General features: G+C 49.3%; 3 long non-coding RNA genes across 5 annotated transcripts in view; 1 reads left to right on the forward strand and 2 right to left on the reverse strand.

Moving 5' to 3' along the window:
• The window catches only part of LOC119329069, a 2,633-nt gene extending 2,624 nt beyond the window's left edge, over positions 1-9 (forward strand). Inside the window, exon 4 of the long non-coding RNA XR_005159279.1 lies at positions 1-9. This exon is cut by the window's left edge and continues 1,509 nt beyond it. This is a non-coding gene — a long non-coding RNA (uncharacterized LOC119329069).
• Positions 10-37,112: 37,103 nt separating this feature from the next.
• LOC119329076 lies at positions 37,113-40,131 on the reverse strand. 3 transcript variants are annotated; one of them, XR_005159282.1, is made up of 7 exons: positions 40,011-40,131; positions 39,745-39,838; positions 39,074-39,136; positions 38,841-38,940; positions 38,574-38,633; positions 38,344-38,442; positions 37,113-37,167 (listed from the first exon to the last, which is right to left on the reverse strand). It is a non-coding gene; the product is annotated as an uncharacterized LOC119329076 (long non-coding RNA). The 3 variants fall into 3 exon arrangements; XR_005159283.1 differs by lacking the exon at positions 37,113-37,167 and adding an exon at positions 37,789-38,233; XR_005159280.1 differs by lacking the exon at positions 37,113-37,167 and having other exon boundaries at positions 37,789-38,442.
• A 1,084-nt stretch (positions 40,132-41,215) lies between these two features.
• Positions 41,216-42,073, reverse strand: LOC119329089. Its single transcript, XR_005159284.1, has 2 exons — positions 41,554-42,073; positions 41,216-41,484 (listed from the first exon to the last, which is right to left on the reverse strand). It is a non-coding gene; the product is annotated as an uncharacterized LOC119329089 (long non-coding RNA).
• Between the last annotated feature and the right edge of the window lie 29,778 nt (positions 42,074-71,851).

The following is a 71,851-nucleotide window of genomic DNA, read 5'->3' on the forward strand; positions in this document are numbered from 1 at the left end:
TACAATGCACCGTTCGGGAGTGTTGCATGCCTTTGTATTGTGTTCCTGAACCTTGCTAAGTTTGTCCATGTCCAAGTCTTCTGTTCTAAGAACTCTTTTGTTGCATCCACAATAACCATACATATTTACGTTTCCATTTTCGAATTGTGAACTGTAGCTGACTAAAACTTTGGTATAAAATAAAGCCCTTGTCGGTAAATGGGGCATGTTATTAGCAATGTTTGCCTGTTCAGGTCTTCCAAGACCAAAATCATCAGAAATCCAGAACATACAACACTTTTTTTTGAACATAGGTTACCCTGATACAAGTCTTCGTTCAATTTTCTTATACGGAGGGGTTGGAATAGTTACCATACATGCTTTCTCAAAACATATGTATCTTGATAAAGCGATCGATCAGGGCGCATTAGAGGCAGAAGAAGAGAAAAATGTTTGGGGCGTCTGTGGCGTTGAACATTCAGTGCTTATGTAAAAACTCAAGAAATGTGTTTGAATCGCAAAAAAAGAGTTCGTAGTTCTTATTCATACTTGAAACACGTGAGGCTTTGCAAATTAAACCATGTTTTTTTCAGGGCGCATATGGATTTAGCAGACCACAACTAAACCGACTGTATATACATGGCCCATCCTTAGTAAATGAAACTATTTTCATCGCAAACATGGCTTTAGTTGAAGGTTCTTGCAGCATGAAACTATTTTCATCGACAACATGTCTTCAGCAGGTCTCTGCGCCATTTGGTGCAACGGGTCAACTAGTTTCTATTAAAATAGGAGATCATTGTTATCACGGCTTATGTGATATGGGTGCTAGTGCTAGTGCGATACCTTATGATCTTTATAAAGAAATTATGCACGATATTGCACCTGTTGAATTAGAAGACATTGATTTTACTATTAAGCTTGCTAATATGGATACCATCAAACCTATTGGGATTGTTAGAGATGTTGAAGTTTTGTGTGGGAAGGTTAAATACCCTACTGATTTTCTTGTTCTTGCTTCCCCACAAGATGATTTTTGTCCCATTATTTTTGGTAGACCCTTCTTGAATACATCTAGTGCTAAGATTAATTGTGAAAGGAATATTGTCACTGTTGGCATAGATGGTATGTCTCATGAGTTTAATTTTGCCAAGTTTAGTAGACAACCTCGTGAAAGGGAACCATCTAGTAAGGATGAAATTATTGGTCTTGCTTCCATTGTTGTTCCTCCAAATGATCCGTTAGAACAATATATGCTAGACCATGAAAACGATATGTTTATGAAGGAAAGGGAAGAAATAGATGAAGTGTTCCTTAAATAGGAACCTATGCTGAAACATAACCTTCCCATTGAAATTCTTGGGGATCCCCCTCCACCCAAGGGTGATCTCGTGTTTGAACTCAAACCCTTACCTGATAATCTTAAGTATGCTTATCTTGATGAAAAAGAAATACATCCTATTATTATTAGTGCTAACCTTTCAGAGAAAGAAGAGGAAAGATTATTGAAAACTCTGAAGAAGCACAGAGCTGCTATTGGATATACTCAGGATGATCTTAAGGGCATTAGTCCCACATTATGTCAACACAAAATTTCAGTGGAGAAAGATGCCAAACCAGTTAGAGATCCTCAAAGACGATTAAATCCCAAGATGAAGGAAGTGGTAAGAAAGGAAATTCTAAAGCTCCTTGAGGCATGTATTATTTATCCCGCTGCTAATAGTGAATGGGTAAGCCCTGTCCATTGTGTCCCTAAAAAGGGAGGTATTACCGTTGTTCCTAATGATAAAGATGAATTGACCCCGCCAAGAATTATTACAGGTTATAGGATGGTAATTGATTTTCGTAAGTTAAATAAAGCTACTAAGAAAGATCATTACCCTTTACCTTTTATTGTTCAAATGCTTGAAAGGCTATCCAAACACACTCATTTCTGCTCTCTAGATGGTTATTCTGGCTTCTCTCAGATACCCGTGTCAGCGAAGGATCAATCTAAAACTACTTTTACTTGCCCTTTTGGTACTTTTGCTTATAGACGTATGCCTTTTGGTTTATGTAATGCACCTACTACCTTTCAAAGATGCATGATGGCTATATTTTCTGATTTTTGTGAAAAGATTTGTGAGGTATTCATGGATGACTTCTCCGTCTATGGATCCTCTTTTGATGATTGTTTGAGCAACCTTGATCGAGTTTTGCAGAGATGCGAAGACACTAGTCTCGTCCTGAATTGGGAAAAGTGTCACTTTATGGTTAATGAAGGCATTGTCTTGGGGCACAAGATCTCCGAGAGAGGTATTGAAGTTGATAAAGCCAAAGTTGATGCTATTGAAAAGATGCCATGTCCCAAGGACATAAAAGTTATAAGAAGTTTCCTTGGTCACGCCGGCTTTTATAGGAGGTTAATTAAGGACTTTTCTAAAATCTCTAGGCCTCTGACTAATTTATTGCAAAAATATATTCCTTTTGTCTTTGATGATGATTGTGTAGAAGCATTTGAAACACTAAAGAAAGCTTTGATCACTACACCTATTGTTCAGCCACCTGATTGGAATTTACCTTTTGAAATTATGTGCGATGCTAGTGATTATGTTGTAGGTGCTGTTTTAGGGCAAAGAGTTGATAAGAAATTGAATGTTATCCAGTATGCTAGTAAGACTCTTGATACTGCCCAGAGAAATTATGCTACTACTGAAAAATAGTTCTTAGCAGTTGTGTTTGCATGTGATAAGTTTAGACCTTATGTTGTTGATTCTAAAGTTACTATTCACACTGATCATACTGTTATTAAATATCTTATGGAAAAGAAAGATGCTAAGCCTAGACTCATTAGATGGGTTCTCTTGCTCCAAGAATTTGACTTGCATATTATTGATAGAAAGGGAGCTGAGAATCCCGTTGCAGACAACTTGTCTAGGTTAGAGAATGTTCTTGATGACCCACTGCCTATTAATGATAGCTTTCCTGATGAACAATTAGCGGTCGTCAATGCTTCTCATACTGCTCCTTGGTATGCTGACTATGCTAATTACATTGTTGCTAAATATATACCGCCTAGTTTCACATACCAGCAAAAGAAAAAGTTCTTTTATGATTTAAGACATTACTTCTGGGATGATCCACACCTTTATAAGGAAGGAGTAGATGGTGTTATTAGATGTTGTGTGCCTGAGCATGAACAGGAACAGATCCTACATAAGTGTCACTCTGAATCCTATGGAGGACACCACGCTGGAGATAGAACTGCACACAAGGTACTACAATCTGGTTTTTATTGGCCTACTCTCTTTAAAGATGCTCGTAAGTTTGTCTTATCTTGTGATGAATGTCAAAGAATAGGTAACATTAGTAGACGTCAAGAAATGCCTATGAATTATTCTCTTGTTATTGAACTGTTTGATGTTTGGGGCTTTGATTATATGGGACCTTTTCCTGCCTCCAATGGTTATACACATATTTTAGTTGTTGTTGATTACGTTACTAAGTGGGTAGAAGCTATTCCAACTAGTAGTGCTGATCATAACACTTCTATTAAAATGCTTAAAGAAGTTATTTTTCCGAGGTTTGGAGTCCCTAGATATCTTATGACTGATGGTGGTTCACATTTTATTCATGGTGCTTTCCGTAAGATGCTTGCTAAGTATGATGTCAATCATAGAATAGCGTCTCCTTATCACCCGCAGTCTAGTGCTCAAGTAGATTTGAGCAATAAAGAGCTCAAATTAATTTTGCAAAAGACTATGAATAGATCTAGAAAGAATTGGTCCAAAAAACTTGATGATGCATTATGGGCCTATAGAATTGCATACAAAAATCCTATGGGTATGTCTCCTTATAAGATGGTTTAAGGAAAAGCATGTCATTTACCTCTTGAACTTGAACATAAGGCATATTGGGCTATTAAGGAGCTCAATTATGACTTCAAACTTGCTGGTGAGAAAAGGTTATTTGATATTAGCTCACTTGATGAATGGAGAAGCCAAGCTTATGAGAATGCCAAGCTTTTCAAAGAAAAAGTCAAACGCTGGCATGATAAGAGGATACAAAAGCGTGAGTTTAACATAGGAGATTATGTGTTATTGTTCAACTCTCGTTTAAGATTTTTTGCAGGAAAACTTCTCTCAAAATGGGAAGGTCCCTACGTTATCGAGGAGGTCTATCATTCAGGTGCTATAAAAATCAACAACTTCGAAGGCACAAACCCGAGGGTGGTAAATGGTCAAAGAATTAAACATTATATTTCAGGTAATCCTATCAATGCTAAAACTAATATTATTGAAACCGTAACCCCTGAGGAATACATAAGCGACACTTTCCAGAATGTTCCAGACTCCGAAAAGGTATAGGTATGTGGTACGGTAAGTAAACCGACTCCAAAACAACTCCAATGCCAAATTTTATAAGTTTTGGAATATTTAAGAATTTTAGGAAGAAAGAAGTAGTTCGAAAGGGACACGAGGCTCCCACGAGAGAGGAGGGTGCGCCCCCCTGTAGGGCGCACCCCATGTCTCGTGGGCACCTCGTGTGCCTCCCGGACTCCGTTTTCTGGTATGTTACGCATTTTGGTCGGTAAAAATTCATTATATATACTCCCGAAGGTTTTGACCAACGTATCACGCAAATATCCTCTATTTTTGTTTCGAGCTATTTCTGTTTCAGATCTAGAGCATCATGTCGTCTCCAAGCGCTCCCAAGGACAAGTTTTTCGAGAGGGTTATCAACCCCTATCTCGCGGAGGTGCTGCATCATCCTCAAACCATTGAGATGAGTGAGAGGGTGCTGCACATCCACGATGTGGAGGGACCAAGGCGTACTGGGAGCATGGAGACAAAGCTCGAAGCCGTGGAGCAAGAAGTTTGCAAGTGTCAAGGGATGGTGGAGCATGGACTCAATGCCAACCAGATGATGATCACGGAGTTCACCAACAACCACAAGCTGGATGCCAAAGTCATTGGGGAGACCATCTTCAAGCTTCAAGAGAAAATCGAGCACCTCCAAGCCCAGATTTATGACCTGCAAAACCAGAAATGTGAGTATGAATTTAGATTCAAAAGGATGAGTTTGGCTGCAGATTTAAGGATCCCGGAGACTCGATCATCCTTCTATGATGGAGAGCCTATGCCTTGGAAGACGGACGGCAAGCCTACATCATTAACAACTCCTACTTCACCACCCCCGAGGAAATAATCACATGGGTATGGGCACTCCCCTTGGCAACTGCCAAGCTTGGGGGAGGTGCCCCGGTATCGTATCACCATCACACTCCTATCTTTACCGCTTTATTTAGTTTGATCCTTTTAGTAGCTTCTTGATCTAGTAGATTGAAGTTTTGATATTAAGTACTTTTGAGTTTTGCTTTGTGATCTCTTTTTGTAATCGAGTTCGTGTGCTATCTATAATAAAGATTAGTGTTGAGTCAAGGGCTTTGCTATGATTGCTATGATCTTGAGAAAGTAGAAAGAATAAAAGAGTTCATATTGATCTCATGGATAGTGATAACTTCACACATAGAAAGTATGAGGCATAAAAATTATTGAGAGTTGATGAACTTAGCCTTGGTCATCGTTGCAATTAATAGGAGGTAATAAGGAAAGAGGGGTTCACATATAAATATATTATCTTGGACATCTTTTATGATTGTGAAGCACTCATTAAGTATGACATGCTAAAAGAGTTGACGTTGGACAAGGAAGACAACGTAACGGTTTATGTTTTCCGACATCTCAGTTAAAGTATATTGTCATTGACCTTCCAAACATGTTGAGCTTGCCTTTCCCCCTCATGCTAGCCAAATTCCTTGCACCAAGTAGAGATACTACTTGTGCTTCCAAATATCCTTAAACCCAGTTTTGCCATGAGAGTCCACCATACATACCTATGGATTGAGTAAGATCCTTCAAGTAAGTTGTCATCGGTGCAAGCAATAAAAATTGCTCTCTAAATATGTATGACTTATTAGTGCGGAGAAAATAAGCGTTGTACGAACTTGTTGTGGAAGTAATAAAAGCGACAGACTGCATAATAAAGGTCCACATACAAGGGGCAATATAAAGTGACGTTCTTTTGCATTAAGATTTTATACATCAACCCTAAATGCGCATGACAACCTCTGCTTCCCTCTGCGAAGGGCCTATCTTTTACTTTATGTTTTTACTTTATGCTTGAGTCAAGGTGATCCTCACCTTTCCCCTTTTTCATTTTATCCTTTGGCAAGCTCCTCGTGTTTGAAAGATCATGATATATATATCCAATTGGATGTAAGTTGGCATAGGCTATTATTGTTGACATCACCTAAAGGTGAATACGTTGGGAGGCAACACAATAAGCCCCTATCTTTCTTAGTGTCCGGCTGAAACTCTATAACCACAAGTATTGCGTGAGTGTTAACAATTGTAGGAGACTAAGAGATAGTTGAGTATGTGAGCTTGCTGAAAAGCTCTATTATTGACTCTTTCTGATGTTACGATAAATTGCAATTGCTTCAATGATTGAGATTACAGTTTGTTAGTTCTCAATGAAGTTTTTGAACCATACTTAACATTGTGAATTGCATATTACTTGAGCATAGGAAATCATATGACAAAAATCTATATATGTTGCTGTTATTAGAAAGATCATGATGCCCTCATGTCTGTATTTTATTTTTATCGACACCTCTATCTCTAAACATGTGGACATATTTTTCGATTTCGGCTTCCGCTTGAGGACAAGCGAGGTCTAAGCTTGGGGGAGTTGATACATCCATTTTTTATCATGCTTTTATATCAATATTTATTGCATTATGGGTTGATATTATACATTATATCTCAATACTTATGGATATTCTCTCTTATTTTACAAGGTTTACCATGAAGAGGGGGAATGCCGGCAGCTGGAATTCTGGCTGGAAAAGGAGCAAAAGTTGGAAACCTATTCTGCACAACTCGAAAAGTCCTGAAACTCCACGAAACAACTTTTTGGATTTAAGAAGAATTTATGAGCGAAAGAAATAGGCCAGGGGGCCCACACTCTATCTAGGAGACAGGGGGGGCGCCCCCCCTATAGGGCGCGACCCCCTATCTCCTAGGCCCCCTGGTGGGCCTCCGGCGTCCATCTTCTGCTATATCATCACTTTTACCCTAGAAAAAATCGGGGGCAAGCTTATGGGACAAAACTCCGCCGCCACGGGGCGGAACCTTGGCGGAATCAATCTAGGGCTCTGGCGGAACTGTTCTGCCGGGGACTCTTCCCTCCGGGAGGGGGAAATCATCACCAATGTCATCACCAATGATCCTCTCATCGGGAGGGGGTCAATCTCCATCAACATCTTCACCAGCACCATCTCCTCTCAAAACCCTAGTTCATCTCTTGTATCCAATCTTGTATCAAAACCACAAATTGGTACCTGTGGGTTGCTAGTAGTGTTGATTACTCCTTGTAGTTGATGCTAATTGGTTTACTTGGTGGAAGATCATATGTTCAGATCCTTTATGCATATTATTACTCCTCTGATTATGAACATCAATATGCTTTGTGAGTAGTTACGTTTGTTTCTGAGGACATGGGTGAAGTCTTGCTATTAGTCGTCATGTGAATTTGGTATTCGTTCGATATTTTGATGAGATGTATGTTGTCTTTTCCTCTAGTGGTGTTATGTGAACGTCGACTACATGACACTTCACCATTATTTGGGCCTAGTGGAAGGCATGGGGAAGTAATAAGTAGATGATGTGTTGCTAGAGTGACGGAAGCTTAAACCCTAGTTTATGCGTTTCTTCGTTAGGGGTTGATATGGACCCATATGTTTAATGTTGTGGTTAGGTTTACCTTAATACTCCTTTTTGTAGTTGCGGATGCTTGCAATAGGGGTTAATCATAAGCGGGATGCTTGTCCAAGTTAGGGTAGTACCAAAGTACCGGTCCACCCACATATCAAATTATCAAAGTACCGACCGCGAATCTTATGAACGTGATGAAAACTAGCTTGACGATAATTCCCAATGTGTCCTCGGGAGCTCCTTCTTCATTATTAGAATTTGTCCAGGCTTATGCTTTGCTACATAAAGGATTGGGCCACCTTGCTGCACTTTATTTACTTTTTGCTCGTTACTATTTATCTTATTACAAAACTATCTATTACCTACAATTTAAGTGCTTGCAGAGAAAACCTTACTGAAAACCGCTTATCATTTCCTTCTGCTCCTCGTTGGGTTCGACACTCTTACTTATCGAAAGGACTATGATAGATCCCCTACACTTTTGGGTCATCACCTCCCTGTCATGTTGGGACAGCACGACAACTACCGCACCGAGCTCATCAACTTTGACGTGGCCCACATCCACCTGCCATACAATGCCATCCTCGGGTATCCAGCCCTGGCCAAGTTCATGGCGGTGACCCACCACGGCTACAACGTCCTCAAGATGCCAGGAAGCGGCGGAATTGTCATGGTCCCCTTTTAAGAGAGAGATGCGGTGTGCTCCCTCAAGTGCGCCTTCCAAGCTGCATCAATCAAGGACCCGGACAACTCAGGCAAGAACCCTCCTGAGGCAATCCCCAAAAAGAAGAAGTAACCGCTCCACACAAGGCCTTAGGAGGTTGGCATCTCAGGTGGTGTCGCGTCAGGATCAGCGCCCGTGCATGGTGCGCCTCCTTCCATCGCATAGGAAGGCGCGCCCGGCGCCCTCCTCGGGCAAGGCTCGGGGGCTCTCTTCTAGAGGGCCTTAGACCTTGCCAACATCACGAGGGAGGCAGTCGGGCACCACTTGGAGGCGTGCTTCACGGCAGGTTTCCCTCAGGAAGGCACGGGGCATGGAAAGACAACGTTCGGGAGTTCATCGCCAAGACCACTCAGGAGCTTCAGGAAGCGAGAGCCATGCGCGGTGGCCGCCGCTTGCCTGGCATGGCCCCCCATCCAGGCGAGGATGGTGGGCTGCGCGTCTGCATGGACGTCCCAGGGCTCAACCGAGCCGCATTTCAATAGCGCCTCTGGCCTTCGCACGTAGGATGCTGCGAGGGTCCGTCGCACACCTACGTATGCATGCCTTTCGGCCTGCCGAACGCGGCTGCCACCTACTAGCGTCACCTGCGGAGCATTCTGGTGGCTTAGGAGGCCAGGCATCACGAGGTCCTAGCGGAGATGGAGACAGTCCTCAAGGAGACACCTGGACACCCAGAGCCTCCCGAGGCTCACAGCCCCGGCGGCTCGTGAGGGTCGCGCTCTTCACCACGCATCTCCAAGCTGCTCCAACACCCCCATCTACAATGGAACCAGGTGACATCTTCCAAGTTCATTTCAGCTGGGAGCGCCCTCAGGGCTGCATCATTCCCATGCCGCGTGGGTCTGTCCCTGCGGCATGTATCTTTTTCTTATGTCTTTAGCTTACCTTGCTGGGGGCGCCCCTTGGGCTACATCATCCCCGAGTCGCTCGGGTCTGACCCAGTGGCATGTATCCATTCTGTGTTTACCTAAGCTGATTTGCCTTTCATGCCTAATCTGTCTGTGATTATCACCTGCCACCTACCACGGGTTTGCCCCGCTCTCATGCAATTCGCTTGCGTGTTAAATGGGGGGCTCCTGAGCATCGCGACTTAGGAGCTCTTACTGGCTCTCCAGCCCTCACCCCTGGTGTCGGGGATATACCCCGCAGCTTAAACCGACCGGAAGTTTAACCCGGCCGGACTTGGCGGTTTATCTGAAGACCCCGCTGGCACTTGGCGATTCACCGGGCGACCCGTTTGGACCTGGCGGTTCACAACTCATTGGTAATCCGGCAGGCGGGTGCGAGGAGCGACAAGACCTGGTGGCCCAACAGGCGGTTCATGAAGGCCGGTTCATACTATGGTGGGCCGGTTTAAGAGGAAAGGCATAAGGAATATTTGTCTTACAAGGAGTTAAGACCTGGACTTGTATCCGGTTTGTATTAGAGATAGACTAGTCTTAATCCTAATAGGACTCCACATGTAACCCGCCCCTTCAACATATATAAGGAGGGGCAGGGCTCCCCAAAGAGGGAGAAGCTACAAGCAAGAAGAAACAATCTTAGGGCTAGACACAAAGAGGAGAGCCGGTTTACAGCGACTCCCTCATGATGATAATGAGACCTAGCCTCAAACAGCATGTAGGGTTTTTACCGGATGATGTTTCCCGGGGCCCGAAGCTGTCTAAATCCTTGTCTTGTGTTGCGTCTCTCGATTCCGCTCAACCCCTCTCAAGCTACCACATAGATGCGTTGGCCTCGCGACTAAGTCATGACACCAAGGACATCTGACGTGTTAATTCCACGACAGTTGGCGCCCACCGTGGGGCCTGCGCACGGTGGTGATGAGTTCTTGAAGGGATTTCCTCCAGGGATCGAGAAGTTCGCATGGAAGAAAAGCCGGCACGGAACAATCGCGTTGGATAACCCGGCATGACAACCCTGGACACAGCGGACAAGTCAAAGGAAATTAGAGTTTCGTTTATGTGTGCATCTGCTATTCATATGATCCGTCCAAATTCAGAATCAGCCAAGTTTGACGGAAGGTTTTTCACCGAAATCATCACGGATATTTGCCGCAGATTCAGTGGCCGGGTCTGGCTGCTACTGATCTTGACTGTCTGACTCACGTATCCGTGTAGTTGCAGTCCATGTATGTTTCAATTTCCCGAGAAATTCCAAACCGGTGGCTGGAGGCGGACCAAAGGCGATCTGCTATGCTACTTGCATATACTTGGAAAAAAAGGGAGATCATTGTGGTGGAGAAACCAACTAGGATCGGTCTGCCACAACGGACAGCCCCGAGTATTACTCCGCTGCTACTGTTTGCATAAAGGGTCCACCAAATACCAGAGTATTATCCACGTAAAGACTCAGATTTTGGAAAGGAATAATCTATACAGCAAGGTCCAAATTCGTTTTTTAATCGCTGCTTTTATCAAACCGGCAACTAGCACTACTCACGTGAAGCCCTTTCCAACAAGCGGGACCGGCTGCTATTTTATTCGACGACCGGCCGCGATACAGGCAAGAGCTCAGTACATCGGTCAAATCTACTGGAGATGGAATACTATACAAGAAGATTTTTCCGCCAGAGTCCACCACGGGTGGCGTTTGAGAGCCAGCTTGACCCGCCGGTCTCCAACACGGACAAAGCGATCCTCCTTACTAGCGGAGTTTTCTACAAAGGCAGAGTGGGTCATGGGCCGCCCAAGTTTGAAAAAAAAAGAGGTTAAGAGAAGGCCGCGACCCGGAAACGGAGAGACGTGACCACGGAGTTGTTGTCATTGGAACCAAGTACTGTTACTCTCCGCCCATATGGAAATCAAAAGACAGGAAAAGGAAAGTTAAGAGAAGGATACGTGAGGCAAAGGCCATATCAGATCAGATAGAGGCTAATCAGTGTCCACGTAAAGATCATTTGTCGTTCACAAACATCAGGTGATATTCATCCAAATTTATCTTATTAACGCTTATTATTTTTTGTCAAAGAGCAATTACTTTGCCCTGTAATATTTTTATACAGACAACAAATTTATGCCATTATACCGTGGATATGAAGCGCGTGCCAGTATAATTTTGCACTGGTGTACCTCCGGGCCATGCTGCTCGACAGATACATGTGCAAATCGCCGCCCCCGCTGTTCGGTTTACATCTGTCCGCGTCTACGGCCGGGTCGCCCGTCCGCGTCGGCTTACAATGCCACGGTCGACTCGTCTGTTGTCCGGGCGAATAGGTGTTATCCCCTATATATTTTATCGACACATACTTTGTTTGAGAACAATTACTCTGGTATGTGGTATTTTTTCGCAGGGCCATTATTCATTTCAAAGGTGTTGCAAAGGGGCATGCGCTGATATTTTTGTACTACCGCGTTCGTGCCGTGCTGCTTGACGGATACATGCGCAAGTCGTTGCCCCTGCTACATCAACACACGCGAATAACTCCCGTCAGAGCCGGTTTATAATGCGGGGACAACTTACTCGTCCGCGCCGATTTACATTGCCGCGGCCGGTTCATCTGCCTTGCTGCCGCGGCTGACTCGGCCATGATTGATTTCAACCTTACCGCAGTGATCATCAACTCTGCGACGGATTAATTCCGGCTCAACACATCAGGTGAAATCCATCCAGTATATTTTATATTATATTGCTTTCTTTAAAAGAGCAATTACTCTGGCTTGCAAGTTCTCCAGTGCAGGATAAGTTATGTCACTGAGATGTTGAATGACTCATACCAGTTTATATCACGGTCAAATATGGAGAGTCTCAAGCCAACTCCTCGAGTAGTCTTAAAACTCGGGGGCTACAGTGACATGACTTGGGAACTCCGGGTCATGGGAGGGAATGATAACCCGGTTCCGGAGGACACTACCATACTGATGAAAATTCCGGTTTAAAATCCGGTTCAAGAGACATCTTTCTCCCGCAAAGCTTTGAAGCTCTCAAAACCGGTTCAACATCCGGATCAAGGTAAATTTGTCTCCCACAAAGCTTTGAAGCTCTCAATATCCGGTTCAAGATCCCGGTTCAAGAAGAATTTATCTCTTGCAAAAAAGTTAAAAATTACCGAAGAGGACCTGCTGCCATGATGCGCGGTTCAAACATGGGTATCCTGCCTTATTGGCCTAACATATTATTGATCACATGGGGACTTCTGCTTCATAAAGCGGGGTCTCTGTTCTTTTTTACATCATGCGTGGTTACATGGAGTGGTTCTGTTTTAAAGCGGCCTTCGGTTTACCCCTTGAAATTTGCTTTTCAAAAAAGCTTTGTGATATCACTTGGGGACTTGGTCGTGTCCGAACCAATGCAACACCTCTTGATAGGCAAAAGCCACCAGATCACTTGGGGACATGGTCAAGTCTGAACCAGTCACGCCTCTTGATCGGCCTAAGGCCATAGAGTCACTTGGGCGCTTGGTCGAACCCGAACCATTGCCACGCCACTTGATCGGCATAATGCCACGGTTTCAGTTGGGGACCTGGCTGACTTCAACCATTGTCACTCCTATTGGGGGCTTGGTCCTGTCCGACCATGGTAACACCATCTGATCAGCTCAGTAAAGCATGTTTTTGCAAACGGTTTTTATCATTGCCTTTGCTTCCATATCTTTTCATAACTGTTATTTGATTTTTGTTGCGATTTTTAAACCGACATTGTTAATCCGGAGACTATCTGCCCGGTTTGATTTTATCTTACCATCTTATTATGGAGTAAACCGGTGTTCATTAACTTGGCTTGACTTTAAATTACAAATTGTCAGTACATGATCAAATCATAATCCGGAGACTATCCGCCCGGTCTGGTTTGACTACGAGTCGCCAGTATTATATATGGTTAAGCCGGTGTTTATCACAACCCGGTACGGTTTATCATCAACCGGCACAGTACAAAAGGAGTTATCATTACTCAAGATTGGGGTTATCACTCTTACTACAAAAAGTTGGTAAAACCAGCAATATGATTCAATATCACAGGTATGATATATTTCAAATTTGATTATTCTTGACCCGTCCGGCGGTAAACCGCTAGGACACTTTAAACTTGTTGTATACAGAAACAGGTTGAATAAAGCATGATTATAAATCACTGACGTTTATTAAACCGGCCTGGCTTTCGACTATGTGTCGCCAGTATGATGATAAATTATCCGGTGTTTGTTAAACCGGCCTGGCTTTAAGACGATAAGTCGCCAGTATATGATGAAAAATTATCCGGTGTTTATTAAACCGGCCTGTCTTTGGACTATACGTCGCCAGTATATATTTGGATTGCGCCATTGGAATCATGCGCTTATAAATGATTGGGTTATATTATTCAAATAGCCAAACTTGGCTGAATTTTCATTATGATATTGGATGTATTTTTCATACTGGATTATATTATTTTGAATAGCCAACATGGCTGGGTTTCCATTATGGTTATCAATAACCAGTATTATGATTAAGGTTTTCAAAGTCGCTTTAGCGCAATGGCTATCATATTATCAATGGATATAATTTATTCTACAATTGAAGGAATGGTCCCCAGTTGCTGCAGGCTTACAACCCGGCACTTGGGGGCTACATTATTAAAGTTGAAATTACATCAAATATGCAAGTCTCATGTCGCTGCAAGCATGCACCATGACACTTGGGGGATAATGCAAAGTAATTTTCTGCTCATATTATTGAAGACCCGACTCATCACATTATAAGGAGTCGGCCCTTGGGGGCTACCAATTGCTCCTGTCAGCAGTTGAAGGTACAAAAGCTTTTTATTCATTATATTGAAGGGTCCACTGCTCAGTTGGTAAAGCACAAGGCTCTTAACCTTGTGGACGTGGATTCAAGTTCCATGATGGGGGCTACACATCATTCCTCAAATCTACATGATTATACCTACAAAGTCCCTGCTCATTATTGCATAATGACCTGGCCCTTGGGGGCTACACTGGTTGAAGTTTTTATGAGTATAAGACAATTACAAGTCCCAGGTTGCTGCAAGCATGACAACCCGGCACTTGGGGGCTACATAGTATGGAGTATTCAGTTTTTACTAGTCACTGGGATGAACAACATGGATTTCTTTAAAAGTGGCAGTATTTATATTGAAGCAAAGTCTTAAGCCACCACTTTGTTCTGCTTAAAGACCTGGGGGCTACAGGTATTATATTATTATCGAAGAAATATTTTCAAATTCTCTGATTGAGCAAACTAGGTTGAACCGGCGTCACCAATCATTATGACCCTGTGGCTGCAACCCGACAGTCTTTGGCAATGATAAAACTGGCAAGTTCTGCATCTTCAAACCGGTTGAATATCAGATGAGTATTTCAAGACCAATATTTCTTAAACCGGCGCTTTGGAAGCCGACTCAAGTGGATTATTCTTCACAATATTTTTTCTATAAGAAGCCAACATCAGCAATTTGGGTATGAAGCTGGTTATTGACCCGGATTTTCTAGAAGGAGGAAATGACAAAGGACTTAGGAACGATCAGGTGCCGGTCTACAAGAATTCTTAACCCGGAGCACAATTTGCCAAATTTGTTCTGGTGTTTATTTTGCAACATAAGTTTACCATGGATAAATCCAAGCTAAACTTGGGAGCTAATGTCGGGGATATACCCCGCGGCGTAAACCGGCCGGAAGTTTAACCCGGCCGGACTTGGCGGTTTATCTGAAGACCCCGCTAGCACTTGGCGATTCACTGGGCGACCCGTTTGGACCTGGCGGTTCACGACTCATTGGTAATCCGGCAGGCGGGTGCGAGGAGCGACAAGACCTGGTGGCCCAACAGGCGGTTCATGAAGGCCAGTTCATACTATGGTGGGCCGGTTTAAGAGGAAAGGCATAAGGAATATTTGTCTTACAAGGAGTTAAGACCTGGACTTGTATCCGGTTTGTATTAGAGATAGACTAGTCTTAATCCTAATAGGACTCCACATGTAACCCGCCCCTTCAACATATATAAGGAGGGGCAGGGCTCCCCAAAGAGGGAGAAGCTACAAGCAAGAAGAAACAATCTTAGGGCTAGACACAAAGAGGAGAGCCGGTTTACGGCGACTCCCTCGTGATGATAATGAGACCTAGCCTCAAACAGCATGTAGGGTTTTTACCGAATGATGTTTCCCGGGGCCCGAAGCTGTCTAAATCCTTGTCTTGTGTTGCGTCTCTCGATTCCGCTCAACCCCTCTCAAGCTACCACATAGATGTGTTGGCCTCGCGACTAAGTCCTGACACCAAGGACATCTGACGTGTTAATTCCACGACACCTGGCCTTGACCACGGCATCATGACCTGGCATACCATCGGCGGCTGAGCTCGCTCGGGGGCCGGGACCTGAGGACGTAGAGCACCTATACCTAACCATCTCGCAGGAACACACAGCCGTCCAAGGCTCAAGACCAGGCGCAACCCGCCTTGAGGTAGGGCCTCATGAGTCCTGCACTGGCTCACGAGTGCCCAGATACACCTCGTCTAGCCCTGTCATGGAAGCAACATGTCAGGGCGGGGTTGTACACGCCCCGGGGGCTCCTCCCTGAGGGGGCCCCTCCCACGCACCAGTGGAAGCACCATGCTCCGCGTTGGCTGACGACACTACCGAGGAGCGGCTATGCCCGTACACATACGTAAGCGCTATGCTCCGTGCTGGTGATAAACAACTAAGGGCGGCCCCACGGCTGTATCAACCTCAGGGAGCCCCCGAGCTTAGTGTCTGGCCCCATCGCAACACCTCCCCTTGAGAGCGTCGCGCGAGGGGGCTGGGCACGGGGGATGCGCTAGGGTCACGCCCGAGCGTACACCACCCAGCCAGGCCCTTCGGACCTGGTCGTCGCGCGCCCCTCCCCGAGAGGAGCCAAGGTATGAAGAACATTTGAACGTCAAGGGGGACTCGTGAGCATCGCGACTAAGGAGCCTAACTTGTCACGTAGCCCCTCACTCCTTGGTCCCGTCATGGTCATCCAGTCGGGGCCAACGGCGGTTGAGGTGTGCGCGGGGCCGGGCTCTGCCAACGTAAAACATAAAGCAAATAGGAAGGAAACCACAAAATCTCGAAGCAAATCCCGGAGCAAATATTACAAACCATAATTGTCTTCATAATACCAAACGCAAGTTCAAACGCCTCCACGAGGCATGGTGCATGTTTCAGGAATTAAGCAAGAAATAAGCCGTCACCCTTGGACATCGCCGTCGCCCGCCAGAGACTCCACCCCCGTGGTGGCACCACTCAGGGCCATAGGATCAGCAGCATCGCCTGCCGTGGGCGCAGGAGCGAAGGCGCGAAACTTCCATAGCAAGGCTTCCACCTGGCTCTTCACAACTTCAGCAGCAGCGGTGAAGCGCTCGCTGTCCATAGGCTCCAGCAGCTCGTCAATATTGGCGTCAGGGTCACGAAGGTGGAGGTGGCTGAAGACGCACATCAGCGCCACGGAAGAAAGGACGCGAGCTTCTACCTCTGTCGGATTTCGGGTTCCGGCAGACCCTTGAGGTTCGAACTCTGGTTTGCGCACGAAGATCTTTCCCCTACCAACTCACGTCTTGAAGCCTCGCAAGGAATCTAGGCTAGAAAGAAGAACACACAAGGGACACGAGGTTTATACTGGTTCAGGCCACCATCATGGTGTAATACCCTACTCCAGTGTGTGGTGTGGTGGATTGCCTCAGGGGCTGATGATGAACAATACAAAGGGAGAACAGCCTCGCCAGGGGTTGTTCTTGAGCTGGTGCGATGAACTGCTTGGGTGAGTTCAGTCGCCTCTCTCTAGTCTATGCGCAATCTGGATCCCATCCCCCTTCTACTGCGGTGGCTAGTCCTATTTATAGAGGGAGGCCCTAGGCCTCTTCCCAAATAATGAGCGGGAAGGGCACCAACAATTGGCAATTTTGAAGGGGAACATCTAGTACACTTATCCTGACTAAAGTTAGTCTTTGACTGCCAAAGACTCTGGCGGTGACGCCATCCTGGGCTCCACGATGACTCCCATCCTGCTGTTTTGCTGGTCTTGGTCTTGGTGCACCGAAACAGTAACCTTTGCCAGATGCCTTGGCATGTGCTTGCCCCCCTTGCACCAAAGGGGAAACAAGGACACTGCGCAGCCCGGCGCCCGCCTGGCGCCCGCCTGGTCTCGATCGTCATGGCTTGCGTCACGGGCTCCTCGCGAGGTGCCCTGCCTTGATCTCTCCGCCTCCTCGCGAGCCTGCCTGATGAGGCTGCTCCTGAGGAAGCTTCCTGTCATCCGCCCCGCGAGGCTTGGCCCCTCGCGAAGGTCTTGAGCTTGAGCTGATGAAGCTGGGCTACATTGGGCCCCCACTTGAGCCACGCCGCAGGCCGCAGGCGGGCAAGTCTGGGGACCCCCGTTCCCAGAACGCCGACACTAGCCCCCGGGCCCAAGGCGCGCCCGGACTTGGCTTAGCAGAGAAGCGAAGCGGCAAGTGCGAAGCGCCACGGGCCCCATCAGCCTGCGCCCTCGGGCACCGCGTGGCGACTTATTGGACGTCGGTGTCTCTGCTTCCCCATGACACCTCGGCAACCGCATGACTTGACAAGTCCCTGCATGCAAAATGGGTCATGATTACCTGCGATCGTGGTGGCCGACGGTTGGCCTTCTCCGGCTATAAGTACGGAACGGCGCGAGCCCTTACAGTCCATTCCTTCCTGCTACTCCTTTTCTTCTTCTTCCTCGCCCTTGCTCCTCCTTACGCCAATGGCGCCTATCCGCCGGTTTTCTGCAGAAGAGAAGGGAAAGGCCCCCCGAGAGGGTCCCGACCCGCTTCCGCCGAAGAAGCGGCCAGTCCTCTGCCGACGAGATGAGGGTACTCGGCAGGAGGCATCGAGGCCCTAGTACGAGCGGCCGCCGCCTGGGTTTCCGCTGCCCTTGTACACCCGAATCGAGGGCCCTGGAGAAGAAGGAGTCGAGCGACACCGACGGTGCCGCCACCAATGCCGGCGAGTTACGGCGGTGCGTGTCGTCCCCCTTGGAGTCCATGCCGAGGGCTCCTCTCGCGAGCTTGTGCTTCACGCCGCCATGCCTCCTCGATCTTGGATTCGCCTTCCTCCGTCCTTCGCCTTAGAGATTCCGCCGAGGGGGCCTCGGGAACTCTGGCTGCAGCACGCCGACTGCAACACCCCTGCGACCGAGGCGGAGGTCGAGGTTGTTGCCCCGGGCAAGGTCTTCCTAACCCGCGGCTGGGGCGAGATCGCCCGGGTCTGCCGGACAGGGGGCTCCCTCGTAATCCATCTCGAATACGATGGCGCCTCCTTGATGTTCTTCAAGGTCTTCGACGCGGAAGGACGCCGACTGGAATGCTACCCCACGGGAGGCGGCCGGGGCATCGGAGTGGCAAGGACCAGGCCCGCCAATCGCTTCCCCAGCAGCTCCTCAGGCAGCAGTGAAGGAGCTGGAGGATCTAGTGACTCCGCCGAGCTACACGTGACTCCGAAGACGAGTGACGACAGCTACGAGCCTCCGAGCTCGCGTCGCTCCCGAAGCAGGGCGGCTGCATCAGGCCGTCGGCGCTGCTGATCTGGATGGGGTTGGCGCCGGCGCCTGATGACCCACTATTGATGATGGCGTCACCTGCAGAGGCGCGCGTAGTTGTTGCTCCTTAGCACCTTTTGTTCCTTGCGAGGAACCGAAATGACACCCCATGGGGGTATGGAAGGTGCCTACCGTGTCTTTTGTGAATTGTAAATCCTTGTCATGAAATGATGCAATGGGCGCGTCCTACCCCGGCTTAGCTCCCCCTTTCTTTCCTCACGAGAGCTTGGTGCTCTACGCTGACAGGTCCCGGTCCCCAGGCAGGCTTCAGCCGTCGCTGGTATGCCAGGTCACGATGCTGTGGTCAAGGCCAGGAGGTGAGCGGCCCAAGGTCCAGTAAGAGCCCTTGAGTCGCGATCCTCAGGAGGTCCCCTTTAGTGCTCAAGCAGCCTCCGCTGGGCAAGAAAGGCAAGCAACGTTGCCGTGACAGAGCCGCAGTAGGCAAGGGTTTAGCGCTGAGTCGATTTAGTTTCGCATGACTTATCTTGTAGGTTCGGAGTGGTTTTCGGCGAAGTGCCGGGCCTGCGTGGCGGCAGCTGGGGTGTTGCTGGGTTAGGTCCTCATGAGCTTCTTCCCTCTTCCCCACACTTTCCTTCATGCTCTACGTCCTCAGGTCCCGGCCCTCGAGCGAGCTCAGCCGCCACTGGTATGACAGGTCGCGATGCCGTGGGTCAAGGCCAAGGGGTGAGGGCTGGAGAGCCAGTAAGAGCCCATGAGTCGTGATGCTCAGGCGCCCCCCTTTTAAAGTGCAAGCGGATCGTGCTGGAGAGAGGGAGAGAAAGCTCGTGACGCCCCCAGCGCTATTCCTGGAGCGGGTCCTGCATACCAATCACGAGGGGAAACAAGGTCTGTCGTTACGGTTGCCAGCCAACCATTGTTCGCTCCGAGGGGGTGATTGGGGCACTGAGGGCCTAGTGAGGTGGCGCCTTGCAGGGCTACCGCGGCCAGAGCTCGGCCACTCAGATTTATCGGCGTTGGAGGGACGGACCCGTACACAAGCGTCGTGCTAGAGCGAGTGGCTCCAAAGGTAGGCGTCAATCGAGCAGGCGATTAAGTCAAGCAGGTTAAGCATGAAGGAGCAAATCCATTTAGATAGATGCAGAAAAAGCGAACGCCATTGGGTCAGGCCCGAGCAGCTTGGGGATAATGCAGCCCGAGGGGCGCCCCCAACAAGGTAAGCAGAGAACATGAGCAAAATGGATACACGCCGCAAGGACGAATCCACGCGACCTGGGAATGATGCAGCCCTGAGGGCGCTCCCAGCTAAAAATGGAACTTTGAAAGATGTCACCTGATACTGTTGGAGATGAAGGGATGCTGAAGTAGCAGTCGACACACGGTGAAGAAGCCGATCCTCACGACTTCCTGTGACCGGGAGCCTCGGGAGGCTCTGGGGGCACAGGTGGATCTTCGAGGGCCATCTCCATCTCCGCCAGGACCGTGCGATGCCTGACCTCCTGAGTCTCCAGAATGCTCCTCAGCAGGCACTGATGAGCGGCGACCGTGTTCTTCAGGCCAAAAGGCATGTGAACGTAGCTGTGAGGTGGTCCCTCGCAACGCCCTACATGTGAAGGCCAGAGGCGCTCCTGAGACGCGGCCCGGTTGAGCCCTGGCAAGTCGATGCAGACGCGCAGCCCACCATCCTCGCCTGGATGGGGGATTGCGGCAGGTAGGCGGCAGCTGCCGCGCACGATTCTTGACTCCTGTAGCTCCTGAGTGTTCCTCGCAATGAACTCTTGAGGGTTTGGCCCTCCTTCCCTCATACCTTCCTGAGGGAAACACACCTTGAAGCACGCCTCCAAGTGGTGCCCGAGCGCCTCCCTCGTGACCTTGGCAAAGTCGGTGGCTCTCCAAGAAAGAGACCCGAGCCCTGCTCGAGGAGGGCATCGGGCGTGCCTTCCTATGCGACAGAGGGAGGCGCCCCCTGAACGGGCGCGGGTCCTAACGCAACGCCTCCGGAGGTACCCGCCTCCCAATGGCTTGGGCCAGGCGAAGCCTTCGTCTTCTTAGGGACTGCCTCGGGAAGTCTTCCACTCCTGTGATCTGGGTCTTCGATTGTCGCGGCTTGGAAGGCACGCTCAAGAGAGCACACCGCATCCCTTTCCTCACAGGTTACTGTGATGACTCCTCCGCTTCCTGGCATCTTGAGGACATTGTAGTCGTGGTGAGTCACTGCCATGAACTTGGCCAGGGCTGGGTACCCGAGGATGGCATTGTATGGCAGGCGAATGTGGGCGACATCGAAGTCAAGGAGCTTGGTGCAGTAGTTGTTGCACTGCCCAAAGGTGACTGGAAGGCGAACCTGCCCTATCGGAACAGTGGAACCATCAGTGACTCCTGAGAAAGGCTTGGTCGGCTGAAGCTGATCATATGGCACTTGGAGATTGTTGAATGTCTCGACGGACAGGACTGTCGGTGTCAAAACCAGCGGATCTCAGGTAGGGTGTCCTGAACTGTGCGTTTAGGCGGATGGTAACAGGAGACAAGGGACACGATGTTTTCACCCAGGTTCGGGCCCTCTCGATGGAGGTAAAACCCTACTCCTGCTTGATTGATATTGATGATATGGGTAGTACAAGAGTAGATCTACCACGAGATCAGAGAGGCTAAACCCTAGAAGCTAGCCTATGGTATGATTGTTGTTCGTGCTACAGACTAAAACCCTCCGGTTTATATAGGCACCGAAGAGGGTTAGGGTTACACAGAGTCGGTTACAATGGTAGGAGATCTACATATCCGTATCGCCAAGCTTGCCTTCCACGCAAAGGAAAGTCCCATCCGGACACGGGAGGGAGTCTTCAATCTTGTATCTTCATAGTCCAGGAGTCCGACCGAGGATGATAGTTCGGCTATCCGGACACCCCCTAGTCCGGGACTCCCTCAGTAGCCCCCAAACCAGGCTTCAATGGCGATGAGTTCGACGTGTAGATTGTCTTCGGCATTGCAAGGCGGGTTCTTCTCCAAATCATGTGTACCTGTTGAATAGCGTCCGGCTTCCTGTGAATGCTGCGCTCCTCGGCTTCCACGCCCAATAATGGTCGTCTTCCACGTGTTGAAAGAATGTGAAAAGTCAGGGTATTTTTACATTTACCCCCCTAGCTGCGCAAATGAGCTGTCTATAAAAGAGGCAAGGATCTAGATCCGAATCGCACCATCATCCCTTCGCGAGCATTCATTAGAGCGCATCTGACAGAAATCCATTCCATCATGGACAGTCGACGCGGCTCCTCCTCTCGCCCTCCTAGCCCTCAGCCTGGAGATTGGGAGAGATGCTCCGTCCCGCACAGTGAGCTAGTGGCGCTCCAAACCAAGGGATTTCTTCCCCCAGCCTTCATGGTCCCGGTTCGAGCCAGACTCGCCACTTATAAGGGTGAAAAGCAAGCGGAGAACGTCCCCAGCCCCTCCAAAGGAGAGCGGGTATGCCTTGTCTCTTATTTGATAAGAGGGCTTGGATTTCCAATTCATCCGTTTCTCCGGGGGCTCCTGGAGTTCTATGGCCTCCATTTGCACAACCTTACGCCTGCCTCCATTTTGCATATCGCGGGCTTCGTGGCCCTTTGCGAGCTATTTTTGGCATCGAGCCTCATTTTGCGCTGTGGAAGAAGCTGTTCTGTCTTGTGCCCTATTCTCAAGAGGGGTCGATATATCAAGTGGGCGGAGCCGAACTATGGCGCATTGCCGGGACCAGATATCTGTCCGGAACCCCGAAGAAGGCGTCCGAATACTGACCTTTGGCATGGTTTTATATAGAAGATGTCCCCCTGCCGGACCCTGTTCGGGTCGGCCTCCCTGAGTTCAATAACGCTCCTTTGAAGAAACGCCTAAGTTGGCGTCCACGGAGCCCTCAGAGGGAAAACGACAGGGACGTCATTTACCTGATGAGCCGGATAAGGTTGTTAGCTCATTCCGGACTGACCATGATGGGAGTCATGGCCATATGCATTATGCGGGGGGTGTAGCTGCTCCAGTATAGAGGCCACCCCATGTGGGATTTCAACGGGGAGGATGATGCCACCCGCTGCGGCCGTAAGGGGCCGGGATCGGTCGCCGATCTGACGAAGATCTTGTCCGCATTGTACAAGGGAGAAGAGGAGGAATTCCTCCGCATCAATCCACAGGGCGGATTTTCGATGAACAATCCTCCAAGCTGGGTAAGCGGACGTTCATTTTTGCCTATCCGAACCGTACTCCCATAGTCAAGTATCTCATTTTGTGATTTTGGCGCAGGAACTGCGCCGGGCCGTAAAGGATATAAACAGCCTGCCTCCACAACTCGAGGATCCGGAATGGTTCCTCGATCCGACCTCCAAAGAGGATCCGGACATATCGGCGAAGCTGATCGATAGGGTTTTCCATCAACTGAGCATCGATAATGCCTTGGTCGCCATTACGGCCGATTACCCCGGAATACTTCCCGCCTCGTAGGTAACTGAGACCGAAGCCCCGATACTTTGAAAATGACCCATCCATGCGTGTTTTCGATCACCGTATACTGATGGTGTTTCGCAGGGGGCGCCCTTGAGGCGGAAGGGCGAGCCCGCGGTGGCTGGCCAACAGGGGGCAGCACGACCCAGCAGGCTAAAAAGAAGTGCGGTCCGGATCGAAACTCCAGTGCAACGGTATAGCGCGTCACCTTACTCCCCGGCTTTATTCCCGCGAGGAATACTAACGCTCGTGCCTTTTCAGGAAGAAGAGCGCTCGCCAGACTGTATCCGGAGAGGTTGCCAATCAGTCCTCTGCTCGCCAGGCTCCAAAGCCAAGTCCAGAAGCGGAGGCGAACACGGGGCGTGCGTAGGATGTTCCTCCGACAGAGGATGCCGACAGGTTATCTGCCACCAATTCCGAGGTGGAGAGTGCCATGAATCACGGGCGCCGCCGGACAGCTCTTCGTGACGCGTGTTTCTCCCCAGAGGCATTGAATGCCTTTAATTCGGGAGATGCGCACCTGCGTGCTGCTCAAAATGGTCTAGCCAGAGCCACGGAGCAGTATGTAAAAGACATACGGGTGAGAAGATTTGACAGTTATATATGCCAGTAGCCCCTGAGACTTGAAATAGTTAGAATAACTGATTTAAGGATCATTTGTTGTGCAGGGTCTTACCGAAAAGAATACCCAACTGTCCCAGGAGCTGGAGGAGTGCAAAGCCCAACTTGAGGCCGCACTAGCCGCAGCGGGGGAAGCCAAATAGACCCCCTCTGGTAACATATGCTTCAAAAAACAAGTAATTTGTGAAGTGCGGCGTGTGCATAAGTCTGACAATAATATTGCAGATGGCGCCGGGATAGATCCGGACAAGCAACAGCTCATGCGCCGGTTAAAGGCTGGCGAGAGTGTGCTTACAAGGGTGAGGCAGGAGAAAAATAATCTCCAAGATGCCAACACCCAGCTGGGTGAGGAACTAAAGGATGATCGTGCCCAGCTATCTGACTCCGTTAAGGAGAATCAACGACTTCGACGTGGCATTTTTAGTAAGTGCTTGAACGAACTTTGAAAAAGTGTTCGGCGAGGAAGTCTTCTAACAGAGTTATGTCTGTAGGTATGCTCACAGGCCGTCCTGCAGAGGAGATGCCCGGTTCTACGGGTGACCTGCTTCCCGAGCTCTTGCAACTGCACAAACGAGTTCGGCAGGTGATGAAAGGCGTCGCCCAGGCCTTGTGGCCATCTGTCTCCCTGCCCAAAGGCCTTGGAGAGCTTGCAGAGAGGCTTCAGGGAGCACAGCAGCGCTTCCGCTTATGGAAGATATCGTCCTGACATCAAGGCGCCCGGGAGGCCTGGGCCATGGTGAAGACGCGGTACACGAAGGCTGACCCAAACCACATGGCCGAGGTCGGACCTGCGGGGCCCGATGGGAAGGAGATCCCTGTGAGCTTAGTGTACGGCCAAGTAGAATTGGCCGCAAAGTATTCCCAACAGGACTGTAAACTAGACAGCCTGCTGGATGGCATTGAAGAGGAATATGCCCAGTCAAGTTGACAATGAAATTTAAGATGACATGAAAAATGCCTTCTAGCCGGATTGTAGATCGTTTGTCATAGCGGACCTTTTCGCGTCAACCTCGGGACCCAATAGATCGGAGTGTGTCCGAATACCCTCGCGATTATATACGAACCGGGGCATGCATGGAGACCAGGCGTAGGGGTCATTAGTGCTTTATCAGACAAGTGCCCAACTAGTTATGTTATGTTACATGGTTAGTAAGAAACATCTTCCAGGGAGAATAGTTCCATTAGGGGTTCCTTTCCCTGGGAGGCATGCCCTAAAGTGCATGTCCGGACTGCGAAAAAAGCAGAAAAATATCTGGGGGCAGATGAATAAATAGGTAAGAAATCGTCTTTTAGTTCATCGACCGAATATTCCCTTAAGAACGCTAGCTTTCGGCTTCACCCAGTCTAAGGTACACATCCGGCTGACCCGGCAGTAACAATCGCAGAGGTGCTCCCTTTACCACCTAGCCGAACAATCGGGAACGTAGGGGTAAGCACAGGAGCCAGGCAACCCAGCTTGGCCAAAACTTAAGTAATATCGATGCATATAATGGTGAATAAAAGGTACATGCGGAAGTGTGACACATGCGTTGGGCATGAAGCCCGTATAAATAAGCTTCTGTTAAAGAAGCCCCCAGGTATAATGAGCACGGATAGTGCGTCAAGTGTGTGCGAACAATGCGAACAAGCTTTCAAAGGCTATAATAGGAAAGGAGGAAGAAGGAGAGAAACAAAAGACAGCTAATATGTAAGATATAGACGGAGGAAGGAGACGAACTCAGAATCTAGCGCTAGGCATAGAATCTTCGGAGACGGGCTGCGCTCCATGGGTTCGGCCCGAGTCGGTTATCCGATGCATCTCGCAGACGGTACGCTCCACCGGTCAGGACTTGGTAAATGATAAAGGGACCTTCCCATTTGGGCTTGAGTTTGTCTTTTTTCTTGTCCGACAAGCGTAGAACTAACTCGCCAACATTGTAAGTTTTGGCCCGCACTTCTCTGCTTTGATATCTTCGAGCTTGCTGTTGATAGAATGCGGAACGGGCTTTTGCCACGTCATGCTCCTCCTCTAATGCGTCCAAACTGTCCTGCCGATCAAGCTCGGCTTCTCTTTCTTCATACATGCGCACGCAAGGTGAGTCATGAATTATGTCACAGGGCAGAACTGCCTCTATGCCGTATACCATAAAGAATGGTGTAAATCCGGTCGTGCGATTTGGAGTGGTTCGCAGCCCCCAGAATATGGAGTTGAGCTCCTCCACCCAGTGCGTGTTAGGTTCCTTAAGGGACCGCACTAATCGGGGTTTGATGCCGCTCATGATTAGACCATTTGCTCGCTCAACTTGACCGTTAGTTTGAGGGTGATGGACTGAAGCATAGTCGAGTTTGATGCCCATGTTTTTGCACCAGAGTTTAACCTCGTCGGCCTTAAAGTTCATGCCGTTGTCAGTGATGATGCTATGGGGGACGCCATAATGGTGTACGACCCCTGATATGAAGTCTATTACCGGTCCGGATTCGGCCGTCTTGACAGGCTTGGCCTCTATCCATTTGGTGAACTTATCCACCATGACCAGTAGGTATCTTTGCTTGTGGGTTCCTCCTTTAAGGGGTCCAACCATGTCAAGCCCCTAGACTGCGAAGGGCCAGGTTATGGGTATAGTTTTGAGGGCGGTGGGTGGCATGTGGATTTGATTAGCAAAGAGCTGGCAACCGACGCATCGTTGGACTAAGTCCTGAGCATCTTCCCGGGCCGTCGGCCAATAAAATCCTGTGCGGAAGGCCTTGCCTACAAGGGCCCGGGCTGCAGCGTGGTGCCCGCCGAGTCCGGCATGAATTTCGGCCAGAAGGTTCCGCCCTTCCTCTTCGGAGATACACCTTTGAAGGACTCCGGTTGTGCTTTTCTTGTAAAGCTCTCCCTCATGGACCTTATAGGCTTTAGATCGCCGCACTATGCAGCGGGCCTCGTTTTTGTCCTCGGGAAGTTCCTACCTGGTTAGGTAGGCTAGGAATGGTTCCGTCCACGGGGCAATGCCTGCCATTATTACGTGGGCTGAGGATGTTACTTCGTTGGTAGAACCGCTGATTGTGTCAGAATGTTCGGTGTCGGGCAGTGCGGTTGGGTCCAGATTATTATTTCCGGATTCCCCCTCCCATAGTACGGATGTCTTGAACAGCCTCTCTAGGAAGATGTTGGGGGAGACGGCTTCGTGCTTTGCGCCAATGCGTGCCAATACGTCTGCTGCCTGGTTGTTATCCTGGGCTATATGGTGAAATTCGAGCCCCTCAAACCGAGCTGACATTTTTAGGACGTCGTTGCGATAAGCTGCCATTTTCTGATCCTTGGCATCGAAGTCTCCATTTATTTGGGATATCGCGAGGTTCAAATCCCTGCGCACCTCTAGACGTTGAATGCCCATGGAGACTGCCACCCGGAGGCCATGTAGAAGGGCCTCGTATTCGGCTGTGTTGTTGGAGTCCGTATAAATTATCTGGAGTACGTATTGAACCGTGTCTCCGGTTGGGGACGTCAGGACGACGCCAGCCCCCAGACCAGCCAACATTTTAGAGCCGTCAAAGTGCATGATCCAGTTGGAATATGCGCCGTACTCTTTAGGGAGTTCGGCTTCAGTCCATTCGGCGATGAAGTCGGCCAAAACTTGCGACTTAATAGCTCACCGTGGCTTATAGGTTATGTCGAACGGGAGGAGATCAATGGCCCATTTGGCAATCCGGCCCGTCGCATCGCGGTTGTTTATAATGTCATTAAGAGGTACTTCGGAGGCTACTGTTATCGAACACTCTTGAAAGTAGTGTTGCAGCTTCCGGGATGCCATGAACACCGCATACGCTATCTTCTGATAATGCGGGTACCGTGACTTGCATGGAGTCAGGACAGTGGACACGTAGTAAACTAGTTTTTGAAGGGGGAACTTGTGTTCGTCCGTTTCTCGTTCGACAATGAGTACCGCGCTTACAACTTGATGAGTTGCTGCGATATATAATAGTATTGGTTCGCCCATGTTGGGCGCATCCAAGACCGGATTTGTTGCCAATATGGCTTTTATTTCTTTGAGTCCGGCCGTGGCAGCATCCGTCCACTCGAAGTGTTTGGTGCGTCGAAGAAGGCGCTAAAGGGGTAATGCCTTTTCTCCTAAACGGGAGATAAAGTGGCTTAAAGCTGCCACGCATCCCGTCAATTTTTGTATTTGTTTGAGGTCCTTTGGGATATCCAATTGTGACAGAGCTCGGATCTTAGCTGGGTTTGCTTCAATTCCTCTATCGGATACAATGAAGCCCAAGAGCTTTCCGGCTGGTACGCCGAAAACACATTTTTCCGGGTTGAGCTTAATGTCATATGTTCGGAGATTATCGAACGTGAGCCTCAAATCGTCTACTAGAGTTTCGACGTGCTTGGTTTTGACGACCACGTTGTCTATGTATGCCTCCACTGTTTTGCCGATCTGGATTGCCAGACATGTCTGAATCATGCGCTGATATGTTGCGCCGGCATTTTTGAGCCCAAAGGGCATTGTATTGAAGCATAATGGGCCGTACGGGGTGATGAATGCCGTTGCGGCCTGGTCGGGCTCTGCCATCTTAATTTGGTGGTAGCCGGACTATGCGTCGAGGAAACACAATGAATCGTGTCCTACGGTAGCGTCGATAATTTGATCGATGCGGGGGAGGGGGAAAGGATCCTTTGGGCAAGCCTTGTTGAGGTCTTTAAAATCGACGCATAGGCGCCAAGATTTGTCCTTCTTTGGTACTATCACCAGGTTTGCTAGCCAGTACGGATGTCTTATATCTCTGATGAATCCGGCCTCCAATAATTTGGCTAATTCCTCTCCCATGGCCTGTCTCTTGGGTTCGGAGAAACGCCGAAGAGCCTGTTTGACTGGCTTGAATCCTTTTATGATGTTTAGGCTGTGCTCGGCCAGCCGGCGTGGGATTCCTGGCATGTCTGAAGGGTGCCAGGCAAAGATGTCCCAATTTTCACGTAGGAATTCTCGTAGTGCAGCGTCTACATCAGGGTTTAATTGTGCCCCAATGGAGGCCGTTTTTGTAGGGTTCGTTGGATGGACTTGGAATTTGACTATTTCGTCCGCTGGTTTAAAGGAGGTGGACTTGGATCTCTTATCGAGTATCACATCGTCCCTATTGACCGTGGAGCGCAGCATAGTGAGTTCCTCGGCCGCTAGGGCTTCGGATAGTGCCTCCAGGGCCAGTGCGGCTGTCTTGTTTTCGGCACGGAGTGCTATGTCCGGGTCACTAGCAAGAGTGATGATTCCGTTTGGCCCGAGCATTTTGAGCTTCATGTACCTGTAATGGGGTATAGCTTGAAAAATTGTGAATGCCTCTCGCCCTAATAGAGCGTGATATCCGCTGCTGAATGGGGCCACTTGGAACGTGACCTCCTCAGACCTGCAATTATCCGGCGTGCCGAACACCACATCCAGTGTGATTTTTCCTGTACAACATGCTTCCCGACTGGGGATTATTCCTCTAAAGGTTGTGCTACTTCACTCAATGCGGCTCCAGTCTATTTCCATTTTTCGGAGGGTTTCCTCGTAAATGAGGTTCAGTCCGCTGCCATCGTCCATGAGTACCTTGGCAAGGCGAAAGTCGTCCAATATTGGACTGAGGACCAATGCTGCTGGTGCTCAGGCTGTTCGGAATTTAGGTTCGTCACTGGCATTAAAGGTAATAGCCGTGTCACTCCATGGATTTATTGTTGCTACTTGGTAGACTTCGGCAAGGCTGCGGAGTGTTCGTTTCCGCATATTATTTGATGCAAAAGTCTCGAAGACTGTTAATACCGTACTGGTATCCTTGGGCTGATGCTCTGGAGCTAGAAGCTCTTCGCCACTTTTGGCCACCTACCGTAGTATCCAACATGCTCTAAGGCTATGAGTTGGAGTGGCGCCCTCTGTACTATGAATTTTGTAGGGTCCATTGAGCCATCCCTCCAGTACGGTTGCATGCCCTATAGAGGGTTTTTGCTTTTTGGTATTTAACCCAGATGCATGTCGATGATGCACCCTTTTATTTCGGACTGGGGTTGTATTCAGGGCCGGGTTGTCCCAAAAATTGATTTCGGTTTTCCAGGCGCTTTCCATCTCACAGTACTTTCATACTATGTACGCCAAGTCAGCAAAGTGTCTAATGTCACGACGACTTACGGCGTTGAGGATTCCCTTGTCCGTGCAATTATTGCGGAAGAATGAAATCGCGTCCTCCTCACGGATAGATCGCTTAAGTTTGGGTGGGCGGGTGGAATTAAATCCGGAACCCCGTCCACTCTACGACTCAGGGGCCAAGAAGTTTCCAAACTTGGAAGCTTGGGTTCTTGGATGTTGTCCAATGCGTCTAGCCCGCTGCCTGACTTTAGGTTCAGGGCTTGAGTCACGTCCTCCCCTTCGCGGGAATCCATCATGGAGGGATCGGGAATCTGGACATAGCTAGTCCTTAAAATAGAGGAAGGGTCACCGTATTGTTCCTCGACCACGACAACATGGTGGGTAGCCTGGGGAGAGTTGATCTCTCTCAGATCGGGTTTAGGTCCAATCTGATCGTAGTCTGTAGCGACTCCCAGCACGGCGATGCGATCCAAAAGCTCGTTCAAGGAAGAGAGCTCCATCGGATCTAACTGCTCGATGAGTTCCGAGCTAATGTGAAGATTGCTTTCAATGACCCGAGAAGTCATCGTCGGCGCGGTGGCCGGACAGGCGGTCATAAGGAAACCACCTAGCCGGAGAGTTTGGCCGATAGCCAAAGCTCCTTTAGCAACAGTGTCGTCTTTAAAGACGGGATGATGCATCCTTCCTGATGGCGACGGCACGGAGGAACTCTCAATGAAAGCACCAATGTCGGTGTCAAAACCAGCGGATCTCGGGTAGGGGTCCCGAACTGTGCGTCTAGGCGGATGGTAACAGGAGACAAGGGACACGATGTTTTTACCCAGGTTCGGGCCCTCTCGATGGAGGTAAAACCCTACTCCTGCTTGATTGATATTGATGATATGGGTTGTACAAGAGTAGATCTACCACGAGATCAGAGAGGCTAAACCCTAGAAGCTAGCCTATGGTATGATTGTTGTTCGTGCTACGGACTAAAACCCTCCGGTTTATATAGGCACCCAAGAGGGTTAGGGTTACACAGAGTCGGTTACAATGGTAGGAGATCTACATATCCGTATCGCCAAGCTTGCCTTCCACGCCAAGGAAAGTCCCATCCGGACACGGGAGGGAGTCTTCAATCTTGTATCTTCATAGTCCAGGAGTCCGGCCGAGAATGATAGTTCGGCTATCCGGACACCCCCTAGTCTGGGACTCCCTCAAGGACGTTGAGTCCTGCTCCGCCATCGATGAGGGTCCTGGTAACTTGCACATTGCTGATGACTGGGGAACAAAGCATTGGGAGGACTCCGGCCGTTGCTACGCACTTGAGCTGATCCGCTGAGCTGAACGTGATAGCGCACACAGACCACCTGAGAGGGAGCGTGGCCTCAAGCTTGGGGAGGACTGCATTCACCTCGCGAGCAAACTGCTTGAAGATGCGATGTGAGGCTGGGGCCTGGGCGCCGCCCAGGATGCGAGCGATTGCGCGCGGCTCCTGGAAGCTCCCAGCCCCCTCGTCCTGGTGCTGGTCTTCATTCCTCCTTGGCGGTGGTGGCAGAGGAGGGAGGCCTGCATTGCTGTGCGGGCGATCCTCACGAGGCTGATCCCTCCAACCTCCCTCGCGAGGCTGGTCCTGCCAATGGTCATCGCGAGGTCGGTCACGCCACCCTTGGCGAGGGCCATGGTCTTCCCATCATCCTCCACCTCTTCCTCCTCCTCGGCCATAGCCCCGTTCGTTGCGCTCGGGGCGTCGGCCGATCCGCCCATCTCGTACGGCCCTGAGCTCTTGGCATTCGTTGGTGTTGTGGATGTGGAGGTCATGGTACACGCAGTACCGGATGCCATTGGATGACTCGGGTTGATCCCTGCCTCTCTTGGTGTCTGGTTCAGCTGAGAGCACAACAGCTCCCTTGCGCTTCACGTCCTTGACCTTGGGCTTCTTCTCTTCTGGATCGGCAACCGGAAGCTCGAGAAGGGAGAGGCGCCCTTCCTCAGCCCTGGCGCACTTGGTCGCCAAGTTAAACAGCTCTAGGGATGTGCACAGGTCTTAATGGATTGCTAGCTCCTCTTTCATCTTGATGTCACGCATGCCATCGGAGAAGGCTGAGATGATGGCTTCCTCAGTCACCCTGGGGATCTTGAGGTGAGCGTTGTTGAAGCACTGGATGTACTTTTGTAGGGTATCTCCTGGCTGTTGCTTTATGCGGCATAGGTCACTCATGGCTGGGGGCCGGTCGCGAGTGTCTTGGAAGTTGGCGATGAAGCGAGTACGCATCTCGTCCCAGGAGGAGATCGTGCCAGGGGCCAGGTTCAGGAGCCAGGTGCGGGCACCGTCCTTGAGCGCCATAGGAAACCAATTCACCATGACCTTTTCGTCCCCGTTGGCAGCTTCGATGCCCAGCTTGTAGAGCTGTTCGAACTCCGTGGGGTCTGCAGTGTCGTCGTAGCGAGGGGGCAGGTCAGGCTTGAACTTGCCTGGCCATGCGACACTGCGTAGCTCGGGGGTGAAGGCGCGGAAGCCTGCGGTGGCCATCGAAGCCCTTTGCTAGTGCTGGGCTTGCTCCTGGAAATTCCCACGCGCCGCCTCTTGGAGCAGCGCGGGGCCTTGACGTGGTGGCGCAGGGATGCGGTCATGGCGCACCGGTGCCAGGAGCACGCGGGCACCTTCTTGAGGGCGAGGGATTTCTTGGCAGCTCCTTTCTTGTTGTGCAGGCGCCGGACGCGGTGGGTCTCGTCCTGGGGCTGCGCGCCTTGGAGCCAAGGCGCCTTCTTGGGGAGGAGGTGGCGGAGGCACCTCTTGATCCACGCCTCCTGCGCAGGATGGAGGGCGAGGCGGCGAGAGAGATGGCATAGGAGAGCCCCCTGCAGCGCTGACGAGCTCGGTGATGCAGGCGAGCCAGTCCTCATAGAGGTTGTCGACGGGACGGTAGTGCAGGAGCTCACACGCTAGGAGTAGCGCAGCGTGCACGTCCGTGGGGGCGCGACGGGTGTGCGATGACGAACCGGCTGGAGTCAGCGACGGGGTGGCGGTGCGGCCTTCCGGCCGCACCGAAGGATGCAGGGACGAGGCCTGCTACTCGTTCCCCGCCGGGCCGGCGGCGGCATTGGCGGCAGGCGACGGGGAACGACGGGGGCGTCCACCGACGGGCGCCGTCTGGGCGACGCGGGTGGCGAGAGCAGCCCGACGCTCGGTGCGAACCCGACGAACGTCAGCCATGGATACGACGGAAGATCACACGCGAACAGCGGAAGAAAGATTCCGGCGCACCCCTACCTGGCGCGCCAAATGTCGGATTTCGGGTCCCGACAGACCCTTGAGGTTCGAACTCTAGGGTGCGCACGAAGATCTTTCCCCTACCAACTCACGTCCCGAAGCCTCGCAAGGAATCTAGGCTAGAAAGAAGAACACACAAGGGACACGAGGTTTATACTGGTTCAGGCCATCATCGTGGTGTAATACCCTACTTCAGTGTGTGGTGTGGTGGATTGCCTCAGGGACTGATGATGAACAATACAAAGGGAGAACAACCTCGCAAGGGGTTGTTCTTGAGCTGGTGCGATGAACTGCTTGGGTGAGTTCAATCGCCTCTCTCTAGTCTACGCGCAATCTGGATCCCATCCCCCTTCTACTGCGGTGGCTAGTCCTATTTATAGAGGGAGGCCCTGGGCCTCTTCCCAAAGAATGAGCGGGAAGGGCGCCAACAATTGGCCATTTTAAAGGGGAACATCTAGTACACTTATCCTGACTAAAGTTGGTCTTCGACTGTCAAAGACTCTGGCGGTGACGCTGTCCTGGGCTCCACGATGACTCCCATCCTGCCATTCTGCTGGTCTTGGTCTTGTTGCACAGAAACGGTAACCTTTGCCTAACGCCTTGGCATGTGCTTGCCCCCCTTGCACCAAAGGGGAAACAAGGACACTGCGCAGGCCAGCGCCCGCCTGGTGCCCGCCTAGTCTCGATCGTCATGGCTTGCGTCACGGGCTCCTCTCGAGGTGCCCTACCTTGATCTCTCCGCCTCCTCACAAGCCTGCCTGATGAGGCTGCTCTTGAGGAAGCTTCCTGTCGTCCGCCCCGTGAGGCTTGGCCCCTCGCGAGGGTCTTGAGCTTGAGCTGATGAAGCTGGGCTGCACTGGGCCCCCACTTGAGCCACGTCGCAGGCCGCAGGCAGGCAAGTCTGGGGACCCTCGTTACCAGAACGCTGACATCCTCTGCCATGGGGCCGACGCCGCTCACGACTTCCTCAAGTGCATTGACCAAGTAGGAAAGCAGCTGGGCGGGGCCGTCTTTGTCGGTAGCCAGCGGCTTCTCCAGGCCCTTCTCATAGAGTGTCTTCAGCGCCGTGTGAGACCTCTCCTCAAGGAGTGCGAAGGCCACGCGGTCCTCGGCCAGGACCTTCGCCTTGGCGTCCAGCTTGGCCTTCTCCGCTTTCACCTTCTGCACCAGCGTCTCCAGCCGTCCGCGCTCAGTGGTCTGCACCTCCGCCAACCGCGTCAACTCGACGTCGCGGTCCCTGACGGCGTCCTCCCAAGCCTTCATCTTTTGCTTCTCCACCTGGCAGCCACAAGCCTCTTCAGCGTGCTTGTCACGCAGATCCTGTAGCTCGGCCTCCAGTACCTTGCGGCGGTCCTGGGCGGCCGCGGCATCCTTCAGCGCTGCCTCGCGAGCAGGTGCGACTTGGGTAGCAGCCTGCTTCTCCTTCTCAGAGGCTATCGCGGCCCGCCCCAGTGCTGCTCGGACATAGGCATCAGAATGAAGGCAGACGAAAACCAGCTCTAGGCGCCCGGCTACTAGATGGGAGTTGGCGCCCTGGAGGTCTTCTCATAGCTGGACCATCCCAGAGAGGGCATGCTCCAAGACATCGGAGGAGGTAGAAGAACCAGAAACCAGCAGCGCAGAAGGAGGAGGCGGCAGCATAACCACGCTCGGAAGACTGGGGGCTCCTGAGCCTTGGCTACCTCACCAGCAGCATCAGGCATCGGCACCTCCGGAGCTAGCAGGGCCATGGGGGCTGGGCCCCCACCAGGCCGCTCCTCCAGGCCTCGTGAGGATGACCAGGCAGGAGAGGTGCGCACGTCGTCGCCTCCCCTCCCCACGGATGAAGGAGCAGCCGCGGCAGATAAGTCTTCCCCAGACGGAGTCACCGCGTCCCCCTTCCTCTTCTTCACCGCAGCTGGCAGCCTAACCAACCGACGGGGAACGTTAAGCTCAGGTAGCATAATCAAGAACAGGATGGAGCACGGACACTTACTGGTCTACCGCGGCGTAGTTCACCGCCCTCTTGCCGAGCTTGAAGCCCGAGAGCCTCAAGGCTCGGGGCGCAGCCGCAAGGGCTCCAGGAGCAGGGGAAGGTGCAGCAGAAGGGCTGGAGGCGGCTCCTGGGCAGAAGTGGCCTCTCGGGAGATCAGTGCCGACCTGCCCTTCTTCGGGATCACGGGCGGATCCTCCTCCTCCTGTGTGGTGTCGGCCTCGTCGTCGTCTGGCAAGGTGCGGAGGATGTCGGCCCTGTGCGGGAGAGAAGTCTCCCACGTCCCCTCAAAGGTCGCCTCCGAGTTGCGCTCCTCTTCTTCTCCTTCTTCTTCTTCCTCTCCTCCTCTGCGGGAGTCGCTCGAAGACACGTCCACCGGCGTCACCGCCCCCTGGACCACAGGGAGCACTGCCGGCACCAGGCCGCGTCCGTCAAAGGTGGGCATAGCAGCCACCACCTGTGCCCTGTCCTCGCAGAGGAACAAGGGGGTAGGGGCCCCAGCCGGACACTCCTGGTCGTCTCCGACCAAGAGGCAAAGAGCTGAGGCCATCTCATCATCGGCCAAAGCTGCTGGATTCAGGCGAAGCTTGTCGTTTGCGTCCCCGAGCATCCATAGGGGGCGTGAGTGTGCCTAAAGCGGAGCCACCCACTGCGTCAGGAACTCCCTCAAGAGCACGGCCCCCATCAGCTTCGCCGCCTTTGCGTTGGCCTGCTTCAAGTCAGCTTCATCCTCTCCAGCACCAACTTCGCCCTGATCGTCAGCAAGCTTCGCGCGAAACCACCCTTCGTTAGGCTGGGGCACCTCCGTTGGCAGCGTCAACCGGGGGTGGACACACTTGGCATCCATCATGACCCACTTGCTCCGAAAGTTGTCGGCCCTCTTCTCAGCCTTCGAGATTGCTGTCGGTGTCAAAACCGGCGGATCTCGAGTAAGGGGTCCCGAACTATGTGTCTAAGGCTAATGGTAACAGGAGGCAGGGGACACGATGTTTTACCTAGGTTTGGGCTCTCTCGATGGAGGTAATACCCTACTTCCTGCTTGATTGACCTTGATGATATGAGTATTACAAGAGTTGATCTACCACGAGCACTACTGAAAATCTGGCACACCATCTGCCATGGCAGATGGCAAAGGCATGGTCGGTGGATGGCAAAGGCTTTGCCATCTGCCAACAGATGGCAAACAGTTCGTCTGAAACCCTACCGGTAAAGGCTTCTTTGCCATCTGTTGGCTGATGGCAAAGAGCCTGTGGCTTTGCCATCTGCTGGCAGATGGCAAAGCCTCTTAACAGGGTTAGCCCCGTTAGAAGGCTAACGGCATACTTTGCCATCTGCCAGCAGATGGCAAAGGCTGCAGGCTCTTTGCCGTCTGCCAGGAGATGGCAAAGGCTGAATGCTTTGCCGTCTGCCAGCAGATGGCAAAGAGATTTGCCATCTGCTGTCAGATGGCAAAGAGCCCAAATAGGCCAGGCCAAATGTTACATGTAGATGACACGTGGCCTCTTTGCCATCTGCCAGCTGATGGCAAAGCTCTTTGCCATCTGCCAGCAGATGGCAAAGTGACTATATTGCCTCATTTAATTTTGTTTTTTCTTATATCAATTCATTTTCACATAAATCAAACACAAATATATTTATATGACCAATATAGCATATTCAACACATATTACCAATAGTCATGAACACATATGTATCCAACACATGTTACCAATAGTAGCAAGTTTCATCCATACATATACATAGTTTCATCAATATTACACAGTTTCATCTATAGGTAGCAAGTTTCACAAGGTCAAAACAAAAACTAAATACAAGCACTCCATCAACCCAAGCTTCCGTGATCTTAAGCAAATCTGTAAAATGGAAAAGAAGAAAGTTAGAAGAAGAAGACTAGAAGAAGAAGAAGACTAGAAGAAGAAGATTATTATGATGCAACTAAAATGTGAAGATTATTATGATGCAACTAAAATGTGAAGATTATTATGATGCAACTTATATCTGTAAAATAGGTCATTTTGGAGCTAAGTATGGTTATTATGTCATTTTTGAGCTAGCTAAGCATACTAAGTCATTTTGGTGTAAAACATGCTAAGGTCATTCTAGAGCTAAGTAAGTTTATTATGTCATTTTGGAGCTAGCTAAGCATGTGAAGTCATTTAGGTCATTTTGGAGCTAATTAAGCTTATTATGTAATTTTTTAGCTAGCTAAGCATATTAAGTCATTTTGGAGGAAAAATGCTAAGTATAGGTCATTTTAGAGCTAGCCTAGGTTGAATAGGTCATTTTGAAGCTAAGTAAGGTTATTATTTCATTTTGGAGCTAGCTAAGCATATGAAGTCATTTAGGAGCTAAAATATGTCATTTCTTAAGCATACTATATCATTTTAGAGCTAGCTAAGCATATTAAGTCATTTTGGAGGAAAAGATGCTAAGTATAGGTCATTTTAGAGCTATCCTAGATTAAATAGGTCATTTTTAAGCTAGCTAAGCATATTAAGTCATTTTGGAGGAAAAATGCTAAGTATAGGTCATTTTAGAGCTATCCTAGGTTAAATGCTAGGTTGTATTTCTTTACAGAGGGGGTACTAGTCAAAGTCAACCAATTTCGTCATGTCATGGTGAGCTGCACCGTGAGCAGTACATGGCTCTACCTATCAAAACAAGAAAACATACTTCTTGGACCCTGAAAACAACGGACAGCGGTTCTTCCACTTGAAATCAACACCATGGCTCACAGGCAGAATACTGGCAGTAATAATCAAAGAAACTATACAAGGAGTTGTTTCGATTCCACAACAAGGATCAAAACATGCACAACCATGTCTTATGTTGCAACTGAACAACACATACTACAGACATCAAAACCAGCAGATTGACAGGTTAGAGTCAATCCCACCATCTCATTTACTCCTCCCTTCCCTTGAGAAAAACAAAATTCTTTACAAATATAATAGCCAACACATGGAATATATTTGTTGTGCTCTAAGCATCTCAACTCAGCGCCAGTAGTGATGGCACAACACACATACCTTGGTTTTTACATGCTCTTTCTCCTTGACATCCTTGTTATACTTGTCTTTGTGGAAGTCCATGATCTTGCAAGTAGGATGGTCCTATTTCCGATGGACCTGCATGGGCGGCGACAAGATAACCATGAGAAATGGAAATGCTGACAGTCGCGCACAAACAATCGAAGAAGAATCTCAAGAAAATGCTAAAACTTGGGCTCAAACAATTGAAGAAGGAAATGCAGCACTACCTCAACCAGGTGCAAGCCCATCCTGGATACAACTTTATGCCCTCGGTACAACATTATGATCTGCAAAGTTGAAACATGATATGTGAAAGCCTATGATCTTGCAAATCAACAATATAACATGTTTGTTAACGCACAACAAGGAAGCTTCAGTTCAAAATTATATGATGTCGCACACTTTCAAACGTGGCTCTGTTCTAAGCATTCCAACTCAGCTTCAGTTGTGGTGTGACGACAAATTTACCCAAGCAGGATGATTTTATCACATACCTTGTTATTTTAGACGATCTTTCTCCATGGCATCCTTGGTATACTTGTCTTTGTGAAAGCCTATGATCTTGGAAACAGGAGGGCCTGATTTCCCAAGGACCTGCACATGCGGTAACGAGAAAACCATGAAAACAGAAATTCCGACAGTTGCGCACAAGCAATTGAAAAAGAATCTCAAGAAAATGGCAACACTTGGGCACAAACAATTGAAGAAGAAGGAAATGCAGTGGTACCTCAACTAGGTTCAATCCCATCCTAGGAGCCATTCAAAGACATCCTGGGCACTACATCATGCCCTGCAAAAAATAAGAAGCATGCCATGTTCAGCATCTGAATGTTGAACCGAGCAGGTTCAGGTTTGTGCAATCCCGTGTCAAACTCCCTAGTAGATGCATTGATAGTTGTACATTTGATATATGGTTAATTTAAAGTGATCGCCATCACCAAAAAAACAAATATTTTAGGTGAGTTAAACAGTGCAAATCACAGTGGACACATGAATCATGCAGATGTGATCCTACCACTTCACTTGTCCAAACTTAAGATGATGACTACACACAAACACACACACGCACACGCATATGCTTGGTTGTTGCCAAGTAACCAAGCAAGTTCTGGTTTTATTTTTTTTCTTGATAAATCTCCTCCTAAAAGAAAATAGCATGCCAACTAATTTACTTGGTACATGCAATGCTTGAATACAAATATCCCTCCGGTGAAACTAAATGAGGGAGAGGAAAATTGGGTGGTTTGAGTCGCAAACTACACAACCTTAGGAACCATGAGCTGCACATCATTTAGCAAATGAGTTGAGGCTAGTGCACTGTGCCATGGATTGCAATTTGCAGAAATTGGACTAGAGCAGAGGAGTGGTAAGAAGGAGAGAAGAGTAGGGGGCAGTTACCTTGTGCGGTGCCCCGTCGTGGTCGAGCTCAATGTACCGGTCCTCATCCTCCCCTACATCATGGTCATCCCCGTCCATAGAGGGTGCCTTCCTGCTGCAAGGAATTGAAGAACGCAAATCAGTCACACTGGAGCAAGAGAGGACACATACACACAAGCATAAAAGCAGTGAATAGCCAGTTGTTCCCTGGATCGATGGCCATGAAACAGAGCAGAGAGCAGCATGGTGTGGTAGAGAAAGGAGAGGAGATGTGGTATGTAGCTCACCGTGGCGGTTTGCGCAGTCAATGCCGAATAACAGCGCGTCCCCCCTCCGTGGGTTGCGACCTTGACTGGCAGGCATGATCAAGTGAGGCCCTTGTCCTCTGCTGTAGGGATGAAATCTTTCCTGCTGCACAAGAAGAGGATTAATCTTGAGTTCAAATCATAAAACAAACAAATCTTGCCGCCTCCACGCAGGGGAGGGGCCGAGGTTGAGACGGGAAAATCTTGCCTGCTCTCATATGAAATGAGAAGAAGGGGAGCCTTGGCGCAGTGGTAAAGCTGCTGCCTTGTGACCATGAGGTCATGGGTTCAAGTCCTGGAAACAGCCTCTTACAGAAATGTAGGGAAAGGCTGCGTACTATAGACCCAAAGTGGTCGGACCCTTCCCTGGACCCTGCGCAAGCGGGAGCTACATGCACCAGGTTGCCCTTTTGCATATGAAATGAGAGGTGGAGAAGGGATCACCGTCCATCGAACCGCTGCTGCTGCTGACCTTGAAGATGCAGCCCTGCTGCTGCTGCTGTACCCACCATGGTGTCCTCTTTCTGCTGCTGCTGCTGTATCCACCAAGGAACCCTGCTGCTGCTGTACCCACCATGGTGTCCTCTTTCTGCTGCTGCTGTATCCACCAAGGAACCCTACTGCTGCTGCTGCTGCTCTAACACATAAGAATGGACAATTTGAGATCAAATCAAAAAACCTTCCATGAGAGGGAGAGGGTGGTCATGGCGGGCAAGGAGCAGCTTTCATGGCCCGCACAAACAAAAAAAACAGCGCGAATCAGATAACATATCCAGAATATATATTGGGAGAGCAGCTAAGCTAAGCTAAGCTAAGCTAGCATGAGCGGTATAATATGGATTGATTTGTACTATTGTGAATTATCTCAACAAGACGAAACAGGGGAAGCAAAAAAACATTACCCTGCTGGTAATATAACATATACTCCCTCTGTACACTATTATAAGACGTTTTTATAGTTCAAATTGAACTGCAAAACATCTTACATTAGTGTACAGAGGTAGTAACATATCACACGCTCGACTTTTTCCAGCAAAAAGATGAGCTGCGCCTTGAGACCTGCTGCTACCACAAGTGTTGATTTCAGTTCATATATATTCTGTAGTTCAATTTTTACTATTCGAGTAATTTGTACAAGGAGATGACGTATATATTCTCTCCAGTGTGTACTAGTTCCATTCCATGTGATTGATCAACCGTGGATCTCCCCCGACGACCATTCTGAATTAGTTTGAATAAAATGTGTTTTTACCTACAAGTTGCAAGCATGAAGATGATGAGGTTTGGGGTGTGCGTATCATGACTCAAGCACTAGTATCATGACCCTGTTCATCACATTCAAGTTTGACAAAATTGAAGAGAAAAGAGGAGCTATGGATCTGAGCATGGCGATGGCCTCCTCCTCTTCCTCCTTGACTCACGCACGCGGGATGCTGGTGATGGGGATGGTGATGGCCTGCACAAATGCGTTTGCGCGGATCAGATAAGAAATCCAGAAGAGGAATAGATGAGGTCTGGTACGTACCTTTGGCCGGCGTCGAGGTGCTCCCCACCGAGAGCAGCCGGCGTGCGTCCTTGGAGGTTGAGGGCTAGCTAGGGTTTCGGGCGTCGCCGTCCATGGCTGCTGCTGCGCTCCATGGCCGACCTCGAGGAGGGTCGCGGATCAGATCGCCGGTGCCGCTGCGGGCGGATCTGGGCGCTGCTCCGCTTGATCTAGGTCCTTGGCTTCCCTTCCCTCCCCTCCCCTCCCCTCCCCTCCCCTCCCTTGGGAGAGAAGAGAAGAGGAGAGGAGAGGAGAGGAGGGGCTGGAGCGGCGGCCGTGGCAGGGCAGAGGGGAAGAGGAGGCCATGGCCATGGCCGGGCTCGTCCTGCCTGCTGCTGCTAGGTCGCCGTGGCTAGGGTTTCGGCGCCATGGGAGAGAAGGAGAGGGAGGTCGGCGGCGTGGATGGGGGAGAGGAGGCCGCCGCGCCGGTGAGGCCGAGTGGCTGGGGCAGAGGAGATCGGTGCCGGAGTTGGGCTCCGTTGGTTGGGAGACGAGCAGGGGAAGGAATTGGGGATTGGATTGGATTAGCTTGTGTTGTTGGTTCGGTGGGGCTACTGGCCCGTTACAGCGCCGTTATCCATTGGGCTCCACCCACTTCTTTGCCATCTGCCAACAGACGGAAAAGATTCTTTCCCATCTGCTGACAGATGGCAAAGAGGTGGGTTGACAGGCCGTTATAACACTGGACCCCTACCCACCTCTTTGCCATCTGCTGCCAGATGGCAAAGATTATTTGCCATCCACTAGCAGATGGCAAAGAATTGGCTGATGGCAACCATGTTCTTTGTCGTCTGTCAGTTCTTTGCCATCTGTTTTTATAAGCAGATGGCAAAGACGTTCTTTGCCATCAGCTGGCAGATGGCAAAGAGCTGGCTGATGGCAAATTCCCAGTTTCCAGTAGTGGAGATCGTAGAGGCTAAACCCTAGAAGCTAGCCTATGATTATGACTATTCTTGTCCTATGGACCAAACCCTCCGGTTTATATAGACACCGGAGGGGGCTAGGGTTACACAGAGTCGGTTACAGAGAAGGAAACCTACATATTCGAATATCCAAGCTTGCCTTCCATGCAAAGGAGAGTCCCATTCGGACACGAGACGAAGTCCTCAATCTTGTATCTTCATAGTCCAACAGTCTGGCCAAAGTATATAGTCCGGCTGTCCGAGGACCCCTTAATCCAGGACTCCCTCAGTAGCCCCTGAACTAGGCTTCAATGACGATGAGTTCGGCGCGCGGATTATCTTCGGCATTGCAAGGCGGGTTCCTTCTCCGAATACTCCATAGAAGAACTAGAACACAAGAATCATGTCCGGCTCTGCAAAAAAAATTCCACACTCCACCATAGAGAGTATAATATTCCACAAATCTAATCTGCTAACAGCTTTTTATAGCATCACGCCACGGTCCGGTCATTATCCGAACCGTTTTTCATAACCAGCCACCGCACACATCGCGAAGCGGTTTTATTGGCATGTCTTGTCGAAGCAGAGATCGTGTCCTCTTATCACGGGATCCTCATCAATACAGACATGGGTAACCCAATCGTGCCATCAAACGTGGCGTTTGGGGAATAAGAGAATTTAACGGGCAAGTGGGGAGGCACAGGATTTTTGCTGCCTTTATAAGGGGATAAGAACCGTCCCTTTCACCCACGCCCTTCTCTACTCATCCATTCCTTTTCGCTCGAGCCCTAGTGCCCAAGCGCTCCTCTACTCCGCCCAAAAAGGCTTTCCCGAAGATGTCCGGATCTGGAGCAGGAGGCAAGTGGATGGCCTCTACCGTTCGGGAGAAGGATATCAAAAAGCTTAGGGGGGCCGGGTATCTGGCCAAGAGAATTACCCACCGTCTTCCGACGGCGGGACAAATCGTCCCCACCCCGGAACCCCACGAGAGGGTGGTATTTCTCCCTCACTTTGTCCGCGGGCTAGGTTTTCCCCTCCACCCATTTGTTCGCGGCATCATGTACTACTACGGGATTGATTTCCATGATCTATCCCCAAATTCCTTCCTCAACATCTCGACATTCATAGTCATGTGCGAGGCCTTTCTCCGCATCCCGCCGCACTTTGGCTTATGGCTAAAGGTTTTTAATGTAAAGCCCAAGGTAGTGAGCGGCGAGCATGCCGAATGCGGAGGTGCCATGGTGAGTAAGATGCCCAATGTTACATGGCCGATAGGGACGTTCAACGATTCCATCAAGGAGTGGTAGCACCAGTGGTTCTACATCACTGAGCCGCGTGGCAAGGAGTGGACCGCTGTTCCGGAGTTCAGATCCGGTGCCCCCCTACGACTTACGTCCTGGCACAAGAAGGGCCTGAACTGGGCTTCGTTTGACGAGCTATCAGAGCTCCAAACGCGCGTTCAAGACATGGAAGACAAGAGCGTCAAGCTCGTCAATGTAGTCCAAGTCATGTTGGTTCGCCGGATTCTACCATGTCAACACCGAGCTTGCAATCTATGGGAGTTCGACCCGGCCAAGCACCAGACCCTGCTAGAGCTCTTTGGCTCTACGCACAAGCACATCTGGAAGGTGCTTTTCAAGTCCGGCAAACCGTGGCCGGACTCCACCGAGGACCGTGGGTACCAACTGTCACACCCCGCAAGTTCGGTAAGCAACTAAATGTTTGACAACTTATGTGTTCTATCCATACATCCTCAGGAAAACACTTAACGCGTTTCCTATCATAATCCTAGGGCTGGGCGAAGAAGGCGGGGCGCATCTACTGTCCAGCCCCTCTGCCAGAAGAACCGGCCGGCCCACTTCTGATGAAGATGCTGGTCCCGGCGCCGTATAAGGCGCCGAAGAAGAAGACCGAAAAGGAGGCCAAGAAGACCAGAGGCGGCCTCCGTCGTCGTGGTGCCTCGGACACAAAATCCGGAGACTCTAATGCCCATTCTTCCTCCGAAGAGGACAGGGATGAGGAGGACGAATCCCCCGCAGGGGGAAAGAAGAAAAGAATGGCCTTTAACTCCTTGGAGGCCGATTCGCCTAAGAGGGGAAAAACTCCTCTTTAAGACGAGTCCACCGGCGCCACCGATAGCAGCCCAGAGTGGAATCCCAGGGCCGATCCCTTGGTGAACTCGTAAGTATAAAATCTGAACACACTCATGCATCCGAACTTGTCATGGCATCACATTCTAATTTGAGACGTGCTTTTCCTTTTCAGTCCGCGCGAAGCCCCGCGCTGAACCGTCCTCGTCAGAAGATCTACTGGGTTCAGACGCTATGGGGAGCGAGACACCCCCGAAGGCCTCCTTCTCCAAACGTGGGAATGAAACCGAGGTTTCATCCCAGAAGGACCCAGGCCACGGAGGAGGGGAGAAGGCCGCGAAGGCGGCGCCAGGAGGCCGTACTTCTGGGGCCGGTCACACGGGAGAGAAAGCTCCCGTGGATGTCAACGGCGGGGGTCATCTTGAGTCCGGACCCAAGCCAGACACGATTCTAGAGACCCATAAGGTCCCCGAGTCAAACAGATAGCCTTTGCCAATTGGAGGAGGTATGCCTGCTCCACTAGCCGCCTCTGTCCAACCAGAGGTGCCGGATACTTTATTGGCGGCGCTGAAGGGTGCCTCCATCGTTGATGAACACCGTGCCCTCATGGGTGCGGTGATTGAGAAGATTCAGTTTGCTGAGAGTGAACTGAATGAATCCTGTATCAGCCTCATAAGAGGCTTTGAGGTATGTTTTATGGGCTTTTGGGAGAGTGCCATGGTATAGATAGTAGCCCCTGATACACTATTTGGTGAAAAGAAAGAACCGTATAAAGGATCAAATTCATGTTCGCGGGAGACTTACTTGATGATATTTATCACCCTTTTTTAACCAGCAGGCATCTGTAGCGACTACTGCCTCTCAAGCTACGAAAGTATTCGGACTGAGGCATAGTCTGGAGCGGGGCGAAGGAGAACTTGGCCAAGTGAAGAGACAGCTGGAGAATAATCAAGGTGTGTAGAAACCTTGTTTATGTAGCACAAATGAATAAGTGTACATGATGGAAATATTTTTATAATGTGCTCTAGGAGCGACGGCCGAAATTGAGGCTCTCAGGAGGGCTGTGGCCGAAGCCGAGAAGAAGGCAGCCGCAGAGCAGGCTCTTCGTGAGAAACACGAGGCTAGAGTTATTGAGGCTGAGCGAGAGCTTCAAGAGGCCGTGCAGAAATGCGAGACCTTGGAGCAGAGTTTAGCAGGGAAAGAATCTGAACTCTCCCAGGCTCGCCAAGCCGCAAGTGATGCTCGGGGGGAGGCCCAAGGTGCCCTGAAGGAAATCCAGGAGGCGAGGAAAGTTGTGGTCGGTAAGGCTTTTTCTGTACAAAGCAAGTATCGGAGATGAGAAAATCAAATTTGACAACTTGAGTTTTGATGTATACAGGGGTATTTGCAGAGCTGCCGCGCAGCATATCCGATGTCGCCCAATTCTACTGAGCCGAAGGGGGGAATACTGCGGATAAGCTCTTCTGGATGCAGTATCTGGCGCCAAATTATCTGGTGCCTTTCTCCGATCAGTTGAAGTAGCTGGTCGAGCTGCATAAGGCGGCCGAGTTAGCCATGAAGGATTTAATTATCCGGTTGTCGCCTGCTGAGCCGATTCCAAGCAGCTACTTCGGGCTCGTGAAGCGGCTTGTAAGTGCCTGCCCTCAACTCGAAGTCATCAAGCGATCGGTCTGCATAGAAGGTGCGCGAATGGCCTTTGCCCGTGCCAAGGTGCATTGGGGGAAGATGGATGCAGAAAAGCTGATGACCGAGGGACGGCAGGAGGGGAAGGAGCACCGCAAGCCCGAACTATATTATGAAGGTGTCTTGAAGGGAGCCCGCCTTGCAGCGGAGCAATGCACCAAGGACATTATATTTCCTTAAATACGGTCATGTTCGTGCTTTGTAATATTCAAACAAGAGAATTCTTATCATCTATTGCTTGTTGTTTGAAAGTTTTTATTCCTATGCAGTCGTTTTATATATTAATCCTGAGAGTCGGCCAGTCGTCGGCTTCTGCCCCCATGTAGTGAGTACGAGGGTGTTCGGGATAAACCTGAGCACTCTTTACCCCAATTTTGGGTCCTTAAAGGAGGTGTTCAGCATAGCAAACCAGGCAATCAGACTATAAGGCTTTATCGCTCTCACTTAGCCATAGGAGTTGTTACGAGGAAGGTAGGCGCACCCCCTGGTGTTCGGAAGACCGCACTAGGGGCTCTATAAGCGCCTGATCGGAAAAGGCCGATCCGTCGCGCGCTACATTGGTTATAGCATTATGCGGAAGGAATCCTTAAAGATTTTAGAACCTCTCGAACATCTGACTAGCTCTCACTGCATCATGACAGTCAGTTTTCGGCTATCTCTACTGAGGTGCTTGTCCGAAAGAACCGGGACACAATCACAGTAGTTCTCCCAGTGCTACCTTAGCCGATATAGCGGAACATAAGGAACCAAAACGTAGGAGCCGGGCAAACCCAACTATTAACCCAAGACATGATTCGGAGTTGATGCATATAATGCTATAAGTTCGAGGTGCCGAACTACCGTGAAGGTGTTCGGACTTTTTTGTCGTAGTATGGGCGTCATGAAGCCCCTGGCATATTAAGGCATATCGTGATAAGAAGCCGCCTTTTAACAAAATAGTTTTTAAATAAGAAATAGCAGTAGGTGAGCATCACATAAATCCACATGTTGTATTTGAGTAATACTTCAATGCGTATGAGTACAGATGATGTGATGAAAAGAAATATGATTGCGGAACCTGCTGATACCGGTCGTGCGGAAGTTGTGTTCGGATCCGGGGTGTAGTCGGATGATTACAGGGGAATATTTAGAAATTCCCTGACGCGCTCGAACTGTTCCCATGCCCTCCATCATAACCTACGTAAAGGTGAACCTGTAAAGAAAACGTAAGAAATAGTTTTGCGCCACCTGGCGATTGAGCCGTAGTATGTGGCTTGTATTATCCTTTTCTGGAGTGTCTTTAATCTCCGTGCGGGCCGGGCTATCCTGCCGCGCAGTAGTTCGGACTCCTTTGATGGTGTATGGGAGCTTGGCCTTCGACTCGAGGTTCGACTGTAAGGTGTCGTCCGTTGTCCTTGCTGTTAAAGCGGTGGTAGACTCTTCGGCCGTGGGGGTGGGGATATGGACCTGCCATTAACCGTGATGACGCTGCGTGGACCAAGCATCTTTAATTTATGGTAGGCATAATGTGGCACCGCGTAGAACCGAGCGAATGCGGTTCGTCCGAGTAGTGCCTGATGGTCGCTGTGAAAGGGGACGATGTCGAAGACTAAGTCTTCGGTACGGTGATTGTCCGGAGATCCGAATACCACTTCTAGTGTGATAGAGCCCGTGCAACATGCCTCTACACCTGGTATGATACCTTTAAAGGTGGTTTTTGTGGGCTTGATCCTTGAGGGGTTGATGCCCATTTTGTGCACTGTATCCTGGTAAAGCAGGTTCAGGCTGCTACCTCCGTCCATAAGGACTTGTGTGAGATGGAATCCGTCAATGATGGGGTCGAGGACAAATGCGGCCGAACCGCTATGACGGATATTGGTAGGGTGGTCCCTGCGATCGAAGGTGATCGGGCAAGAGGACTGTCGGTGTCAAAACCGGCGGATCTCGGGTAGGGGGTCCCGAACTGTGCGTCTAGGCAGATGGTAACAGGAGACAAGGGACACGATGTTTTTACCCAGGTTCGGGCCCTCTCGATGGAGGTAAAACCCTACTCCCTCTTGATTAATATTGATGATAAGGGTAGTACAAGAGTAGATCTACCACGAGATCGGAGAGGCTAAACCCTAGAAGCTAGCCTATGGTATGATTGTTGTTCGTCCTACGGACTAAAACTCTCCGGTTTATATAGACACCGAAGAGGGTTAGGGTTACACAGAGTCGGTTACAATGGTAGGAGATCTACATATCCGTATCGCCAAACTTGCCTTCCACACCAAGGAAAGTCCCATCCGGACACGGGACGAAGTCTTCAATCTGGTATCTTCATAGTCCAGGAGTCCGGCCAACGGTGATAGTTCGGCTATCCGGACACCCCCTAATCGAGGATTCCCTCGGTAGCCCCCGAACCAGGCTTCAATGACGATGAGTCTGGCGCGTAGATTGTCTTCGGCATTGCGAGGCGGGTTCTTCTCCAAATTCCATATACTTGTCGAATAGTGTCCGGCTTCTGATAAATGCTGCGCTCCTTGGCTTCCATGCCCAATAATGGCCATCTTCCACGTGTCGAACGAATGCGAAAAGATAGGGTATTTTTACACTTCCCCCCCTAGCTGCACAAATGAGCTGCCTATAAAAAGAGACGAGGATCTAGACCCGAATCACACCATCTCCCCTTCGCAAGCTTTCACCGGAGCGCCTTTGACAAAAAATCCATTCTATCATGGACAGTCGACGCGGCTCCTCCTCTCGTGCTCCCAGCCCCAAGCCTAGGGACTGGGAGAGATGCTCCATCACGCATAGCAAGCTAGTGACGCTCCAAACCAAGGGATTTCTTCCCCCAGCCTTCATGGTTCCGGTTCGAGCCGGACTCGCCACCTATAAGGGCGGAAAGCAAGCAGAGAGCGTCCCCGATCCTTCCAAAGGAGAGCGGGTATGCTTTGTCTCTTATCTGATAAGAGGACTCGGATTTCCAATACATCCGTTTCTCCGGGGGCTCCTGGAGCTCTATGGCCTCCAGCTGCATCACCTTACGCCTGCCTCCATTCTGCACATCGCGGGCTTCGTAGCCCTTTGCGAACTGTTTTTGGGCATTGAGGCTCATTTTGCGCTGTGGAAGAGATTATTCTGCCTCGTACCCCGTTCCATGAGGGGTCAATATATCAAGTGGGCGGAGCCGAGCTATGGCGCATTGCCGGGACCGGATATCTATCCGGAACACCGAAGAAGGCGTCCGAAGACTGGCCTTCGGAATGATTTTATATAGAAGATGCCCCGCTACCGGATCCCGTTCGGACCGGCCTCCCGGAGTTCAGTAATGCTCCCTTGAAGAAACGCCTAAGTTGGCATCCGCGGAGCCCCCAGAGGAACAGCGACAGGGACGTCCTTTACCTGATGAGCCGAATAAGGTTGCTAGCTCATTCCGGACTGACCATGATCAGTGTCATGGCCACATGCATTATGCGGGGGGTGCAGCCACTTCAATACAGGGGCCACCCCATGTGGGATTTCAACGGGGAGGACGATGCCACCCGTCATGGCCGTAAGGGGCCGGGATCGGTCGCCGAACTGGTGACGATCTTGTCCGCGCTGTACAAGGGGGAAGAGGAGGATTTTCTCTGCGTCAGTCCATTGAACGGATTTTCTATGAACAATCCTCGAAGCTGGGTAAGCGAACATCTCCTTTTCCGCACATCCGATCCGTACTCCCATGGTTATATATCTCATTTTGCGAGTTCGACACAGGAACTGCGTCAGGCCGTAAAAGATATAAATAGCCCGCCTCCACAACCCGAGGATCCGGAATGTTTCCTCGATCCGGCCTCCCAAGAGGATCCGGACATATTGGTGGAGCTGATTGATGGGGTATTTCACCAACTAAGTATCGATAATGCCTTGGTCGACATTACGGCCTATTACCCCGGAATACTTCCAGCCTCACAGGTAAATGAGACCGAAGCCCCAGTACTTTGATAATGACTCATCCGTGCTTATTTTTGATCACCGTATATCAATGGTGTTTCACAGGGGGTGCCTTCGAGGCGGGAAGCCGAGCCCGCAGCGGCTGGCCAAAAAGGGGCAGCGCGGCCATGTAGGCTAAAACGAAGTGCGGTCTGGGTTGAAACGCAGCCGCAATGGTAAGGCGTGTCAACATAGTCCCGGGATTGATTTCGGGAAGGTATATTAACGCTGGTGCTCTTTTCAGGAAAAAGAGCGCTCGCCAGACTATGTCCGGAGAGATGGCCAATCGAGCCTCCGCCAGCCAGGCTCCAACGCCGGGTCCGGAAGGGGAGGTGAACACGAGGCGTGTGTCGGATGCTCCTCCGACAGAGGATGCCGACAGATTGTCCGCCACCAACTCCGAGGTGGAGAGTGCCATGAATCACAGGCGCCGCCCGACAGTTCTTCGTGACGCATGTTTCTCCCAAGAGGCATTGAAGGCCTTCAATTTGGGAGACGCACACCTCCATGCCGCTCAAGATGGTCTAGCCAGAGCCACGAAGCAGTATGTAAAGGACATACGGGTGAGGAAATTTGACAGTTATATATGCCAGTAGCCCTCGAGACTTAAAATAGTTAGGAGAACTGATTTAAGGATCATTTATGCAGGATCTTACGAAAAAGAATACCCGACTGTCTCAGGAGCTTGAACAGTGCAAGGCCCAGCTTGAGGCCGCACTAGACGCCCCAGGGGGAGCCACAGAAACCCCCTCCGGTAATATATACTTCGAAAGATAAGTAGTTTGTGAAGTGCGGCGTGTGTATAAGTCTGACAATAATATTGCAGATGGCGCCGGACTAGATCCGGACAAGCAACATCTCCTGCGCCAGTTAAAGGCCGGCGAGAATGTGCTTACAAGGGTGAGGCAAGAGAAAAATAATCTCCAAGATGCCAACACCCAGCTGTGTGAGGAACTAAAGGATGTTCGAGCCCAGCTGTCTGACTCCGTTAAGGAGAATAGGCGGCTTCGCCGCGGCATTTATAGTAAGTGCTTGAGCGAGCTTTTTTGAAAAGAAGAGTTCGGTGAGGAAGTCGACTAAAAAAAATATGTCTGTAGGTATGCTCATAGGTCGTCCTGCAGAGGAAATGCCCGGTTCAATGGGTGACCTACTTCCCGAGCTGCTGCAACTGCACGAACGAGTTCGGCAGGTGATGAGAGACGTCGCCCAGGCCTTGTGGCCATCCATCTCCCTACCTGAAGGCCTTGGAGAGATTGCAGAGAGGCTTCAGGGAGTGCGGCGGCGCTTCCGGCTATGGAAGATATCGGCCTGCCGTCAAGGTGCCAGGGAGGCCTGGGCCATGGTGAAGACGCGGTACATGAAGGCTGACCCAAACCACATGGCCGAGGTCGGACCTGTGGGGCCCGATGGGAAGGAGATCCCTATGAGCTTAGTGTACGGCCAAGTAGAGTTGGCCGCAAAGTATTCCCAGCGGGACTGTAAACTAGACAGCCTATTAGATGGTATTGAAGAGGAATACAATCAGTGAATTTGACTATGTAATTAAAAATGACATGTAAAATGCCTTCTAGCTGGATTGTAGATCGTTTGTCGTAGCGGACCCTTTCGCTTCAACCTCGGGACCCTATAGTCCGGAGTGTGTCGGAATACCCTCGCGGTTATGTAAGAACCGGGGCATGCATGGAGACCAGGCGTAGGGGTCATTAGTGCTCTATCAGACAAGTGCCCAACTAGTTGTGTTATATTACATGGTTAGCAAGAAACATCTTCCAGGGAGAATAGTTCCGTTAGGGGTTCCTTTCCCTGGGAGGCATGCCCTAAAGTGCATGTCCGGACTGCGAAAAAAGCAGAAAAACATCTAGGGGCAGATAAATGAATAAGTAAGAAATCGTCTTTTAGTTCACCGACCGAATATTCCCTTAAGAACGCTAGCTTTCGGCTTCACCCAGTCTGAGGTACACGTCCGGCTGACCCGGCGGTAACAATCGCAGAGGTGCTCCCTTTACCACCTAGCCGAACAATCGGGAACGTAGGGGTAAGCACAGGAGCCAGGCAACCCAGCTTGGCCAAAACTTAAGTCATATCGATGCATATAATGGTGAATAAAAGGTACATGCGGAAGTGTGACACATGTGTTGGGCATAAAGCCCGTAGAAATAAGCTTCTGTTAAAGAAGCCCCCAGGTATACTGAGCGCGGACAATGCGTCAAGTGTGTGCGAACAATGTGCAAACGAGCCTTCAACGGCTTCAGAAAAAGGAGTGAGAAGGAGAGAAATAAAAGACAGTTAAAGTATAAAATATAGACGGAGGAAGGAGACGAACCCCGAGTCCGGTGCTAGGCGTAAAATCTTTGGAGACGGGCTGCATTCCATGGGTTCGGCTCCAGTCGGTTATCCGACGTGTTCCGCAGACGGCACGCTCCGCCGGTCAAGACTTCGTCGATGATGAAGGGACCCTCCCATTTGGGCTTGAGTTTGTCCTTTTTCTTGTCCGACAGGCGTAGAACTAATTCGCCAACATTGTAAGCTTTGGCCCGTACTTCTCTGCTTTGGTATCTTCGAGCCTGCTGTTGATAGAATGTGGAATGGGTTTTTGCCACGTCGCGCTCCTCCTCCAAGGCGTCCAAACTGTCCTGCCGATCGAGCTCGGCTTCTCTTTCTTCGTACATGCGCACGCGAGGTGAGTCATGAATTATGTCGCAGGGCAAAACTGCCTCTGCGCCGTACACCATAAAAAAATGGTGTGAATCCGGTAGTGCGATTCGGCGTGGTCCGCAGCCCCCATAGTACGGAGTCGAGCTCCTCTACCAAGTGCGTATTAGATTCCTTGAGGGACCGCACTAGTCTGGGTTTAATGCCGCTCATGATTAGACCAGTTGCTTGCTCGACCTGACCGTTAGTTTGAGGGTGATAGACTGAAGCGTAGTCGAGCTTGATGCCCATGTTTTTGCACTAGAGTTTGACCTCATCGGCCGTGAAGTTCATGCCATTATCAGTGATGATGCTATGGGGGACGCCGTAACAGTGTACTACCCCTGATATGAAGTCTATCACCGGTCCGGATTCGACCATCTTAATAGGCTTTGCCTCTATCCATTTGGTGAATTTATCCACCATGACCAGTAGGTATTTTTGCTTGTGGGTTCCTCCTTTAAGGGGTCCAACCATATCAAGCCCCCAGACCGCGAACGGCCAGTTGATGGGTATAGTTTTGAGGGCGGTAGGTGGCATGTGGCTTTGATTAGCAAAGAGCTGGCATCCTACGCATCGTTGGACCAAGTCCTGAGCATCTGCCCGGGCCGTCGGCCAATAAAATCATGTACGGAAGGCCTTGCCTACAAGGGCCCGGGCTGCAGCGTGGTGCCCACCGAGTCCGGCATGAATTTCAGCCATAAGATTTCGCCCTTCCTCTTCGGAGATACACCTTTGAAGGACTCCGGTTGTGCTTTTCTTATAAAGCTCTCCCTCATGGACCTTATAGGCTTTAGATCGCCGCACTATGCAGCGGGCCCAGTTTTGGTCCTCGGGAAGTTCCTGCCTAGTTAGGTAGGCTAGTAATGGTTCTGTCCACGGGGCAATGACTGTCATCATTGTGTGGGCTGACGGTGCTATTTCGTTGGCGGAGCCACCAACTATGTCAGAATGTTCGGTGAGGGGTAGTGTCGTTGGGTCTGGGCTGTTATTTTTGGACTCTCCCTCCCATAGTACGGATGGCTTGAAAAGCCTCTCTAGGAAGATATTGGGAGGGACGACATTGCACTTTGCGCCAATGCGTGCCAACACGTCTGCTACCTGGTTGTTCTCCCGGGCTATATGGTGAAATTCGAGCCCCTCAAACCGAGCTGGCATTTTTAGGACGGCGTTGCGATAAGCTGCCATTTTCGGATCCTTGGCATCAAAGTCTCCATTTATTTGGGATATCGTGAGGTTTGAATCCCCGCGGACCTCTAGGCGCTGAATGCCCATGGAGACTGCCATCCGAAGACCATGTAGAAGGTCCTCGTATTCAGCTGCATTGTTGTAGTCTGTGTACATTATCTGAAGTACGTATTGGACTATATCTCCGGTTGGGGACATTAGAACGACGCCAGCCCCCAGGCCAGCCAACATTTTGGAGCCGTCGAAGTGCATGATCCAGTTGGAATATGCGTCGTACTCTTTAGGGAGTTCGGCTTCGGTCCATTCGGCAATGAAGTCGGCCAAAACCTGTGACTTAATAGCTCGCCGTGGCTTGTAAGTTATGTTGAATGGGAGGAGCTCGATGGCCCATTTGGCAATCCGGCCCGTTGCATCGCAGTTGTTTATAATGTCATTAAGAGGTACTTCGGAGGCTATTGTTATCGAACACTCTTGGAAGTAGTGTCGCAGCTTCCGGGATACCATGAACACTGCGTATGCTATCTTTTGATAATGCGGGTACCGTGACTTGCATGGAGTTAGGACAGTGGACACGTAGTAAACTGGTTTTTGGAGAGGGAACTTGTGTCCATCCGTTTCTCGTTCGACAACGAGCACCGCTCTTACAACTTGATGGGTTGCCGCGATGTACAATAGCATTGGTTCGCCCGTGTTGGGCGCGGCCAGGACCGGATTTGTTGCCAATATGGCTTTGATTTCTTCGAGTCCGACCGTGGCGGCATCCGTCCACTCGAAGTGTTCGGTGCGCCGCAGGAGGCGATAAAGGGGTAATGCCTTTTCTCCTAAGCGGGAGATAAAGCGGCTTAGAGCCGCCACGCATCCAGTCAATTTTTGTATTTGTTTGAGGTCTTTTGGGATATCCAATTGTGATAGAGCTCGGATCTTGGCTGGGTTTGCTTCAATTCCTCTACCAGATACGATGAAACCCAAGAGCTTTCTGGCTGGTATGCCAAAAACGCATTTTTCTGGGTTGAGCTTAATGTCATATGCTCGGAGATTGTCGAATGTGAGCCTCAAGTCATCTACTAGAGTTTCAACATGCTTGGATTTGACGACCACATCATCTACGTATGCCTCCACTGTTTTGCCGATCTGATTTGCCAAACATGTCTGAATCATGCGCTGATATGTTGCGCCGGCGTTTTTGAGCCCGAAGGGCATTGTGTTGAAGCAGAATGGGCCGTATGGAGTGATGAATGCCGTTGCGGCTTGGTCTGGCTCTGCCATCTTAATTTGGTGGTAGCCGGACTATGCGTTGAGGAAGCACAATGAATCATGTCCTGCGGTAGCGTCGATAATTTGATCGATGCAGGGAAGAGGGAAGGGATCCTTTGGGCAAGCCTTGTTAAGGTCCTTGAAATCAACACACAGGCGCCAGGATTTGTCCTTCTTTGGTACCATTACCAGGTTTGCTAGCCAGTCCGGATGTTTTATATCTCTAATGAATTCGGCCTCCAATAGTTTGGCTAGTTCTTCTCCCATGGCCTGTCTCTTGGGTTCAGAGAAGCGCCGAAGAGCTTGTTTGACTGGCTTGAATCCTTTTAGGATATTTAGGCTATGCTCGGCCAGCCGGCGTGGGATTCCTGGTATGTCTGAAGGGTGCCAGGGAAAGATGTCCCAATTTTTGCGTAGGAATTCTCATAGTGCGGCGCCTACATTAGGGTTTAATTGTGCCCCGATGGAGGCCGTTTTTGTAAGGTCCGTTGGATGCACTTGGAATTTGACTATTTCGTCCGCCGGTTTAAAAGAGGTGGACTTGGATCTCTTATCGAGTATCACATCGTCCTTGTTCACCGTGGAGCGCAGCGCAGTGAGTTCCTCGGCTGCTAGGGCTTCGGATAGTGCCTCAAGGGCAAGTGCGGCTGTTTTATTTTTGGCGAGGAGTGCTATGTCCGGGTCACTAGCAAGAGTGATGATTCCGTTGGGTCCGGGCATTTTGAGCTTCATGTACCCGTAATGGGGTATAGCTTGAAAAATTGTGAATGCCTCTCGCCCTAATAGAGCGTGGTATCCGCTGCTGAACGGGGCCACTTGGAATGTGACCTCCTCGGACCTGTAATTATCCGACATGCCAAACACCACATCCAGTGTGATTTTTCCTGTACAGCATGCTTCCCGACTGGGGATTATTCCTCTAAAGGTTACGCTGCTTCGCTCAATGCGGCTCCAGTCTATTTCCATTTTTCGAAGGGTTTCCTCGTAAATGAGGTTTAATCCGCTGCCGCCATCCATGAGTACCTTGGTAAGGCGAAAGCCGTCCACTATTGGACTGAGGACCAATGCGGCTGGTGCTCGGGCTATTCAGAATTTAGGTTCGTCACTGGCGTTAAAGGTAATAGCCGTGTCACTCCATGGATTTATCGTTGCTACCTGGTGGACTTCGGCGAGGCTGTGGAGTGTTCGTTTCCGCATATTATTTGATGCGAAAGTTTCAAAGACTGTTAATACCGTACTGGTATTGCTGGGCTGGTGCTCTGGAGCTAGAAGCTCTTCGCCACTTTTGGCCACCTGCCGTAGTATCCAACATGCTCTAAGGCTATGAGTTGGCGTGGCGCCCTCTGTACTATGAATTTTGCAGGGTCCATTGAGCCATCCCTCCAGTACGGTTCCATGCCCTTTAAAGGGTTTTTTGCTTTTTGGTATTTAACCCAGGTGCTTGGTAATGATGCACCCTTTTACTTTGGACTGGGGTTGTGTTCAAGGCCGGATTATCCCAAAATTTGATTTCGGTTTTCCAGGCGCTCTCCATTGCACAGTACTTTCGTACTATGGACGCCAAGTCGGCAAAGCATGTAATTTCATTACGACTTACGGCGTTGAGGATTCCTTCGTCCGTGCAATTAATGCAGAAGAATGAAATTGCGTCCTCTTCACGGCAGTCCTTTATCCTGTTCATGACCAGGAGGAATCTGGCCCAGTAATGATGTACTGTTTCAGTGGGCTCTTGCCAAATTTGGGATAGATCGCTTATGTTTGGATGGGCGGGTGGAGTTAAATTCCGAACTTCGTCCGATCTAAGACTCAGGGGCCAAGAAGCTTCCGAACTTGGATGCTTGGGTTCTTGGACGTTGTCCGATGAATCTAGCCCGCTGCCTGACTTTAAGTTCAGGGCTTGAGTGGTGTTCTCCCCTCCGCGGGAATCCGGCATGGAGGGGTCAGGAATCCGGACATAGCTAGTCCTTAGGATAGAAGAAGGGTTGTCGTATTGTTCCTCTACCACAGCAACGCGGTGGGTAGCCTGGGGAGAGTTAATCTCTCTCAGATCGGTTTTAGGCCCAATCTGGTCGTAATCTGTAGCGACTCCTAGGGCGGCGATGCGATCCAAGAGCTCGTTTAAGGAGGAGAGCTCCATCGGATCTAACTGCTCGGCGAGTTCAGAGTTGACGTCAAGATTGCTTTTGATGACCCGAGAAGTCATCGTCGGCGCGGCGGCCGAACAGGCGGTCATAAGAAAACCACCTAGCCGGAGAGTTTGGCCGATGGCCAAAGCTCCTTTGGCAACGGTGCCGTCTTTAAAGACGGGATGAGGCATCCTTCCTGATGGCGACGGCACAGAGGAACTCTCAATGAAAGCACCAATGTCGGTGTCAAAACCGGCGGATCTCGGGCAGGGGGTCCCGAACTGTGCATCTAGGCGGATGGTAAGAGGAGACAAAGGACACGATGTTTTTACCCAGGTTCGGGCCCTCTCGATGGAGGTAAAACCCTACTCCTGCTTGATTAATATTGATGATATGGGTAGTACAAGAGTAGATCTACCACGAGATCGGAGAGGCTAAACCCTAGAAGCTAGCCTATGGTATGATTGTTGTTCGTCCTATGGACTAAAACCCTCCGGTTTATATAGACACCGGAGAGGGTTAGGGTTACACAGAGTCGGTTACAATGGTAGGAGATCTACATATCCGTATCGCCAAGCTTGCCTTCCACGCCAAGGAAAGTCCCATTCGGACACGGGACGAAGTCTTCAATCTGGTATCTTCATAGTCCAGGAGTCCGGCCAACGGTGATAGTTCGGCTATCCGGACACCCCCTAATCCAGGACTCCCTAAAGGACCATGGGTTGAACTTTGGGTTGATTGTATAGACCTCCCTTAGTGCATGTTTCCACTTAGGAATGTGGCGTGCGCATATCATATTCACCATTTTCACCTGGGGAGGGAATTTCATCTTTCCTCCTGTATTCGGTGATCGGGGCTCTTCATCGTCGTCGTTGCTTTGAGACCCCTTCCCCTTGTTTTCAGCGTCTGACCTGTCGGCTTGTCTGAAGACCCAGCATTCTGTATTGGTGTGATTGGCTGGTTTTCGGGGGGTGCCATGAATTTGGCATGGACGGTCAAGTATGCGGTCAAAACTAGATGGGCCTGAATTGTTTTTGTTGAATGGTTTCCTCCGCTGACCGGACTTGGAGCCGCTGAATCCGGCATTCACTGATGTGTCTTTGGCATTGTCACCGTTTTTGCGGCGCTTGTGTTTGTTGTGCCGTGATTTGTCGTTGCTATCCTTGGCTTTCGATGTGCCGGGATTGCTTGATGTATTGTTGCTACGAGCCAACCAGCTATCCTCGCCCGCGCAAAAGTGGGTCATGAGTGTTGTGAGGGCTGCCATGGACTTTGGCTTTTCCTGACCGAGATGTCGGGCAAGCCATTCGTCACGGATGTTATGCTTAAAGGCCGCTAGGGCTTCGGCATCCGGACAGTCGACAATTTGGTTCTTTTTGGTTAGGAACCGTGTCCAAAATTTCCTGGCTGACTCTCCGGGCTGCTGGGTTATGTGACTTAGATCATCAGCATCCGGTGGTCGCACGTAAGTGCCCTGGAAGTTGTCAAGGAACGCGTCTGCCAGGTTCTCCCAACTCCCGATGGAGTTTGCCAGCAGGCTATTCAGCCAATGCCGAGCCGGTCCCTTTAGTTTTAGTGGGAGGTACTTGATGGCGTGTAGATCATCTCCGCGGGCCATGTGAATGTGGAGGAAAAAATCTTCTATATCCATACCACGGGGTCTGTGGTACCATCGTATGATTCAATGTTCACGGGTTTAAACCCTTCCGAGAATTCATGATCAATTACTTCATCAGTGAAGCATAGGGGGTGTGCGGCGCCTCTTTGCCGGGCTTCATTGTATCCGGCCCGGCCGGATTTGTTAGTGTATCCGGTGTGACAATCCTTGTCATGTGTTGGGGCGCGTCCCCGTGATCTGTAGATCGATCTTGACAGTCCTGCTTTGTTTTCCAATACATCTCGCAGGTCCTTCGTGTAGCCCCGGGCCTTAGTATTATTGTTTGATTGGCCACGGGGTGCGGTCTGGACTTCGGTCTGGTACGCCATTTTGTCGCGGCCATGGGGTGGCCGGTCAGCCGCATCATGCGCTGGTAGCGTGGGCTTTAAAGCCTCCTCCTCGAGTTGAAGTAGCAACCTGCTCTTTGGGTAGCTTTTGCTAGGGCGCTTGAGTCTGTATTCCTTGGCAGCCAGGACCTCGGTCCATCTGTTAGTTAGCAGATCTTGATTAGCTTGAAGCAATTGCTGCTTTTTCATCAGGCTTTTTGCAGTGGCTATAAGCCGGCGTTTGAAGCGCTCCTACTCGACGGGGTCCTCCGGCACGATGAATTCTTCGTCGCCAAGGCTCACTTCATCTTCGGAGAGAGGCATGTAATTATCATCCTCTGATTCTCCCATAGTTTCCTGTTTTTTAGGGCTAGCTTGCCCATCCTCTTGCTCGGTGATACGTCTCCAACGTATCTATAATTTTTGATTGCTCCATGCTACTTTATCTACTGTTTTAGGCAATATTGGGCTTTATTATCCACATTTATATTATTTCTGGGAATAACCTATTAACCGGAGGCCCAGCCCAGATTTGTTGTTTTATGCCTATTTCAGTGTTTCGAGGAAAAGGAATATCACACGGAGTCAAAACGGAACGAAATCAACTGTAGAAGTTAATTTTGGAAGGAAACCAACCTGATGGGCTTGGAGTGCACGCCAGGGGATTCCGGGGCTGCCCATGAGGGTGGGGGGTGCCCCCCTGGGCGCGCCCCCTACCTCGTGAGCACCCCGGAGGTCCACCGACGTACCCCCTGCACCCATATATACCTACGTACCCTAAAACTTCCAGAACAGAAGATAGATCGGGAGTTCCGCCGCCGCAAGCCTCTGTAGCCACCAAAAAACAATCGGGACCCTGTTCCGGCACCATGCTGGAGGGGGATCCCATCACCGGAGGCCATCTTTATCATCCCGACGCTATCCATGACGAGGAGGGGGTAGTTCACCCTCGGGGCTGAGGGTATGTACCAGTAGCTATGTGTTTTGATCTCTCTCTCTCTCTCTCGTGTTCTCTCTCGTGTTCCTCTATGGCACGATCTTGATGTATCCCGAGCTTTGCTATTGTATTTGGATCTTATGATGTTTCTCCCCTCTACTCTCTTGTGATGAATTGAGTTTCCCCTTTGAAGTTATCTTATTGGATTGAGTCTTTATGAGAACACTTGATGTATGTCTTGCCGTAATTATCTGTGGTGACAATGGGATATCATGTGCCACTTGATGTATGTTTTGGTGATCAACTTGCGGGTTTCGTGACATTTGGAACCTATGCATAGGGGTTGGCATACGTTCTTGACTCTCCGGTAGAAACTTTGGGGCACTCTTTGAAGTACTTTTATGTTGGTTGGATGAATCTGAGATTGTGTGATGCATATCATATAATCATGCCCGCGGATACTTGAGGTGACAATGGAGTATCTAGGTGACATTAGGGTTTTGGTTGATTTGTGTCTTAAGGTGTTATTCTAGTACGAACTCTTTTATAGATCGATCCGAGCGAATAACTTTGAGGTGGTTTCGTACCCTACCATAATCTCTACGTTTGTTCTCCGCTATTAGTGGCTTCGGAGTGACTTTTTGTTGCATGTTGAGGGCTTGTCATATGTTCTATCTATGTTATTATTGTTGAGAGAACTTGCACTAGTGAAAGTATGAATCCTAGGCCTTGTTTCCTATCATTGCAATACCATTTACGCTCACTTTTACCGCTTGTTACCTTGCTGTTTTTATATTTTCAGATTACCAAAACCCATATCTACTATCTATTTTGCACTTGTATCACCATCTCTTCGCCGAACTAGTGCACCTATACAATTTACCATTGTATTGGGTGTGTTGGGGACACAAGAGACTCTTTGTTATTTGGTTGCAGGGTTGTTTGAGAGAGACCATCTTCATCCTACGCCTCCTACGGATTGATAAACCTTAGGTCATCCACTTGAGGGAAATTTGTACTGTCCTACAAACCTGTGCACTTGCAGGCCCAACAACATCTACAAGGAGAAGGTTGTGTAGTAGACATCAAGCTCTTTTCTGGCGCCGTTGCCGGGGAGGCTAGGTAAAGGGTACTCACACTCCATCACTAAGCTCTTTTCTGGCGAGGTGAGTGCTTGAAGGTATATCTTTAGATCTTGCAATCGAATCTTTTTGTTTCTTGTTTTAGCACTAGTCTAGTTTATAAAAGAAAACTACAAAAAAAATGGAGTTGAGTTTGTCTCATACGCTTCACCTTTTTAATATCTTTCGTGAGTATGATGGAAAGGATAATTGTGCTCAAGTGCTAGAAGAAGAAATCTCTAAATTGTTTGGCACTAAGTCTTTGAATGATGAGCATGATTGCAATGTTGTTAGTATGAATTCCTTGAATATCCATGATGCTAATGATATGCAAAGCCACAAGCTTGGGGAAGCTATATTTGATGAAGATGATATTTTTTCTCCCCCAAGCTTTGATGAGCAAATTTACTATGATGAAAGCATGCCTCCTATCTATGATTATTATTGTGATGATACGTATGCTATAAAGAAGAAGTTTGCTTATGTGGAGAGTAGTAAATTTTCTATGCTAGTAGATCATGAAAAGAATGCTTTAAGTGCTGGTTATATTGTTGAATTCATTGATGATGCTACTGAAAATTATTATGAGGGAGGAACATATGCTTGTAGGAATTGCAATAATATCAAGTTTCCTCTCTATGTGCTTAAAATCTTGAAGTTATGCTTATTTTACCTTCCTATGCAAGTTGATTATTGTTCCCATAAGTTGTTTGCTCACAAAATCCCTATGCATAGGAAGTGGGTTAGGCTTAAATGTGCTAGTCATATGCTCCATGATGCTCCCGTTATGTTTCAATTCTTATCTTTTATGTGAGCATCATTATCATCATCATGCCTAGCTAAAAAGGCATTAAAAAAGCGCTTGTTGGTATCCTTACTGTTTTTGTGTGTTCACATGATTATTCTACTGTAGTAATCATGTTTTATAGCTTTTGTTTCAATAAAGTGCTAAGTAAGACCTTTAGGATGGCTTACGGTGATAGTTGTGTTGATCCTGCTGAAAATCAGAAACTTTTGCACCCAGTAAATTAGTTTTGTTAATTCACAGAAACGTGCTTCTGATCTGATTCTTTTTTATCTGGACTGCTACACGAATTTCTTAGGTCTTCCTAATTTGGTAGGATTTTTGGAGTTCCAGAAGTATACGTTTGATACAGATTACTACAGACTGTTCTGTTTTTGCCAGATTCTGTTTTCTATGTGTTGTTTGCTTATTTTGATGAATCTATGAGTAGTATCGGAGGGTATGAACCATATATAAGTTGGAGTACAGTAGATATTACACCAATATGATGTTAGAATGAGTTCATTAGAGTACCTAAGTGGTTGTTTTATTTTCTTATACTAACAGAGCTTACGAGTTTTCTGTTGAGTTTTGTGTGGTTGAAGTTTTCAAGTTTTGGGTAAAGATTCGATGGACTATGGAATAAGGAGTGGCAAGATCCTAAGCTTGGGGATGCCCAAGGCATCCCAAGGTAATATTCAAAGGACAACCAAGAGCCTAACCTTGGGGATGCCCCGGAAGGCATCCCCTCTTTCGTCTTCGTTCATCGGTAACTTTACTTGGAGCTATATTTTTATTCACCACATAATATGTGTTTTGCTTGGAGTGTCATTTTCTTTTGTTAGTATTTGATTTCTGTTAATTAGATTAATGTTTTGCATCTTTAGTTTCAATAAAGAAGTCAAGGATAGCCTTTGCCATACTTATTTTGCTAGTATACATGTTGCTGTTTGAAAACAGAAAGTTTACCGCTGTTGCAAAAATTCCCTAGAAAATTCAGAGAATGGTATAATGTTGAATCTTTTTGCATATTGAGATCTGATAAATTTATTACAGTGGTAATTTTAGTTCATAATTTTTGGTGTTAGGGAAGTATGATGACTCTTGCATTCTTTACAGACTGTACTGTTTTGGCAGATTGCTGTTATGGTTGCATTGTTTGCATATGTTTGCTTGTTTAATGATTCTATTTGAAGATACGAGTATTAAATATGCAGAGGCATTAAGTATTCAATGTTGAATAATAATTTTAGTGATTTGTTATAGTATAAAATGATAAGGTTTTGCATTGGTTTATACTAACCGATCTCACGAGTTCTTGTTGAGTTTGTTGTGAATGAAGCTTTTGATAAATAGAGAAACCATTATATGAGAGGAATTAAGGAGACACAAAAGTTCAAGCTTGGGGATTCCCAAGGCACCCCAAGGTAATATTTCAAGAAGTCTCAAGCATCTAAGCTTGGGGATGCCCCGGTAGGCATCCAACCTTTCTTCTTCAACAATTATCGGTTAGTATCGGTTGAGCCTAAGTTTTTGCTTCTTCACATGAGTTGTGCTATCCTTGCATTGTAGTTTTCTTTAGCTTTGCTTGCTATTTGAATGAAGTATAAAGATCTGAAATCCTTTAATGAGAGAGAGCCTTACACAAATTAGAATTTTCTATAATACTCTATGTGCTTCACTTATATCCTTTGAGCGTGATAATTTTGGCTCTAGTGCTTCACTTGTATCTTTTAGAGCATGGTGGTAGTTTTATTTTGAAGAAATAGATGAACTCTCATGCTTCACTTAGATTATTTTGAGAGTCGTTAATAGCATGGTAATTTGCTTAATATTAATATACTTGGTATTCAAGATATGTGAAACTTTCTTTTGAGTGAATTGAATACTAAGATAAGTTTGATGCTTGATAATTGTTTTGAGATATGGAGGTGATAATATCAAAGTCGTGCTAGTTGAGTAATTGTGAATTTGAGAAATGCTTGTGTTGAAGTTTGCAAGTCCCGTAGCATACACGTATGGTTAAAGTTGTGTAACAAATTTGAAACATGAAGTGTACCTGGCTTGTGAATCCTTATGAGTGGCGGTCGGGGACGAGCAATGGTCTTTTCCTACCAATCTATCCCCCTAGGAGCATGCGCGTAGTACTTGAATTTTTGATGGCTTCTAAATTTTTGCAATAAGTATATGAGTTCTTTTGGCTAATGTTGAGTCCATGGATTATACACACTTTTACCTTTCCGCCTTTGCTAGCCTCTTCGGTACCGTGCATTGCCCTTTCTCACCTTGAGAGTTGGTGCAAACTTCGCGGGTGCATCCAAACCCCGTGATATGACACGCTCTATCACACATAAACCTCCTTATATCTTCCTCAAAACAGCCACCATACCTACCTATTATGGCATTTCCATAGCCATTCCGAGATATATTGCCATGCAACTTCCACCATCATCATCATGACATACATTACTTTTGTCATATTACCATTGCATGATCGTGTAGTTGACATCGTATTTGTGGCAAGGCCACCATGCATTATTTTTCATGCATGTCACTCTTGATTCATTGCACCATCCCGGTACACCGCCGGAGGCATTCATATAGAGTCATATCTTGTTCTAAGTTTCGAGTTGTAATCCTTATGTTGTAATCAATAGAAGTGTGATGATCATCATTATTAGAGCATTGCCCAAACAAAAAAAGGCCAAAAAAAGAAAGGCCCAAAAAAAGAGAAAGGCCAAAAAAAGGCCCAAAAAGAGGAAATAAATAAAAAGGGAAATGCTACTATCTCTTTTTCCACACTTGTGCTTCAAAGTAGCACATTGTCCTTCATGCAGTGAGTCTCATAACTTGTGTTTTTATACTAGTGGGAATTTTTCATTATAGAACTTGGTTGTATATTCCTACGATGGGCTTCCTCAAATGCCCTAGGTCTTCGTGAGCAAGCGAGTTGGATGCACACCCACTAGTTTTCTTTTGTTGAGCATTTATAGCTCTAGTGCATCCGTTGCATGGCAATCCCTACTCCTCATGTTGACATCAATTGATGGGCATCTCCATAGCCCGTTGATTAGCCTCGTCAATATGAGACTTTCTCCTTTTTGTCTTCTCCACACAATCCCCATCATCATATTCTATTTCACCCATAGTGCTATATCCATGGCTCCCGCTCATGTATTGCATGAAGGTTGAAAAAGTTTGAGATTATTTAAGTATGAAACAATTGCTTGGCTTGTCATCGGGGGTATAGAAGTTGGGAACATCTTTGTGTGACGAAAATGAAGCATAGCCTAACTATATGATTTTGTTGGGATGAACTTTCTTTTGCCATGTTATTTTGAGAAGACATGATTGCTTTGATTAGTATGCTTGAAGTATTATTATTTTTGTGTCAATATGAACTTTTGTCTTGAATCTTTCGGATCTGAATATTCATATCACAATTAAGAAGAATTACATTGAAATTATGCCAAAGTATCACTCCGCATCAAAAATTCTTTTTTATCATTTACCTACTCGAGGATGAGCAGGAATTAAGCTTGGGATGCTTGATACGTCTCCAACATATCTATAATTTTTGATTGCTCCATGCTACTTTATCTACTGTTTTAGGCAATATTGGGCTTTATTATCCACTTTTATATTATTTTTGGGACTAACCTATTAACTGGAGGCCCAGCCCAGATTTGTTGTTTTATGCCTATTTCAGTGTTTCGAGGAAAAGGAATATCAGACGGAGTCAAAACGGAACGAAATCAACTGGAGAAGTTAATTTTGGAAGGAAACCAACCTGATGGGCTTGGAGTGCACGCCAGGGGATTCCCGGGCTGCCCACGCGGGTGGGGGCGCACCCCCCCTGCGCGCGCCCCCCTTCCTCATGAGCACCCCGGAGGTCCACCGACGTACCCCATGCACCCATATATACCTACGTACCCTAAAACTTCCAGAACAGAAGATAGATCGGGAGTTCCGCCGCCGCAAGCCTCTGTAGCCACCAAAAACCAATCGGGACCCTGTTCCGGCACCCTGCCGGAGGGGGATCCCATCACCGGAGGCCATCTTCATCATCCCGGCGCTATCCATGACGAGGAGGGAGTAGTTCACCCTCGGGGCTGAGGGTATGTACCAGTAGCTATGTGTTTTGACCTCTCTCTCATGTTCTCTCTCGTGTTCCTCTATGGCATGATCTTGATGTATCCGAGCTTTGCTATTGTATTTGGATCTTATGATGTTTCTCCCCCTCTACTCTCTTGTGATGAATTGAGTTTCCCCTTTGAAGTTATCTTATTGGATTGAGTCTTTATGAGAACACTTGATGTATGTCTTGCCGTGATTATATGTGGTGATAATGGGATATCATGTGCCACTTGATGTATTTTTTGGTGATCAACTTGCGGGTTTCGTGACATTGGGAACCTATGCATAGGGGTTGGCACACGTTCTTGACTCTTCGGTAGAAACTTTGGGGCACTCTTTGAAGTACTTTTATGTTGGTTGGATGAATCTGAGATTGTGTGATGCATATCGTATAATCATGCCCGCGGATACTTGAGGTGACAATGGAGTATCTAGGTGACATTAGGGTTTTGGTTGATTTGTATCTTAAGGTGTTATTCTAGTACGAACTCTTTTATAGATCGATCCGAGCGAATAACTTTGAGGTGGTTCCGTACCCTACCATAATCTCTATGTTTGTTCTCCGCTATTAGTGGCTTCGGAGTGACTTTTTGTTGCATGTTGAGGGCTTGTCATATGTTCTATCTATGTTATTATTGTTGAGAGAACTTGCACTAGTGAAAGTATGAACCCTAGGCCTTGTTTCCTATCATTGCAATACCGTTTATGCTCACTTTTACCACTTGTTACCTTGCTGTTTTTATATTTTCAGATTACAAAAACCCATATCTACTATCTATTTTGCACTTGTATCACCATCTCTTCGCCGAACTAGTGCACCTATACAATTTACCATTGTATTGGGTGTGTTGGGGACACAAGAGACTCTTTGTTATTTTGTTGCAGGGTTGTTTGAGAGAGACCATCATCATCCTACGCCTCCTACGGATTGATAAACCTTAGGTCATCCACTTGAGGGAAATTTGCTACTGTCCTACAAACCAGTTCACTTGCAGGCCCAACAACGTCTACAAGGAGAAGGTTGTGTAGTAGACATCACTCGGCCTGCTCGAAGCCTGGCTAGGCAGGATTGTCTTCATCTTTGGCACCATCCGGATTGTTATCTCTTGTGCCGGTATCACTATTTTTGCTATGGCGGGGCTTGGGGCGGCGCCGATGACGCCGGTGTCTAGATTGCTTCCCCAAGGGGTTATCTTCCATCGCCTCATCGCCATTGTTTTCTTTAGGGGTGTCCACCATATAAATATCATATGATGAGGTGGCTGTCCAGCGCCCTATAGGCGGTGGTTCCTGTCTTCTCCTGCATCGTCGTCCATACCATCGATGTCTTCGGAGTCAAAGTCAAGCACGTCGGTTAAGGCATCGACAGTGGCTATAAAGTGGGTGGTGGGTGGGGGATGAATTTCTTCGTCGTCCGCTTCCCACTCGAGCCATACATAGTTCGGCCAAGGATCTCCTGACAAGGAAAGAGACCTTAATGAGTTCAGCACATCACCCAAGGGCGAGTGCTGAAAAATATCCTGGGCGGTGAACTCCATGATGGGTGCCCAATCCGATTCGATAGGCACGGACGCACGCGGTTCGGATCCTGCAGCCGGAGTCGAGTCCAGGGGTTCGATGACACTACTTTCACAGGAGGTGGAATCAGTGTTCGGCTCCAATGCTAATGGGTGTGCGGCTTATGTGGCGGGGTCCATCCACCCTCCCTCGAAAGGCACGATCTGCTCCGGATTGATTCTCGGTGCCACTGCAGGCGCGATCTCCTGAATACTGTCCAACGGCAGATCAAAGTCATGCCCGTCGTGACCGTTCGGCGTGCCTGGCATGGGCTCGAATCCGTCGAAGATCAAGTCTCCGCGGATGTCGGCAGTATAGTTTAAGCTTCCAAACCTGACCTGATGGCCAGGGGCGTAGCTATCGATCTGCTCCAGATGGCCAAGCGAGTTGGCCGCTGTATGAAGCCGCCGAATACGAAGATCTGTCCGGGGAGGAAAACCTCCTCCTGGACTGCATCGTTGAAGATGATCGAAGGGGCCATCGAGCCTTACAGCAACGGCACAGTGGAACTCTCAATGAAAGCACCAACGTCGGTGTCAAAACCGGCGGATCTCGGGTAGGGGGTCCCGAACTGTGCGTCTAAGGCTAATGGTAACAGGAGGCAGGGGACACGATGTTTTACCCAGGTTCGGGCCCTCTCGATGGAGGTAATACCCTACTTCCTGCTTGATTGATCTTGATGATATGAGTATTACAAGATTTGATCTACCACGAGATCATAGAGGCTAAACCCTAGAAGCTAGCCTATGATTATGATTGTTCTTGTCCTACGGACCAAACCCTCCAGTTTATATAGACACCGGAGGGGGCTAGGGTTACACAGAGTCGGTTACAGAGAAGCAAATCTACATATCTGAATATCCAAGCTTGCCTTCCACGCAAAGGAGAGTCCCATCCGGACACGGGACGAAGTCTTCAATCTTGTATCTTCATAGTCCAACAGTCTGGCCAAAGTATATAGTCCGACTGTCCGAGGACCCCTTAATCCAGGACTCCCTCAATCGCGTTGGCCTTGTCATACGCGACGAAGTTGGCACACGCTAAGGTGTGGTCACCATTGGTTCAGAGAGAGAAGAAGTGGCGCAGCAGAGCCACGGATGACATCACCCCAACATGCGCCTTGCAGTAGTAGGCGAAAATCGACAAGAGGAGAACGGAGTTGGGATGGAGATGACAAGCCTGCAACATGTAATGGTTGAGGACGACGTAGAAGAAGTCAGAGAAGGGAGGAACCAGGCCTGCGACGATGGCGTTCGTAAAGAAGGGGTAGAAAGTTCTCCCCTTAGCCTCCGGCTCGGAAGAGCCAACCCAGAGTTCGGTCTCCCCCTTCTCATTGCCCTCTACCGCCTTCATCAGGCGCGTGGCGGCGAGATTCTTCTCCGACACATTGGGGGCGTCCAGGGCCGGTGCATACCAAGCCGGCAGCGCATCAGCCTTGGCTTTGCGGGGCGCCATCGCTCACCGAAAGGGAAGGAGTGGAGCAGATCTAGAGATTGCAGGAGCAAGGAGCGAGGAAGGGGATCTGGAGCAAGACAAAGGAGAGAAATGAAGGCAAGCCTTGACCGCGCCAGCCTTTTGTCAGTCGGGCAGTTGCAGAGGCAGCGTGGGGAAGCAGAGATGCCCACGTCCAATTAGTCGCCATGCGGCAACCAAGGCCGCAGGCTGTTGGGGCCCGTGGCGCTCCGCGCTTGCCCTTTGGCTTCGCCGCTAGGCCAAGTCCGAGCGCACCTTTGGCCCGGGGGCTACTGTCGGCGTTCTGGGAACGGGGGTCCCCAGACTTGCCTGCCTGCGGCCTGCTGCGTGGCTCCACCAGTGGCCTAGTACGGCCCGTCTTCATCATCCAAACACTCAAGACCCTCGCGAGGGGCCAAGCTTCATGGGGCAGATGACGTAAGGCCTCCTTAGGAGCAGCCTCCCCAGGCAAGCTCGCGAGGAGGCGGAGAAATCAAGGCAAAGGGTACCTCGTGAGATTCCCATGATGCAAGCCATGATGACCAAGGCCAGGCGGGCGCCAGACTGTGCAGTGTCCTCGTTTCCCCTTTGGTGCTAAGGGGGCAAGCGCAGGCGCGGAGTACCGAGGCATCAGGCAAAGGTTCCCATGTCGGTGCAACAAGACCAAGACCAGCAGGACGGCAAGATGGAGGTTATCGTGGAGCCCAAGACGGCGTCATCACCAGCACCTTTGATAGGCGAAGACCACCTTTAGTCAGGATAGCTTGTACTAGTTGTCCCCTTTCAAAATGGCCATGGTTGGATCCCTTCCCGCTGAATATTTGGGAAGAGGACTAGGGCCTCTATATGTAAATAGGGCTAGCCACCGCAGTAGAAGGGACAAGTTAAGTTCATCCACACACCACACCAGCTCAAGAACACCTCTCCTCGCGAGGCTGTTCTTCCCTTGTACTGTTCATCATCAGCCCAAGAGGCAATCCACCACCACACACAGGAGTAGGGCATTACACCACAACGGTGGCCCGAACCTGTATAAATCTTGTGTCTCTTGTGTTGTGAGTTCATCGATCTAGCTTAGGGATCACGGCAAGGCTGGGAGCGAGATTCGGTAGGGGGAAATATTCGTGCGCACCCAAGTGTTCGAACCTTAAAGGTTTTGCTGGAACCCGATATCCAACAGTAGGCAGTGTCCTGCACGGACATTTCTATGGTGATACCAAGTCCATAGGACCAGTGGAGAGGCTCGGTGGAACCGGGATAGGATGGGAAAATCCTCACAGTACAGATGAACTGACTCTGATTGAAGTCACCGAACTGCTCCTCGACGGTATATTCAGGATACCATCTGCAGCCGGTCTTAGTCATCACTCGTACTAACATGGTTGTATGCCCGGGCACGTCAATGCCACTGGTCAGTCGAACCACCTGGTGAACAGCGTGAGACGACATCTGAAACACCAATAATTCAAAGACATTAGAATTTCTAGCAGAAATTGGAAAGCATAACGGCTGTAAATGCTCAAAAAGGATTTTGAGACACTTTGCAACAGGTTGCATAGACACTCAACAACATCATATCAAGGTTCTGGGTCCAACTTATCAACATAATGGAGTAGTAGAACTGAATTAGGCTTGTATCCATCAATCCTATAAGCTCCTACGGATTAGTAACACGTGAACCTGATAGAGAAAAGAGATCCTAGTCCTTAACCCCTGGTGGAAAGAATGGACTGACTCAGATCGGAATGCCATGAGGTAAAGGAGTAAAAAGAACCTTACGTTCCATCCCACAATCAATTCCCCTACATATAGCTAAAGCATTTCTAGACTTAACATCGACCAGTTTGGCCTGAAGAACCTACAGGCACTCTGGCTCTGATGCCAATGCTGTTAGGACCCTGACTCAAAGCCACACCAATCTAGCATGTAACACCTCATATCACTTTGCGGCCTCACGCACGGTATCCCCACAGGTGTCGCCTTACCTTGCCCGGGACCATTTGCGTCTTTTGGCACACGTATATTATAGTGTCGCTAGCATCCATATGACAAGGAGCCCGGGCTGACATGGCTAGTCATGAACCCAAAGTGGCACTAACTTACAGGGACAGGCATACGTGACCCAGCAACGAACGTGTCGGTCATCAGCGAGTGAATCCGGGCTGTAGCAACTGGGCTAGCAGGACTCCGGTAAAACGGGCTGTAGCTAGCTAACAGGACTCCGGTAGTCATCGCGTGACATTTCCCCGTACGGACAGACACAGGAAAGAAGAAGGACACATGTCGGTGTTCCGGAGCAGTAGCAAGCTACCAAATCTCAGTGGAAGCACTAGGAGACATTTCCCGGTAAGAGAGGCTACCAAGGATAAACAACTACATAGTAAGATCCCACACATACCAAGCATTTCAATCATACACACAATATGCTTGATATGTGCA

The sequence above is a fragment of the Triticum dicoccoides genome, chromosome 1B (assembly GCF_002162155.2).
Source record: "Triticum dicoccoides isolate Atlit2015 ecotype Zavitan chromosome 1B, WEW_v2.0, whole genome shotgun sequence".
NCBI lineage: Eukaryota > Viridiplantae > Streptophyta > Magnoliopsida > Poales > Poaceae > Triticum > Triticum dicoccoides.